The 72,089-nt window shown below is 36.9% G+C and overlaps 5 protein-coding genes and 2 pseudogenes across 5 annotated transcripts; 2 read left to right on the top strand and 5 right to left on the bottom strand.

The window, feature by feature from the left end:
- Positions 1 to 18,329: 18,329 nt before the first annotated feature.
- Positions 18,330 to 19,286, top strand: LOC142445694 (olfactory receptor 8U3-like). The gene has a single exon (XM_075547632.1). It carries the CDS (start codon positions 18,330 to 18,332, stop codon positions 19,284 to 19,286), a length of 957 nt encoding a protein of 318 aa, XP_075403747.1.
- An 8,002-nt stretch (positions 19,287 to 27,288) lies between these two features.
- On the top strand, positions 27,289 to 28,243 carry LOC142446388 (olfactory receptor 8U3-like; annotated as a pseudogene).
- A 6,314-nt stretch (positions 28,244 to 34,557) lies between these two features.
- OR5M9 (olfactory receptor family 5 subfamily M member 9) lies at positions 34,558 to 35,487 on the bottom strand. The gene has a single exon (XM_075548140.1). The coding sequence runs from the start codon at positions 35,485 to 35,487 to the stop codon at positions 34,558 to 34,560; it is 930 nt and encodes a 309-aa protein (XP_075404255.1).
- Positions 35,488 to 42,060: 6,573 nt separating this feature from the next.
- On the bottom strand, positions 42,061 to 42,990 carry LOC142446386 (olfactory receptor 5M3-like). Its single transcript, XM_075548139.1, is given in 3 exon segments — positions 42,061 to 42,124; positions 42,126 to 42,765; positions 42,768 to 42,990. Coding segments are annotated over 3 exon segments (927 nt in total).
- A 5,629-nt stretch (positions 42,991 to 48,619) lies between these two features.
- LOC142446385 (olfactory receptor 5M5-like) lies at positions 48,620 to 49,558 on the bottom strand. Its single transcript, XM_075548138.1, has one exon. The coding sequence runs from the start codon at positions 49,556 to 49,558 to the stop codon at positions 48,620 to 48,622; it is 939 nt and encodes a 312-aa protein (XP_075404253.1).
- A 9,566-nt stretch (positions 49,559 to 59,124) lies between these two features.
- LOC142446384 (olfactory receptor 5M3-like) lies at positions 59,125 to 60,163 on the bottom strand (annotated as a pseudogene).
- Positions 60,164 to 64,771: 4,608 nt separating this feature from the next.
- On the bottom strand, positions 64,772 to 65,710 carry LOC142446383 (olfactory receptor 5M5-like). Its single transcript, XM_075548137.1, has one exon. It carries the CDS (start codon positions 65,708 to 65,710, stop codon positions 64,772 to 64,774), a length of 939 nt encoding a protein of 312 aa, XP_075404252.1.
- Positions 65,711 to 72,089: the final 6,379 nt, after the last annotated feature.

The raw sequence follows: 72,089 nt of genomic DNA, 5'->3' as shown, positions 1-72,089 counted from the left end.
AGTTGACCAGAACCCGGCCAGATGAAGAGAAGATTTTGGTGAACTGGTGCATATTAGCTGCTGAATTTATGGATGATCTGTCCGATTTGACTTTGCTTATGGATGGGAACTTCACAAGGTTTCAACTAGAATGAAGATTCTTCTCAGAGTACTGGGTTGATATAAGTGGGCAGTATAGAAATTGGATACCCATAATTGGATGGAAAAGGCACAAAGTAACTGACATCTAAACTTTCATAGGTGCTGGAGTATGTTCATAGGATTAAGATTTAGGTGCTATTTAGTTACAATTGTTAGGTATAAATAATTTTGTTTTGTTCACTTATAGAATGTTATGTTTCAATGATGGTGGCACATTTTGAATTGTATGTGTTTTAGTAATAGCCTGATAGTTACAGATATGATTTTATTATTGTTTTGTTTAAGAATTATATATAGCTGAAGACTTGTGTAAAAATGTCAAGCTGACATGGGGTGGTCTGTCGTAGTTACTGGTGTTTCTGTGGTAGTTAATCTGGTGTCAACTTGAGACTCTTAAGAGTGAAGAGCTGGAATTTATCCTGTTAATCTGGTCACAGCTTGATTACCTCATTTGGAGGCTCCAAGGAGAGAAATAGCTTGCTGGAGGCAGGACACACACACTCTTCCTGCTTGACATCCCTGTTGACAAGCCACGTGGAGCTATCCTGAGAAAGCTGGAGCCTTGGAGCTGGAGAAGTCACCTGGAGACCCACACCAGTGCTGATATTCTTCTACCACCACAAGACTTTCCACCCACTGTCCTGTGATCTTCCAGTGTCATTGCATATGTTGTGTGAGTCTGAAGAGGAATTTATAGACTGGTATCAGACATATTGCCTAATATGGACATGATCTGGACTTATGGACATGATCTGGTCTTATGGACATGATCTGGACTAGGCTGGAATGCTTTTTTAATATACAATTACTCTTTGATCTAAAGTTCTCTCCACATACATATGCGTCTCCATGGATTTTTTTTCTCTGACTGACACACTCTGTAAAGTAACAAGAGCTCAAAAAATATATTTTAAGTTAAAACAGTAAGATAGAAGGATCCGTAACAAGATAACACAATAATCTACATGAAAAACATCAGTGCTTCCACTACAGTTTCAGTCTCTGTCTGGGTAAAGATGGACAATTAATTCAATCATTCTGGTTGACATTGATATTTCTTAGTAGCCCTTCTCTACGTAAATCTAAATAAAATTCATCATTTCAAAGCCTAGATCTAGTGTTATAGTTTCTTAGAGTTAAGTCGATCTTTGCTATTAAATTTATTAACTGCTTTTCATTCAATTGCCTCTCTACATCATTTAGATACATTGTTTAACAGAGAAGAAAATCATTTTATTTCATATTTCCCTTTACTTTGAGTATATTTTAAGGCATTCATTTTAAAATATATATACATCAACTCTGACTAATTTTACACATTTTTTCTAATTAAAAATTGAAAGGAAAAATATGTAATTATTGATTATGAGATTCGCTTTTCTCAAATAGGAGGTTATTTGATACTGATATTAAAATTTTATTTTATATGAAATTAGAAAATATAAAATAATTTTTACTTGATAAAAAATGATATTTAAGTATATGAGCATGTACATATTTAAATATATGAGTATGTTTTGAGTTCTGTTTCTTAGGTAGTAGCCAATTCAAATATAAAAAAGTCATCTATTTTCAATTCCCTCCACTATAGGTCTCTTGTTGTCATTTTATTGATAGATTGGATATTGTTAAGTTTTTGTGGATTTAAAATTTTAGAATTTATCCCTCGGGGTTTGAAAATGTGCATTATCCCTTGTCTTTGTGACATCCTTCTTTCTTTTTTTTTTTTCCTTTTTTCCCCCATGATATATATTTTTTAAATATCTTATTGGGAGATCTTACATATATCATAACATTCCATCAATCACATAAAACAGTATTGTATAATTGCTACCACAATCAGTTTCAAAACATATTCTTTGTCTTTTTTTTACATAGACGGCATATAATATTTAAAAAATACTTGTAAACAATGTATTCTTTAAGGTTAAGTATAATATGAGGGGATTTTTTTTAAGTGTAGAAAAAATGAATTAAAATATAATGGCATTTTCCTACTTTCCCCCACTTCTTTTTTTTTAAATCATTTTATTAGGGACTCATACACCACCCATCTCGATCCATACATACATCAATTGTGTAAAGCACATTCATACATCCGTTGCCCTCATCATTCTCAAAACTTTTGCTCTCCACCCAAGCCCCTGGAATCAGGTCCTAATTTTTCACCTCCCTCCCCACTCTCCCCTCCTTCATGAACCCCTAATAATCTATAAATTATTATTTTGTCATATCTGGCTCTGTCCCATGTCTCCCTTTCCTTACTTTTCCACTGTAGACATCCCTCTTTCTTTAGGTTTCTCCTAGTTCACTTGATTTCAGCTTCATGTGCTTCTTTTCAGTTCTCGGGAGAGGCCAGGGTTTGTGTGGTTAGACATAGGGTTGCTATGCGTCAGGTCCGCTCCGTGACATTTAACAACAGCACTTCTTCTAGTAGTTAGCTCCCTTCTAGTTTTGTCCTCTACATCCTAAATTTTCCTTCATTAAAAATAATATTATTCTATTTTTCATGAAAGTTTACACAGCATGTTTGGTTCCTAGGTAAATCATCCTTTTAGGATTAGCTAAATGCTGATCCTTCTGAATTAGAAGTTCCCACCCTATCATCTCTGAGCTCAGCTATGACTCCTCCCTTCAGGATTCTACCTCATGTCTAAGGTTCTGAAATTTGTTGTAACATCATACCCAGCTCAGAAACTATAAAGAAGTTAAGGAACTTGTTCAAATGGTTGTAGATTCTGACAAATCAGTATAGGCCATAGGCAACTCAAGTCCATAGAAATAGAAATTAGACAGAGAGGAGGCAGACGTAGGATCCAAAGCAAGAGAATGGGATTTGGCAAGGCATTGCCAATGTCTCCCAGTTTTTGCTCAGTGTGGCTAGAGATATACCAAACAACTGAAGGCAGAAGTAGTTCTTAAGGAGCATGCTGGGACTCATGTGACCAATATGGCTTCCCAAATCTTGGGTCAGAGTTATTTAGGGTGCTATTTGGCATCTGATCATTGTTTAAATGATTCAACCCAAGAACATAGGGGAAAACACTGTGCATACTCGGTAAGGAATGGGGTGGTGTATTGCCCTCCCACAAGATAGTGTTTTACCCATGACAAGAGTAATGATGAGGGTGTGTTACAACCTCACAATGTTGAAAGGTCAGGATGAGGACCCATGGGTTATTCTTATACCTGTTAGTTGGGCTATATGTGGTCTTAGCCAATTCTATTACCCAGTCTCCTGATTGTCTTAATTAAGCAAGAAGCTGGTGGTCTCTAATAAGGAACTAACTTTAATCAGAAAGTTATTTCTTGTTTTGACACAAATATCAAAGATGGTGACTAATTTGAGATCACCTCCTCAAAGAAGTGTGGTGCTGGCAAAGAATATTGAACTACTTAAGGGACTAACACATCTGTCTTGGAAGAAGTATGGCCAGAGTGCAGAGGCAAGAATGACAAGACTTTGAACATGGTGTCAGGAGAGATCAAGCCTTGCAGAAGAACATAATGCTTGGTAAAGTAGAGGGACAGCAAAAGAAAGAAACGCCTTTAACGACATACATTGACATAGTGGCTGCAACAATGGACTCAAGCATGGGAAGAATTGAGAAGGTGACTCAGGGCCCAGGATTGTTTCTTCTGTTGTGCATAGGGTCACTATGTCACCCACTGGATGATATCTAACAACAACAACAACAACAATAACAATACTCCCAAGAAAATAAAGAGTGTGACTAGTCACACCCACAATTAATGTAGGTACTCAAGATATATCACACCTTAATCTCAAATTCAACAGACAATTTACTCCAAAATCTAAGTATAAACACAGCATAAGAAACCAAGCTCACTGCTATCGAGTCAATGCTGAATCCTAGAGATACTACAAGACAGGTAGAATTGATCCTATGAGTTTCTGTGACTCATTCTCTTTTTTAACAGTTTTATTGGCACATAATCAACATATCATGCAAATCAATGGTTCAATAACATCAAGAAAAGCTGTACGAACAGTACCACAATCAATTTTATAACATTTCTTATATGATTGTTATTAGTTCACCATTTCCCCCAACCTCCCCCAACCCCAAGAAACCATTAATCCAGTAATTGTCCCCACAGATTTACCTATCCTAGATTTCATTTACAGAAAAAATATATTCAAAACTAGCTGCAATTAAAAAGAAAAACAGAGAAAAACCTTCATTGAAAGGAAAGTAGAAAATATTAAAAATGAGAACAAATTAAAAGTGCATTAAAAATTAGATCAAATGATTAAGTATTAAAGTTTAACCTAACTACCTCTTTGATAGTGCACTTTCCAATTCATTGTGCATGATAATCAGGCTACTAGTCGCGTTCCTGGTATGTGATCAAAGCAGATTAACTAGAGGCTCAATTCACGTGTGTTTCCTATTCACTTTTTTTTAAAACTGGACTGACTTTATTTGGTCAAAAGGAAAACCAAATGAAACTCTTTATGAGAGTAGACAGCCTCCTCTTTCACCTCAAATCCATGGCTGGTAGTTTGAACTACTGACCTAGAGAGTAGTAGGTCAGGGCTCCTAAACAGGAATAGAGCCTAGAATTTACTATACACCATACAACAGAGAACCAAGGGCTATGTTAAGTAATTCTAGGCACCGCCCTTCCCATTTGATAAAGGTCACACAAATTGTTCCATGGCATTAGTCACACCTTTATAATGTGTCAAGTCAACTTTCTTTCTGATTGTTCTCTGGTTCCTCCATTTCCATTAATGTAATTTCCCTGGCTTCTGATCTTTGCATCTTTGCTCTAAAGTAAATGCTGTCCTTTTGGTAAGATATAAATATAGATTTAGATAGATAGACCAGTACAGCACTACTTTTATGGATAATAACCTTTATTTTCTGGGACGATCTATTATTTCTGTAAAAGAGAACTTCAGATGTGTAGGTTTGGTGAAGGTTTAAAGAATGTGTCAAGATGATAGTCTCATGAACTCCTCTGATCTCAATAAATCTAGCTAGTCTGATTTTGGAGAAATTGAGTTTGTCCTGCATTTTTTCTTTCATTCTATGCAGAACCATTTCTTGGTAACCCAGTCAGAGTGGCAAGTGGCTGTAGCTGGATACCATCTAGTTCTGGTCTCAGGGCAGATGAGGTTCTTGACTCATTGAAGATGTAAGCTGAGTAGATTTGCTTCTTCTCTGAGGTTTCAGTTACCTTGTACTCATTTATTCTGAGAAGAGGAGACAGTTTTCTCTTAGATGGCCACTCACACGCTTTTAAGTTTCACAGGCTGTTTACTTCGATCAGATGCAAAATGTGAACTATCTTATGTCTCCTGAGATTATGCTAAGATTGCAAACCTATCAAGTCACAATTGAATGATTTTTGGTTATGTTTGAGGAAGATCTGCAATTGTCTCTTTAATGAACATATGTACCTGCACACATGTATCTGTGTTGATATATACATATAGATAACATCTTTAATTTTCAATAAATCTCAAATTCAGATTCAGTTCTCCATTTTAGATACCTACCTTCATTTCTGGAAGTGTATATCTAAACATTGAACATCAATGTCTCATAATAAACTAAAAACCAAACCTATTGTCGTTGAATCAGTCCGTCTCATAGGAACACTCTATGGTTGAGCAGAACAAAGTCAGCAGTTCAAAACCACCAGCTACTCTGTGGGATGAAGATGAGACCATTTACTCCTGAAGAGTTTTGAGTTAACAGTTTTGGGAACCCACAGGTACAATTTTAGCCTGTCCTGTGGAGTTACTATGAGTTGGAATCAACTCAATAGCAGTGAATTTGGATTTTAATTTGGGCCTGTGCTAGGCCAGCTTGACTAGACAAACAAATCCAATGACAGCATAATATGTATCAGGAAGAGATTTATATTAAGAAGTAGTTATATATTAAGAACGCATTCCAGCTCAGTCCAACTCAAGTCCATAAGTCAACACTAGTCCATAAGTCTCTCTTCAAACTCATGCAGCTACATGCAATGAAGCAGAATGCAGGGAGACCACAGGCCACTGGGTGCATAGTCCTGTGGATCCAAGGGAAATATGGCAACATGAAGGGCCAGTAAGCAGGAAGGGAACAGCTGAGAAAGAGTTTGAGGGTCCTAGGATCCTCCCTGTAAGAAGGCCACACTCCCAAGCAGCATGAGGTTTTCGCCTGCTTGAGAGGTATGACTCCACCCCTAGCCAGGAGGATCTAGTTGACATAAAATCATCTGATTACCACAGGGTCCAAATCTTCAAATGATGCTCAGAAGCCCTGCTGGCTTGGTTTTGTGCTCAGGTGCTCAGGTCCTCCATTGAGTTTTCAAGACTCTACTGTTAATGGAAGCCAAAGCATCCTGCCCCTGGTGGCTTTAAACCACTGAACTTTGAATATACATCCCAAAACTTAACTACTGCTTCACCAAAGTAAAAGAAACAGATAAACAAACAAAAAAACCCCACAAAACTCCCGTTTGTTGACTAGATTCCAACTCATAGTGACATAGTGCTCCACCTAACACTGATTCCATGTCATTTCTGACTTACAGCAACCCTGTAGGACAGGATAGAACTCCACTGTGAGTTTCCAAGACTTTAATTCTACAGGAAGCCTTATCTTTGTCCCTTGAAATCACTCTAGCTGGTCATTAAAAACTGCTGTCCTGCAGTTAGCAGCCCAATGTGCTCCCAGGGCTTCTTTCGTGAGCCATCAGGATCCTTATCTTATGTACATGCACATTGAGTTTAGCCATAGACCCCAAGCCATTGTCACTGAGTCCAATCTGACTCCTAGCGACCCTAAAGGAAAGCGTGAACTTTTCTGAGGCTGTAAATCTTTGCAGGAACAGCCTCATCTTTTTCTCAGAGAGAAGATAGGGGGTCTGAACTGTGACATTGCAATATTATCGCATAACTTAATGTGCCACTAGGCCTCCCTAACTGAGCCATATATTAAACCAAAAAACCGAAATGAAGAAAATCACCACCACTACCAACTGCTGTCTAGTTGAATCCTATTCATGGAGACTCTATGTGGAAGAGTCCATAGGGTTTGCAAGGGTGATTTTCAACTAAATCACCAGGACTCTTGGTGAGGCATATCTGGGTGGACTTGAACCTTCCATCTTTTGTTTAGCAGCTGATTATGTACCACTCAAGGACTCATACAGAATAAAAAGATCTAAAGGAAAGAAAGAATGAGGGAGGGTGGGAAGAAGAAAAAATTATATACATATATATATTACATTGACTTAGACATTAGGCTATCCACAAGATCAGCAGCTCAAAATCACCATCAAGAGAAATCTGAGGCTGTTGGACTGGGAAGATTTGCAGTTCTGGAAACTCCATTTCATGTTCTTATGAATCAGAATCAAATGTTATGATATTGGGTATGATATGTGTATATATTATATAGAAATAAAATGAAATGGCAGTAGTCTACTACTACTGCATGTCATTTCTTTTAGATAGCCTTCTTCTACTTTTCTTTTTTAAAATCATTTTTTTGGGGGCTTGTACAACTCTTCACAATCTATACATCCATCCATTGTGTCAAGCACATTTGTAGATTTGTTGCAATCAATCATTCTCAAAATATTTTTTATTCTACTTGAGTCCTTGGTATCAGCTCCTCATTTTTCCTTCTCTCTCCCCCACCTTCCCTCCTTCCCTAATGGACCCTTGATAATTTATAAATTATTATTATTATTTCATGTCTTACACTATCTGATGTCTTGCTTCACCCACTTTTCTATTGTCCATCCCCGGGGGGGGGGTGTTATATCTAGATCATTGTGATCGGTTCCCCCTTTCTCCCCCTACCTTCCCCTTACCCTCCTGGTATCTCTACTCTCATTATTGGTCTGGAGGGGTTTATCTGTCCTGGATTCCCTGTGTTTCCAGCTGTTGTCTGTACCAGTGTACATGCTTTGGTCGAGCTGGATTTGTAAGATAGAATTGGGATCATGATACTTGGGGGAAGCATTAAAAAACTAGAGGAAAGTTGTATGTTTTGTTGGTGATATACTGCATCATGACTGGCTGATCTCCTTCCCGCAACCCTTTTGTAAGAAAATGTCTAATTACCTACACATGGGCTTTGGATCTCCACTCTGCACTCTCCCTTATTCACTATGATATGATCTTTTGTTCTTTGATGTCTGACACCTGATGCCATCGACACCTCGTGATCACACAGGCTGGTGTGCTTCTTCTATGTGGGCTTTGTTGCTTCTCAGCTAGATGGACGCTTGTTTACCTTCAAGACTTTAAGACCCAAGATGCTATATCTTTTGATAGCCAAGGACCATCTGAATTTTTCACCACATTTGCTTAGGCATCCACTTTGTCTTCAGCGATCATGTCGGGAAGGTGAGCATTATGTAATGCAAGTTTAATAGAAAAAAGTGTTCTTGCATTGAGGGAGTACTTGACTAGAAGCCCAATGTCAATCTGCTACCTTAATACTAAACCTATAAATATATGCACATAAATCTATTTCCCCATCATCATATATAAATATATTTGCATATGTATGTACCTGTATTTAGACCTCTATAAATGCCCTTTGCCTCCTAGTTCCTTCCTCTATTTCCTTTGACTTTTCTCTTGTCCCATTATCATGTTCAGCCTTCATTTGGGTTTCAGTAATTTCTCTCGATTATGTTGCCCTTGATCAAGCCCTAACAGGACTCCTACACCCTCCTTACCATTAATTTTGGATCACTTGTTGTTCCTTTGTCCCTGGGTTTCCTTGCCAATCACCACCGTTCCCCACCTCCCCTTCTCCCATGTCTCCCCAGAACCATCAGACCTGTTGTTGTTTTTCCTGCCAATTGCTTATCCTGCCTATCTTATTTAGATGGACCTGCAGAGATAAGAATATGCACAAAAAACAAGACAGAGCAAAAAAAAAAACAACACAAGGAAACAAAACACGAAGAACAAAAAAAACCACTGGCAGAAAGAAAGAAAGAAAGAAAGAAAGAAAGAAAGAAAGAAAGAAAGAAAGAAAGAAAGAAAGACGTAAGTAGTTTAAGGTCTGTTTGCTGACTTTTGGAGTATTTTCCAGTCAAGTCTGATGGAGTGCCAAGCCCTGGCCCCAAAATCTATTTTAGCTATTCCCTGGAAACTTTGTTGATTTGTTCCCCTTACTGTACTATTGCACACCCTTAGTGTTTCACCTCAGTGTGGTGGGGTCAGAAGGGTGAAATTCCCACACTGTGTCTCCACTGTTGTCCCCTGTAGCACTATGGGTCAGTGAGGGATGTCGTGTCTCATAGTGGGACCGCCCTATGGTCCTCTCTGTGCTTTGGCTGCTCTGAGCAGGAATATCATCCTCAGGGCTTGGTGGGTCAGGATGTGTTCCACTCTCTCGTCCTCTCTGTGTTAGTCTGGATAGACTAGAGAAACAAATCCATATACACACATATGTGTATAAGAAAGAGAGTTACATGCAAGAGCAATTGAACATTGAGAAAACATCCTAGCCCAGTCCAGATCAAGTCCATAAGTCCAATAATAGCCCATATGTCTGAGATACCAATCTATAAAGTCTTCTTCAGATTCACAAAACACATGCAATGATGCCAAATGTAGAAGATCACAGGCCAGTGGATAGAAAGCCTTTGGATCCAGTGTCATTGGAAACATCTCAGTGCTGGCAGGGTTCTCTACATTAGGGTGCATCCATGTGTTTTCTCAGCTGCTATGTCTCCCAGGGTGTAAGCAGAGAGTCTCCCCACTCTAAGTAGGAAGTACTGGATTTCCCAGAATTCTCAGAAGACCATGCCCACACAGAGGCCTCATTGGCTATGATCTGATTGACAAGCTAAACTCCACTGCTACACTCTTAATCTTCAAATTGACAAATAATTACAATATCTTCCACACTTTACCTTCATTTGCTCCTGTGTGCTCTGCTCAGACATGTCCCCATCCCTAAGTAGCTTCAGTACTGTCCTCTGCAGTGAGTGAATTCTTCTGCAAGGGGGTGGGGTGGTCGTGGTGGCTGTCCATGTAGTTGGGATTGGGCCCAGTCCCTCAGATCTCTCTGTTGGTTCATCCTGGTGGTCCAAACATATTGGCATGAAGCAGGGAACCAAAAGAGCCTTAGTCTATTGAGTTCACTCTTCACTAAAATTATTATAATAAGTTGAACTGTCAAAGTCCTTCTTTAGGGAGACCAAAAGAGAGAAAATTATAATACACAGTGAAGCTATAAAAGGATAAAAGGTAAGTGAATACATGCACACACAAAAAATTTAGACCAGGAAAAGAGTAATTAGCATTCTTTTCCTTTGAAGGTGGTATTCATGTAAGAAGACAGAGAGAATTTAGGGAAACTTGGAAGTTAACTTTTGAAATTGTTCTTGGAAGTGAAGAAGGGATACATCACACATGAAGGAGAGGGTATAGGGAAATATTCAACACAGAGTGCACAAAAACTGGAAGTCTGCACAGTCACTGAAGGGGACTTAGATTTGTGAGACAAAACAGAGGAAATGCAGGGGAATAAAGGAGAAAGAAGTGGCAAAGAAGGGACAAACCATGAAGACACTTCTAACTCAACTGAATACATTTTGAATAAATAATTTTGTTATAGGACAAATCAAAATATTTTATGCACAAGAGTGACATAGGCAGTAGTACACTTTCCAAAGATTCTTCTAGTATGAGTTGCTTAACACACTGAAATTTCATAAAGCCAATTCAAAAAGTCTGTTGTGAGGGAAAAGTAGTGGAAAAAGAATGAAATTCAAAATTAAAGGAAAAAATCACACCCTACTTTGTGTTGGCACATGGAAAACAATGAGAGAATGTCGAGCTTTATATTTTTATTTACAATCATTACCATTTTTGTGTTGTTAGTGTTGTATGAGATTCAAAGAGGAGGGAAATTCTTTCTTCTTTTTTTTTTGAGGAGTGAAATTCTTGTTTGGTGTCAAAAAAGTGTTGCTTGGACTGAGATACATAAAATGATGTAATGACCTTTATATGTGTGCCTCTATATATCTAAGTGTGCATTTATTTAATGAAATACTTATACCACTACTACAAATAATACAAGACACTTGGATTTTCATTACTATTACTGTGTGAAAGAGTAGCATGGCTTTGAGATTTTCAGAATTAGGTTAATTAAAAAAATTATATACAATGAAAATTATATATCAGAACATTCATTCTACACTTACGCTTTCCATCTAGATTCTAGAAAATACATTTATCATCTCTAATTTGAGACAAATCACTTAAACTCTCTACCTCTGTTTTCTTATCTGACATGAGACCATTTTACCTATATAATAGCACATTTTCTGAGCTAATATTATAATGTGTGTAGACACTTAGCATCTTGCCTCAGATATAATAAGGACCCTGTGAATATCAGTAACCTTCCTCATTATTTTTAGCATCGTCCTTCTAGACATAATCATGATTACAACCATTTATTTACAATGATCCAAGGAAATGCATATTCTTTATCTGTTTATTCTTAAAAATCACTGTGTGCTGCCCACACTATTCTCATGTGTTCATTAAGGCTCAGACTTAGGGCCTTTCCCAGGAGTGCATGATCAAATTGTAGTAGAACTTGGGCATAAACCTTAGTCCTGTTCAAAATCCACTTGTGTTTCCATTCCACTATCTGGCGCCCCAAAGGAAGGTGCTTTACAGCTGAGGAAACACCACCCCTGAGAAATCACATAATTAGCTCAACATACTTCCAATGAAACTGTATAGTCATTACTCTTAATGAAAAGAAGAAGTTGAACTTTGGGCTCCTTGAGATTGGCTTCCATTAATATGTCCCCATGAAAAATCTCAGAAGCCAGTCACTTTAATAAGGCCCCTGGAAACTGATTAGCAAAGGCATCAGTTGGATGTCAGTGACAGTGGGGAATTCTGCGTGCATGACGAAGTTCATAATAAGATCCTGAGAGACACTTTCATCAGCAGCAAGCTCTGATTGCAATTAAAATTTACTTAATGAAAAGAGATTATTTCATTAAAATAAGCAGATGGATATGTCAGTTCCAGAAAAGTTACATTAAAAGAAAAGTTCCAAACATGCTGTACATTGACAGCCTAGCTCGATTCATTAGTCCAACTTATTTAATAGTATATCATATGGGAAGGCAACAGATATTTGGGAGCCCCTAATTATGTGGTGAAGTAATCCCTATCAAAATACTGAAAGTTGGTGATAATTTTGTATCACAGTTAAATGTTTGACCTTTACTATGAATAGAATACTGTGCTAGAATACACTAGGTATGACTAAAACAAGTTTAATAATTTCCTAAGCCAAGGAATTCAAAACAGCAGTTACATTATAGGTCAATTCATATTTAGGTAGGATGCAGCTATTAAACGTGAAATATGAATACTACCAATACAAGAAGGCATATTTCATATTTGCCATGTTTGGACTGGGTAAGAGCTGGAATCAATTGGCAAAATATTACACACACATCAGTCAAATAAGTGGCTGAAAAATGTACATAATTATTGTTTCAAATTTAAAACTTTTGGGACATTCAGGATCTATTCCATCCTTGACTAAAACTTATTTTCATCACGAGCAAATAGAAAAGAAGAGTAAAATAAATTATAGATTTCATATAAAAATATTAAAATTAGTGATCAAAGGTTGTTATAATTGCCTACTGACAATAAAAAATATTTATTATAGTGTCAATCACATTATACTCATATATATGCATAAACACACATATAGCCACACTCACACACACTGATTCCCTTAGCAAACATTTTCAACAACATTCATTTGCAGGCAAAAGAATAATCACTATCTGTAAAAAGGGAATTTCCACATCTTTTCCGGATGAAATTATAGTTTATCCAAAAGATTCAGCATAAGCCAACATAAAGCAATTAATAATTAATAAAATTATATTAATTTTCCCAGTTAAAAGTACATATGACAAAAATGCGGTAATCGTGCATCACTGTTAGTCACAAGAATTCTATTGGCCTTAGTAAAGAGCAAAAATATAAGCTGAAATGTTTAGAAATAATTAGAAAATTTTTTAGGATAATTTAAAAATTCAGAAATAATGAAAAAACACAACAAATTTCACAGAGGACTATATATGATGTAATGATGTTAATTTTGCCTCCAACTTAACTTATAAATATGATACAATTATGAAAGCATATTAAATTATCAATGGGGTAGTGCTTGTTTCATCACTTAGCCAGTGTGCCACCATTATTCCTCCAATAATAATTATCGATATGTAATGTTATATTTTATAAGTATTTAAAGGCAACTGATAAGTTTATAATTAATTGGAAAAATAATAGAAAATTCTAACTTAATAATATATTTTATTGTGGTAAGAAAATATATGACTATACATTTGGTATTTCATCTTTTTGAAAGCATAAGCCAGTAACATCAATTACTTTCATCTAGTTATAGAACCATCCTACTATTCATGTCCAAATTTTTCCATCATTCTTAATAGAAACTCAAATAGGAGATGAGGCATAAAATGAAAAATAGTAGGCAAATTTGTTGTGTTTTTCAAATAGTAGGCCAATTTCAAGTCTAAAATATGATTCAAGAAAAGGAAAAGTAGAAAGTTCTATTAATGGAATGTAATAGATCTCAGAGAAAACTCAGTAGGAGTGTTTAAAGAAATTTCCTTACTAGTCTCCATTTGAGGTCCAAGTTTCCTCATATATTGTCTCATTGATTTACACTTTAAGGAGATCTATTTACCTCACCATGCATTAATATTTCCCTCCTCTATAAGACTACCGCTTCTCTATCAGTTATTGCACTGTGATGGCTTGCACTTGCTGTGATGCTGGAAGCTAGGTCAATTCTATTTCCAATAACAATAGAGTGAGTCTAGGCCAGGGGAAAAGGTTTTTGTGGACCTTCTATACTAAGAACCAACTGAAAGAGGGAAGAGACCACCTGCATCTGAGGGATGAGCTACTTAAAACCTATGAATCGCAAGCAGCAGAACATTTTTAGATAAAGAGTCCGAGGAACAGCCCCCTCGGGTGGAAATGCACCCAAAATACAGCTGCGGAAGAGCAGCTTCCTCAACGTAGAATCAACAATAATGACTTGGATGGAGGAACCCATTTGGGATTTTCATTTCCTGGTGAGGCCTGAGCCCAAATGGAAAAGAAGAGCACCACGCAATAATCAGGTCGTAAAAGCAAGGGAAAAGATGAAGACCTTCGGAGAGACACATTTACACGCCTGCAGCAACGAATTCCAAAAAACAATTGAGAATGGCACAGAAGTGTTTTCTTTTAGGAATCGGACTCCACTCCGTAGCACAGAACACTAGCAGCTTCCGCAGGAATGTCAGCCATCAGAGAAAGGGGTGTGCAGTGTAATGATTCTATAGAGTAAACAAGACTGTATGCCTTTAAGGGAGCAGGCAGACTCACCTTCCTCCCAAAGAATGGCTCCTGGGTTAGCAACCCAATACTTAAACCACATTGCTACCAGGAGGGGGCAAATGTAAACAAGCGATGAAAATAGATTAGAGTGACAGAACATTTAAGGTTCTTGCCTATTTATTTATTTTTCTTTGTTTATATAAATAGGATTCAAACCTCAAACTCCCTGCCATCAAATCTCTTCCAATTTACAGCCACCTTGTAAGTCAGGGTAGAATTGCCTCTGTGGGTTTTGGAAATTGTAAGGTGGCTTTGAGACAGAATGGCCTCGATGGCAGTGAACTATTTATGGAACCAGAAAAACTCATCTTTCTCCCATACGCATAGGATTATACACATTCAAATCAAAACAAAAAGTTCATGTTGAGGCATTATAATTCAGAAATCATTGCTTCATGCTCCCCTTGTCTTCATAGGATAATCATTTTCCTATTGGTCCTTGCAATTAGAGCTGGGATTTGGAGACACAATGGCCTTGGGACACACATGTCTGTGGAACATTGAGAATTAATTCTCAAAAGAATAGACAATCCACATAAATGCATACGTCACCTATACGTATACCTTTATTATCTAAAAGGCTTATGAACGGGGACACCTTTGGAAATATTCAGGGACAATTTTATCTTTACACAGGTAGGTTGTCCAGCTCCGTTGGTCATTTCCAATAGCATCCCAAACTGTCTACTACTTAAACCCATAAAAATAAAATACATGATTTTTTTCCACCTCTGCTATAATCCAAACAGAATAATGTCTATCCATAGGAACTAAATTATTCTCTTAAAGGGCAAAAGGTACCTCCCAAAGATTTGCACTTCCTTCAAGAGGAGATGGCACTATGAGAGTTGTCTATTCCTTAAGAGAAAATTTCAATAATTAAGGCAGGGTTGGGGGATCAAGAAACATCTATAGGTGAAAGCAGTACTAAAGCTGCGTAGCTGGTCCTTAAAAATTTCAAAAAATAAAAGGCTGTGCATTTATTGTTGTTTTTATATCAGGAATGTACCAGGGAAGAAAATGAATCTGATTCCAGCGTCTATATAAAGCAAAGTAACTTAATAGCAATGATGCCATTGCTTATTTCTGATTTGCAAAAATTATCTTTATCATGGAGACCTAATAGAAGACCAAAGATCATTAAACCCCCACATCAAGGAGATGGCAGCCGCTAGTCTCACTTTTCTATCTGTACACCTAGAATGAGGAATTGTATTTTTAGGAGCTTATTTAAGACATTCAGGATTATAACAAGAGAAGTCAACAACTCCATTCTAACACAGCTCTATGTTATAGGGGATATATATATGTTATAGAGGATATATATATATATATCCACCATTTTTTGGGGGGCTCTTACTGCTCTTATAATAATCCATACATCAATTGTGTCTAGCCCATTTATACATATGTTGCCATCATCATTTTTAAAACATTTTCTTTCTACTTAAGCCCTTGGTATCAGCTCCTCTTTTTCCCTCCCTCCCCCTCCCATCCTCTTGACCCCTTGAGAAATTATAAATTATTATTATTTTCATATCTTACACCAGCTGTTGTCTCCCTTCACCCAGCTTTCTGTTGTTCATCCCCCTCAGGGTTGAGGTGGGGTGTTATACACCGATCATTGTGATGGGTTCCCCCTTTCACCAACTTCTCCCTTACTTTCCCCCTACCCTCAGGGTATCGCTGCTCCTGTTGTTGTCCCTGAGGGGTTTATCTGTCCTGGATTCCACGTGTAGAATCTTTATATGTACCAGTGTACATGCTCTGGTCTATTCAGATTTGTAAATTGGAACTGAGGTCATAATAGTGGGGGTTAGGAAGCATTAAAAATTAGAGGAATGGTGTATGTTTCAATGGTGCTCTACTGCATCCTGGCTGGCTCATTCCCCCCTCGTGCCCCTTCTGGGAGGGATGTGCAATTGTCTACAGATGGGCTTTGGGTCTTCACTCCAACCCCCACGTTGGCATAGGGAGTAATGACTCAATCAAAGAAGAAAACCAATGTGTGTGAGAAGGAGAAGGCAAGTCAGTTATTGTTGTCGTTCGAGTGAGTTAATATATGTATGTATTATGGAACCTGGTATCGTAGTGGTTACTCTTTGGACTGCTTAACTGCAATCTCATCAGTCTGGAAGCCCAGCTGCTCTGTGGGAGAAAGGTGGGCTTTCTGCTCGCAAACAGAGTTATGGCCTCAGGAACTCACGAGGCCAGTTATAGCCTGCCGTTCTGAATCCTTCTTCACGTGATGGCAGTGAGATGGTTTTTGCTATGTTTTGTTTTAGATTTATGTAGGCATGTATTTGCATGGACATTTGTGTTTGCCTGAATATGTGTGTGTTGCACAAACTATTAATGACCTGTTAAAGTGTTATTCCTGAGTCAGGAAAAAAATATTGGGGGTATTATATTGGAAAGAAAATAGAACTAGCCTATTACTATACTGTATAGGTTTTAATCTGACGGTGGCAATATCTTATGTTTTTTACCCCAAAATAAAGTTACATTTCTTAGCTTCGGGGGTGGTAAAGAATGTATTTCTCTCAATAGCCACACCGTACAGGTATAATCATCATAAACATCTATGTACATAGCAGTGAGATAGACTAATTTAGACTGGCACCATACGAACAAGAAGTCACTGAGAAATAAGATCTGAGGAAACTCCATGGGCAAGCAAGCAGCTGGAGGAGCACATTTTCCATCAGCGCAGACAGCAAAGCAGTGACTTTTAGTCCCCACGGGATAACTACACATATTCTGACAGGCTCTGTTTCCTTTCCCTGCCTTCTCCTCTTAACAGTTCCTCATAATATACAAATAGAAGATTCATCATTTAGACCCCTAAGTGACGTCCAAGAGTCAATGCTAACATATTAAAACTGTTAGCATAAATGTAATTTCTTTAACAATAACTTTCCAAAGTCCTAAGAATAGCAGGTTATTTCCTGAAAATAATTGTTCTCCAATGATAATTTTAAAGCAGGAATTTGAGATATTTTTGAGTGGATATTTACCTGAGGTTGTTGAAACTGTCTCTGATTATGAATTTCGAAAGTAGTTCCAATGGAACACTATAATTTATCAGAGAAGCACAGATTTAAATATACATATGACACACATGTAAATATGTTTTATGTGCATGTGTATGTCCCTAATAGCCCAAATTCTATATTTTTAGAAATCACCATATGAAAATAAATTGATGACATATAATTTTATATGCACAAAAAGACACAAGTACAAGTATTTAATAACCCAATTTGTTCTCCCCATAAAGTGCCTTGCTCAAGTGTTCATCCAGTAATATATATATTTGTAAAAAAGGAAAATACTCAGAAACAAGGGCAGGTTGTTTTCAATTAGTACTTTGCCTCACCAAGGAAAAAATAAGAGAGGACAGAAAATAAATGGTTTACCTGTTTCAAAATAATTTTAAATACTTGAATCTATAAAAGTATATTTTTAAGCAAATAAAAGCTTTATAAAACATTAAATAAGGTCTTCAATTTTTTTGGATTTTAATTTTGGTCGACATATATACATAGAATGGAAAATTTGAAATGAAATTGTATTCTGTTATCCTACATTAATACCAGAGTTAAGAGATAGTCTCTAATATATAACTGATTTTCAAAGGTCAACTACAATTTCTAGCCCCAGTAATTTTATCTTTGGTTTAAATTTCTCTTTTTCCTCAGCAGAAAAGAGACCAGAATAAATGGCAAAAGGGAACAGCACCAGAGTCACCGAATTCATTTTTGGGGGGTTTGCAGTTTGCAGAGAGATTGAAATCATTCTCTTTCTGCTCATCTTAGCAGTATACACTCTAACTTTGGTGGGGAATTTTGGAATGATTTCTTTAATCCAATTGGACTCCAGACTTCACACACCCATGTACTTTTTCCTCAGCAACTTGGCCTTTGTGGACCTTTGCTACTCCTCAACAATAGCACCCAAGTTCCTGGAGACGCTCCTGACCCAGCGCCGGTCTATATCATTCCATGCCTGTGCAACACAACTAGGATTTTTCCTGACCTTTGTCATATCAGAGTTGTTCCTCCTGGCTGTGATGGCTTATGATCGCTATGTAGCCATCTGCAATCCTCTTCTCTATGTGGTTGTCATGACGCCAAAGGTTTGTATGCAGCTGGTAATGGGTCCCTATTTATTCAGTTTCTCTGTTGCTTTGTTACACACCATAGTCACTTTCCAGTTGACCTACTGTGGTCCCAACATCATCAATCATTTCTATTGTGATGACATCCCTTTAATGGCTCTTGCCTGCTCAGACACTCGAATCAAAGAGATTTTGCTCTTCATTGCTGCTGGATTCAATATCGTTTGCTCTTTGACTACTGTTCTTATTTCTTATTTTTACATTGTGACTGCCATCTTGAGAATCCAGTCCACAGAAGGAAGATGCAAGGCCTTCTCAACTTGTGCCTCTCATCTTACTGCAGTGACTATATTCTATGGGACTCTGACCTTCATGTATCTGCAGCCAAAATCAAGTCATTCCCTCGACACAGACAAAATGGCCTCTGTTTTCTACACAATAGTCATCCCCATGCTGAATCCCATGATCTACAGCTTGAGAAATCAAGAGGTAAAGAATGCACTGAGAAGTGCCATTGGAAAATGCCATCCCCAGTCTATAAAAAACTCTAAAAATTAATTTACTGACATGGAATAATATGTATGTTTAATCTTTTGTTGAAATAAAATAATTTGATCACTTTGATGGATAGAATATTTTATACTAAAATATATTGCTATTTTAGTACCAATCTCTAGTAGATGAAATATGCAAAGGTATAGATTTAGATTTTGATTAAATTGATAACAGATGCATATATAACCTTGATATCATGACCTTTCTATTCCATATGTCATGTATAATTTCACTATTCCTTTCACAAGATTTTCTGGAGTGTAATACCGGTAGAGAATCAGGTAGTAAGCGAGAAAGTTGATGAAGTGAATTTCTTGTTCACATCTATGTAAATTTTAAAAATACCCTATTCATTACCTGACTGCTAAACATAAATCTTTCCTCTTTACTAATCTCCATTAGATTTTCACAACAGAACAAAACACTGCCTGGTCCTGGGCCATCGTCACAAGTTTTTCTGTGCTTGAGCTCCTTGTTGCTGTCACTGTGTCAATCCATCTCCTTGAAGGCCTTCTTCTCCCTCACTGCCCCTCTAATTCACCAAATATGATGTCCTTCTCCAGGGAATGGCCTCTCCTGTCATGTCCAAAATATGTAAGATGAAGACTTAAAATCTATGCCTCCAAGGTGACCTCTGGCCATACTTCTTCCAACACAGATTGGTTTGTTCTTTCAACAGCCCATGGTACTTTCAAAATTCTTCTCCAGCACTAAAATTCTAATGCCTATGTTCTTCTTGGGTCTTCTTTATTCAATTCCCAATGGAAAGCACTATGGTTTGGGTGGGGTGCGTCGTAGTCCTCAAAACAACATTCTTGCTCTTTAATACTCTAAAGAGGTCTTGGGCAACCGATTCCCCTAATGCAACTCATGTTTTGTCTCTTGACTGCTGCTTCAATGATCATTCGTTGTGGATCCAAGCAAGATGAAAAATTATAGGAGTCTAATCATTGACCCATATTCCTTTCCATGAAGCAACTGTACCCTGATGCAGAAAGCTCCTCTGCCTCACTAGTCTGTCAAAGGTCATGGTATGGTTTTGTTGACTTAGACCAAAGGATAGCCTTTATTTCTGGGACACGCACTAGGAGAAATCCAAGTATAGTTTTTAATTTACCATAGAGTCCAATGCAAAACTATAGTCCTTCTGAATGATGGTAGAAGAGGACTTGACTCAGTGAGCCAGGAAATGTGTACAATTTGGATGGTTAACCCTACCTCAGGGACCGGCTGCCCTCTGAAAATCAGTTCTATCCCAAGGAGAGCATATGACATCTGTCATTGGACTAGTGACTCTACCCAATGAGGGCAGATTGGAGCAGACATGGGATGTAGAACAGGCCAAGCGAAGATGTTTCTGAGGAAAAAGGAATTGTAATCTGGTAATTCTAGCTAGCCATAGTAGAGCACTCCATCTAACACTGAGAATTCTGAATCCAAGGATTCCGTTCTAGACGTAGCTGTATGTTGGTGTGTCAGTCTAGGTTGACTAGAGAATAAATCTGGAGACACTTATGTGTTTAAGAGATTTAAATCAAAGTTTAATTGTATATTGAGAAAACAACCCAGCCCAGTCCAAATCCCCTCCATAAGTCTGATATTAGCTCATATGTCTGATATCAGTCCATACATTCCTCTTTGGACTCATACAGAATAAGCAGTGATGCTGAATGAAACAAGATCACAGGATTGTAGGTAGAAAGTTGTATGGATCCTGTGGTGGTGGAATTATCAGTGCCGGTGTGAGTCTTCACGTGCCTCCCCAGCTACAGGGTTCTGGCTGCCATCAGCCTAGCTTCTAGCGGCTTGTCAATAGGAATGTGAAGCAGAGAGAGAATGTATCCTGCCTTCAGAAAGAAGAGAGGAAATTCCCAGAATCCTCATGAGATGCCATTCCCACAAGGAGACATCAGGCTGTGATCTGATTGACAGGCTAAATTCCACCCCTTCACTCTGAATAGTCCCAAATTGACTCTAGATTAAGCATATTGTGGGCAAAAAAATAACTAAGCAGAGTTTTTGTTGAAAATGTTTTGGATATTAAATGTTGATTAACTCAATGGATCATTAAAGCTTAATAAATATATATATATATATATCTCCCTCAAATAATAATAAAAATATATTTTAATTTTATATATCATCATTTGAAAATACATTGATGTCTTTTAAACTCCAGAGACACTAGAATACAAAGCAGAAGACACCATTGACCTTTTTGTTACCCCTATTGAGCATCTTGCTTAAGTGTTCATTTAGCAATATGTCTTTGTAAAACTAGAAAAAAAATCTATTAAAAATGATGACAATAAGTAAATGTGGTGAAGGAAGCTGATGGTGCCTGGTTATCAAAAGGTATAGCGTCTGGGATATTAAAGGCTTGAAGGTAAACAAGCGGCCAGCTAGCTCAGAAGCAACATGGAGGAAGCATGCCAGCCTGTGTGATCAGAAGGTGTCGAAAGGATCAGGTATAAGGCATCATCAGAACAAAAAACTGTGACCATAGTGAATGAAGGGGAAAGTGCAAAGTGGAGACTCAAAGCCCATTTGTCGGCCACTGGAGATCCCCTTGAAGAGGGGTCTAGGGGAGGAGATGAGCCAGTCAGGGTGCAATGTAGCACGGATGAAGAATACAGCTTTCCTCTAGTTTCTAAATGCTTCCTCCCCCCGCCCCGACCCCCTGCCCCCCTACCCACACTGTCATGATCCGAATTCTACCTTGTAAGTCTGGCTAGACCAGAGGATGTACACTGGTGCAGATAGGAGGTAGAAGAACAGGGAATCCAGGGAAGATGATACCTTTAGGACCAGGGGTGTGAGTGGTGATACCGGGAGGGTAGAGAGAGAGTGGGTTGGAAAGAGGAAGCCAATTACAAGGATCACATGTGACCTCCTCCTGGGGAACGGACAACAGAAAATGGGGTGAAGGGAGATGCCGGACAGGGCAAGATATGACAAAATAGCAATTTATTAATTATCAAGGGCTCATGAGGGAGGGGGAGCAGGGAGGGAAGGGAAAAGATGAGGACCTGATGCCAGGGGTTTAAGTGGAGAGCAAATGCTTTGCAAATAATGAGGGCAATGAATGTACAGATGTGCTTTACACAATTGATGTATGGATTGTGATAAGAGTTGTATAAGCCCCTGAGAAAATGTTTAAAAAAATAAAAACAATGACAAATTAATTGTTTTTAACTAACATTTTTCTCCACTAAGAAGAAAATAAGGGAGTAGGGAAATATACCTGTTTCTTCCTCTTTCCATATAACAAAATAATTGATGTTTGGGCTGGGGTTGAACTTAGCAGCCCCCACCTCCTCTCTGGTTCCTCAGGAAGATGAAACCTCAAAGCCCCTGTTCCCAGCCTCTCGGGAGGATGGATAACCTATTGAACTATGCAAATCCTGCCTCAACACTCTAAAGCCCTTCTCTCTCCAGGCCCTGTTTGTGTAGCCCCTTCCCCAGCATCCCAGGAAGCAGTTGATCTTCCCAGGCAGCTTTGTAGAGCCCCTTTCCCAGCACTTCAGAGAGCAGGTCTGCAAGCAAGATGACTTCCCATGGGCTGCATCCTGACTCAAGGCCATGCAACTGCAAGCAATAAAAATCTCCCTTCATGTTATCAACGTATACCCCCTTTGCTCAAGACCTATATATCTCCCACCGCCTCACCAACAAACTGCGATTTACCTGACCTAACTCTTTGGGTCTTGGAACCGGCCCAGGAGCTCAAGATGCTTCTGTCCCTTTCTCTGTTCTCCCTTCCCTCCAGGGAGCTCCTTCCCTACCTTGATAAAGCCAATCTTAACATCACCTTCTTTGTCTCAATCTTATCTCCGTTCAGTGTCTCAGTGTTGACCTCTCAGTTGAATCTAAAAAGGAATTATCAGATTTCCCAGAATTCTCAGGAGAAGGCCATGCCCACACAGAAGTCTCATTGCTAATCTCCAGATTGACAGCTGAGACTCCACTCCTACCCTCTTAATCCTTAAATTGACACCAGAGTAGGGGACTACCACAGACATCATTGCAAAAATGTATGGGCTGTTTCTAAAAAACTAAAAAAGATAATTTCCTTACTTGGAAAAATATCATCTGCAAATGGTTATACATAAAGTTTTGTGAAAGTAAAATTATACTCTATCATGCTTTGTATGTAGAAATATTTAAAAGAGTAGATTTTAGGTTTTTAGTAAATCAATACCAAGAATTCACATAAAATTGATTTCCATCTCCACTAATGATTTTATTCCACTGATAAAATAAGGTTTAGCTGCTTCTTTCACAAATTATTCCCATTTACATTATTTATGAAAAGTCAGGGTGGGAAAAAAAACAGTCAGAGGGCTCATAAGGTGAGTTTCTTGTCCACACCCATGATCTAGTTCCTTTGAGGCCTGCTTACCCAGTTGAGGATATATATGTCCAGATTTTATAATGATAGAAGATAGAATATAGACAAAATAATGTATTATTGTGTTCATTTCCACATTTAGAAAATAAAACATAATTAGGGTCGTGAGTTCTAAAGCTAAAGTCGTCCATTTTAAAGCACTTTCTTGGGAGTACTACACGTGGAAAATTAAGATACCTCTCACTAAGGGGTCCGCATGGAAGGCAGAGGATGGATGTAAGCATTAGACATGGTTGTGGCCTTTCAGTTGGTCTCTGTTTTTTCTTGGCTTGGTTTGTATCACTAGCACAGACACAAACAAGACTACTGGCTCTTTGGTGATGCACTGTCGTTCACCTTGTCTCCTGTGTCATATGGGTCAAAATAGAAATAGATAAATCATATATATATAATTATTATTATTAGGCCTTTCAAATCACCACTTGGTCCTGGGGGTATCTGACGTTAGGGAAATTATGACTGAGAAACATGGAGAATTAATTCTCAAAGGAATGGATTCAGTGATATAAAGGAACATAGTACAATCATACATACTCTCTCTATCTGAGACCCCTTTGGAAACACTAGGGGAAGATTTATTCCAAAACCAGGTAGGTTGACAGTCTCTGAAGGTCATTCCCAGTAGGCGCTATGTTATCCACAACTTTATACCTCAAAATTATTATGCCCCTGTCCACTTCTTGCCCAACTAAAGAAGGCCGGTGTTTCAACACAGGAATCAACGAACTCCTTCAGCATGCTGGGCTGCAATCCGCGCGGTCAGCAGTTGGCAACCACCAGCCGCATCCCAGGAGAAAGAAGCAGTTTTCCATTCCCGTAAAGAGTTACAGTATCCGAAACCCCGAGGGGGTCAGTATGAGTCTGCATCAACTTATGTCAATGTGTGTGTTTTAACCAACCCTTCAGATTTTTACTTTCTTTATAAGAACAAAAAATTTTTATAAACAAAAGAAGCCAATTCCTGCTACAAAATGGCATTTATATGTAAAATTTTTTCTATCTCCTAGGAAAAAATACAGGTGGTTTTAAAAAAAAACTACTATCAAGAAAATATCCCTAAGTAAAGTGGGAACTAGTCTCCCCCCAATTTGCAGTAGACAAAGGTAAATAAGCTTCTTCCCCCCACCGCCCCCACCATGCACGCACAGGAAAGAAAAGGAGACTGATTCCAGGGTACGTGCAAAGAAAACAACCAAAGCGCATATCCTTTCTGCATTTCCAAAGTGGTGTCTATCGTGGAGGACCAAATTTAGAACCAAAGTTAATATTCCACCTGTCTGGGAGTAGGGAAATGATAGCTAGCCCCGTCAAGCTTGCTGGTTTAGCTGTGCAATTGGAATGATGAGCTGTATTACCCCTACCTGTGTCAGGACGTTCAGGGAAAGAAGTTAGGTCAATCGTTCCTTATCTAATTTGCCTCTTATGCAGTGGGTATTGGCTACATTGAAAAGAGAAAACTAAATATAGCTGGTGGTGCTGTTTTCTTTCTCTTTTTTTAGTCATTTTATTTGAATGTTGGTTTCTTATTAGATTTTAGGTTAAGATGTATGTTTTTGCAAACATATGTGCATGTCTGTGTGTGTTAAATTTTTGTCCTTGCCTAATTGTCTTTGTTTGAGCATCTCTTTTGGATAATCCATCACTAACCAGGCAGTAAAGACAATTAAAAAGACAGATAATTTGACAACAAATAAAACCTCATTGACAAAAAAAAAATATTTTCTCTCAGCCCCAAATATTGGGCAGAAACTAGTTTAACATGTATATGGTATATACAATGTTATTTCATAGCATGAGAATACATTTTTATAATTCCCAATAAAGTGAGCTTGCTCGGTTTCAGAGGTAGAGAGAGACAGAATACTCCCAGTAACCACACCTGGAGCGTTATGATCACCATTCGCATCTTAAGTACACAGCAGAGAGATGGATCCATTCTAAGGGGCGATGGGAGCCACTGAGGGATAAGGTCTGCAGAGACACCATGGGCAGGGTGCCAACTGGAGAAAGACAGCTGTGTGTGTGTGTGTGGGGGGGGGTTGTTTTGTTTTTTGTTTCCATCAATACAGAAGTGACTTTTAGGACCAATGGTGACACTGTTCTTATGCTGTGGCTCTATTTCTTTCCCCTGTTAGCTTTTTCTGCCCTGTCAACTGGCAGTTTGACAATGTAGATTCTTAAATTAAGCCCAATAGTGCTCCATTCAAAATTGTGGGTACAAAGATTATTGCTTTAACAGTAAATTCTAGAAGTCAGAAGATAGGAATGTTACCTCCTAAAAATGAACTGTTCCTTCTATCAAAGAGATTTTAGAAAACAGAAATATAAGCTATTATTTTTTTCACAGAAAATAAACCAGAGATTGTTAAAATTATTGCAGATTAAAAAAATTTTAGTGATTCAAATGGAACATCGTAGTTTAATATTGATAAGTATGCTTTTAAACATACATATATTTAAAAGTAAACCTCTGTGCTTTTATTTTTAGAAAGCAATCACTTATTATAAATAAAGTGATTATTTTAGAAGATAATCACTGACAAAATAAAATGAACCCAAATACACAAGGAGAGAGACTTACTGTTCCTTTTGTCAACCCATTGAGTGTTTTAACTTTTCATTTAGTATAATTTGCAAATACTATAGAAAATCTGTATAAAAAGTAAATCATTTTCTTTCTTCTTGAGCTCTTTGATCTAAGCCCCCCTTTATCCTCTCTATCCCCGACTCTGTCCCTCAGGAACCCTTATTATTATATAATATTATTTCATTCGGGGTTTTTTTTGCCATATCTTACACCATACAATGTATCCATTCATCTACAATGCTTTTGTTCATTGCTCTCAAGTGGGGTTAGACAGTCATCGTTGCTATCAGCTAAATTCAAAGAGTTCAAGAAGAAAGAAGATGTTTTTAAACTAATGGTAGCACCAATTGTAGGATTATATTTGATTAACTGAATTATTGATTATTAGATCTATAAGAACTCCCAATAAAATGATTAATTTCAAAAAAGCTAAATCAAATTAATAATGGTATTTTTTCCTCTAGAAGAGAAAATAAGAGAATAGAAAATAGAAACTTTGTATTCTTTCAATGTAATACAAACTTATCCAAGAATCTAAAAATAAATACCTTTGTTGTTTTTATTAGATGTTGCAAATCTATATACAACATAGTGAAATACTGCCAAACATAAATAGTCTTTTAAGAACAATCACAATGTAGTCTTCGTTTTATTTTATTTTTAACATTTTTATTAGCATATAACTCACATATTACCCAATTCAATAGCTCAATCTTATTAAGAAGAGTTGAACAATCATGAACAAAATTAATTTTAAAATTTTAATTTAGTTTTCAAAAACCCTTTTGGGTTTTAATTTTGAATTCATTAATATATAAATAGTTGGAGTGGGTGTTTTGAAATGGGATATGTTTGCATGCTGCATCGCTGAGCAATACTCTCTCCAAAGCAAACATTAAATTTGCATCGGATCAAAATCTCTGGTATCAATATTTTGACTCTTGCCTGTCCCATATTCTTCTTTTTCTCTTTATTTTGTTTTCCCAGCAGATGAAAGCATTGAATCAATGGCAGAAAGAAATAACACCCGGGTGACTGAATTCGTACTGTTGGGCTTTGAAGTTAATAGAGACATAGAAATCATTCTCTTTCTGCTCATCTTAGCGGTATACACTCTAACTTTGGTGGGGAATTTCGGAATGATTTCTTTAATCCGATTGGACTCCAGACTTCACACACCCATGTACTTTTTCCTCAGTAACTTGGCCTTTGTGGACCTCTGCTACTCCTCAACAATAGCACCCAAGTTCCTGGAGACGCTCCTGACCCAGCGCCGGTCTATATCATTCCATGCCTGTGCAACACAACTAGGTTTTTTCCAGAACTTCTTGATCTCAGAGATGTTCGTCCTGCTGTGATGGCTTATGATCGCTATGTAGCCATCTGCAATCCTCTTCTCTATATGGTGGTCATGTCCCAAAAGGTGTGCATGAGACTGGTAGTGGGGCCCTATGTACACAGCGTTTCTGTTGCTTTGCTCCACACTGTAGTGACTTTCCAACTGATCTACTGTGGTCCCAATGTCATCAATCACTTCTATTGTGATGATGTTCCATTGATGGCTCTTGCCTGTTCAGACACAAGCCTCAAAGAGATTCTGATTTTCATCTTTGCTGGATTCAACATGATCAGCTCTTTGACTACTGTCCTCATTTCTTACTTATACATTGTGGCTGCCATCTTGAGAATCCAGTCCACAGAAGGAAGGTGCAAGGCCTTCTCCACTTGTGCCTCTCATCTTACTGCAGTGACTATATTCTATGGGACTCTGATCTTCATGTATCTGCAGCCAAAATCGAACCATTCCCTGGACACAGACAAAATGGCCTCTGTTTTCTACACAATAGTCATCCCCATGCTGAACCCCATGATCTACAGCTGGAGGAACAAAGGAGTAAAGAATGCCCTGAGGAAAGTCATTGAAAATGTTATGAGCTGTCTCCAGCAAACTCTAAAAGATAATTTCCTGACTTTGACCGATACTACATGCACATGCATTGTTGTTTTAACATGTTTTTGAAGTAAATCTATTTACTTATTTATTTTTAATCATTTTATTGGTGGCCCATACAATTCTTATAACAATCCATACATACATCCATTGTGTCAGGAACATATGTACATTTGTTGCCATCATCTTCACTCTCAAAACATTTGCCTTCTACTTGAGCCCTTAACATCTGCTGCTCATTTCCCCCTCCTTCCCAACTCCCCCTTCATGAGTAAATTTATTTTTATGAGTAAATTATCTTTGTATTAAGTTCTCTTTTTTATCCATTTTGTAATGCGATACGCTGTTGAAAGGAGTAGAAATAAGATTTTTAATGAACTAATGCTAGTTCTATATTTGAATTTGATTTATCTATGATCTATATAACTCATATGTCATTTGAATAATATTTAGGGACTCATTAATCGGGTTTTCTATTTACTATTGGTGGAATACCTAATGGAGCAATTATTAATGAGGTAGATTTCTTGCAAATCCATATGTTATTTAATAACATAGTCTGCTCCTTAACTATGGCCTGACCCCCAACTATCATACTTTGCGTTGCCTATTACCAATACTTTGTTTACCACTGGCCATTTCCTGGAAATATGTGATTACCACGCCCTTTGGAATGCTGTTATTTCCACTCTGCAGGTCTCAGACCAAGACTGCATTGTAGAAGATAAGAAACCCTTTTGTTATCCCAATGTAACCAAGGGTACAGACCTATTTCTTGGTTCTTTAACACAATGTTATTGGAAAATTAGAGATAATAAATAGAACACAATGGAGTTGGATGAATGTAAGGTTCTTGTAAAGCCAAGTGATATCTATGAGGCTTCCTTATTCAAAGATGTAGCTTTATATTGGGGTTACTATGGATTCCCTAGGTGGTGCAATGGTTAATGCACTCAACTGCTAATTGAAAGGTTGGAGGTCTGAGGCTGCCCATGGGCACATCAGAAGAAAGGACAGGTAATCTCCTGAAACACCTAACCATTAAAAACTTTATGAAGTACTGTTCAACTCTAACATACATAGGTAACCATGAGTCAGGATCATCTCAACAGTGACTGGTTTAGCACAATGCAATGTCAACTTAATCTTCCAAATGTAATTACATAGGTGTGTTTCTTCATTCATTCATTCATTCATTCATATGTTCATTAGTTGCAAAGTGCTTGATATTATATGCAATCAACATCTCATACAACAGTATAAGAAAGCACAATCCTACCCAAACATACTGCAGGATCTGATAGCATGGGGCAGACTGCTATCAACTAATTATAAAAATAAACTTTTAGAAATAGAAGAAACAACTAGGAGGCAAAGAACATTTATGTAGGTCTAAATACAGGTCTGTACATTTATAAGTATATTTATAGATGACATTGGGGAACTAGATCTATGTACATGTATGTATAGGTTTATTATTAAGGTAACAGATGGATATTGGGACTTTACTCAAGGACTACCTCAATGCAAGATCACCTTGTTCTCTTAACCTGGCATTCCATGATGTTCACCTTCTCAACACGATCTGTGAAGACAAAGTGGGTGCATAAGCAAATGTGTTGCAGAAAGCTGATGGTGTCCAGCTATCAAAAGATGTAGCATCTGGGGTCTTAAAAGCTTGAAGATAAACAAGTGACCATCTAGCTGAGAAGCAGCCAAGCCCACATGGGAGAAGCACACCAGCCTGTGTGATCATGAGGTATTGATAGGATAAGGTATCAGGCATCAAAGAACAAAAAATCATATCATTGTCAATGAGGGGAAGTGTGGTGTAGAGACCCAAGGCCCATCTGTAGGCAACTGGACATCCCCTTACAGAAAGGTTACAGGGAGGAGATGAACCAGTCAGGGTTCGGTTTAGCAAGCACAGATGAAACATCTGGTAAAACTTTCCTCTAGTTCTTTAATGCTGCACCCCCCCATCCCCCACCCCCATACACACACTACCAAGACTCCAATTCTACCTTACAAATCTATCTAGACCAGAGCATGTACATGGGTACAGAAAAGAGCTGGAAACACAGGGAATCCAGAACAGACAAACCCCTCAGGACTAATATTGAGAGCAGCCATACCAGGAGGGTAAGAGGAAGGTAGGGGGAGAAAAGGGGAACCAATTACAATGATCTACATATAACCCCCTCCCTGGGGGATAGACAACAGAAATATGGGAGAAGGAAGACATCGGACAGTGTAAGACATGAAAAATAATAGTAATTTATAAATTATCAAGGGGTCATGTGGGAGGGAGGGTGGGGGATGGGGGGGATGAGAAGCTGATACCAAGGGCTCAAATAGAAAGAAAATGTTTTAGAAATGATGGTGGCATCAATTGTGCACTCTTGACACAATGGATGGATGTATGGATTGTGATAAGAGCCCCTAATAAAAGGACTTAAAAAAATAAATGAGTAAACTTTTAGTTTCAAAATAAATGAGTTTCAGACGGAAGGTATCAAAGAAGAGGGACTAAAGCACGTAATGTCTAATCATGTCCAAAAGCACGAGATGAGCCAGGACTTCCAAATGTCTATAGAACCCGTAAGTGAGTGTTAGTTTCACCAAGCCCAAGGAGAACTTGGGCACATATGAGAGAGGACAGGACCAGTTTGAAACAGATTAAAAATATGTACCCCTACATGAAGTCCATTATCAGCCTATACTAGGGAAATCACCCCTGCCTCACAAACACAGCACAGTCTGTTCTAAGACCCATATTCTGTTTCCATGCACAATCTGGTTTCATTTGCTATTGTATAAGGTATTTTTAAATTTTGCCTTCATATCAAAAAATTCTTCATTCCATTACGTATTTTATTGTATCTTTTTGTGTTTTATTGGTGGCTCTAACTTTAAATGAAATTTTATAAGTGAAATGATAAAAGAGATCTAATTAACAATCTTCTGGATTATGTAGAAGTCTAGTGTTGTAGTTGCTATGAGTTGAGTTGCGATCCCCCACGTCAGCAGTTCTAAACCCATAAGCTGCTCCGAGCAAGAAAGATAGGGCTTTCGACTGCATTTCACAGCTACAGTCTTAGAAGCTCACAGGGACCATTTTACCCTGTCCTACAGGGCTATTATTATCAACTCAATGGTATTAGATCTAGTGATTGAGGAAATGGTTTATATGCAGTTATGTTGAACGTTGAGCAAAATTTAAACCACGTTGCTTGTATGTCTCAGGGTTATATAGAACTCCTTTGTGTCCTGACATGACTCCACTTTTCTATTATGCCTGTCAATCATGCTTTCAACTCACCAAAAAGTCCATAAGTCAACCCCAGGCATGACCAGCAATCAAAACCTGCTGTATTCCAAGCGATGGTCTCATCAAAAGAGAGACAGCTAGCCTTTGTAGTCTGCTGATGTTAAGTTCAAATTTTAGTTCTATTATTTTCTACCTAAACAAGATGCATGTTGTCTTGGATTTTATCACAGAGTTGCTTCAATACTGGCTCTAGGAGATCGGCATATACACAAAATTTCTATAACATTTTTAATTTCTAAATGAGTAGGTGTTCATAAAGCTCAGGGTCAAAGCTGATGATGTCCAGGAGTTAAAGTTCACTGAACAATGTGGTATAAACTGTCCTAAATGACAACTGTACTCTGAGAATTTCCCACATGAATCATAACCTGTTAATTTCCCTAATAAACACCATTAGCATAAATATTTTGTGCCTTCTGTGTGGATACTGCAATGAATTCTAAAACCTAGCTGAAAAAGTAAAGAGGTAGACATAAAAATAAAAGTAGAGTGCTGTGAGTGACAGATTAATCTGTAAGTGAAAATAGTAAAACTAGCAAAGAGAAAAGGGACATTAGCAAAATTTGTTCAAAAATATCTTGTGCGGTGGTCATTAGAGTGGATGAAGAGAGTAGTAGAAATGGGCATACACTTGGGTCAGAAGAGTAAATGGACACATCAATAATAGCAATGATTCCAATAATTTACTGTGTGTTAGCCATGTGCTACCTATTGTTTTGTTGTACCTTTAATCCCTATAACAACCTTCTGAGGAAGGTAATATTGTCATCTCCATTTTGCAGATAAGAAATCTGAGCAATAGAACAGAAAGGAAGAAGTCTATGTTTTCACAGTGAACATGTAATTAAATAAAGACACTCCATGTTCTCTCACCAATAAAACATACAGACTTCATCTGGTCCACGTGTTCGTTTCATTCGTAGATAAGACTTCCTTTAAAAAATCTAAACAAAACCAGTTTATATTCATTTAGAGGGTTTATTTGAGGGAAATGGAGACGTATAGCAAAGACATGAATCTTGAAATATGACTGGCTATTGCTGGAGGCATGCACTCAATTAAGGAAACGTTTTATTGTCTTCACAACTATTTTGTTTTAGGTCATTTGTTTTATAATTCAAAAGCCCAACATTAAATAGCTTAAAAAACCAAATAGCTCAGCGTTTACAGAGTAAATCACAGGGAGACAGTACTCATAATGACTAAAGATTCACTTTGTTGAGAAATAAAAGCTAGAGATGAGATTGGAAATGTCAGTGGGGTTTCGATGTTATTAGAGCTTTAAAAACTATAAAAGGCTTTAAGCAGAGACCTGATTCCCTGTCTTCATGGAAGCAGTCGGGATTTAGGGGAGGTGTTGTAAAACCAAAGAGCTTCCAAAAGTGAGTTTAAAGAGTTCTAAGAAAAACATATAGTTTGATTTTTCCAGGATGTAGTCAGGGAGCCTGCTAGATCCTCACAGAGAAGCCACCATTAGAAAATGGAAGCCAAGCAGAAGAGCAATAAGAGATAAGGTATAAAACAACAACAACAACAACAACAACAACAAACTACTTAATGACCCTATGGACAGAATAGTATGGCCTCATAAGGTTACCAACAAGCAGACGTGCATCTTTTCCCACAGTGTTGCTAATGAGTTCTAACTACAGCTTCTTCAGCTAGCAGCCAAGTGTATTAACTGCTGGTCTATAGGCCTCTAGGTATAGGTAGGTGAGAAAACTTGAAAGAAGTTTGTATGTAAACTCGGTGCAGGGCAAAAAGCAAACAGCTGACAATTCTTGAACTCAAGAAAAAACTCATTGCCCATGTCTGAAAGGACTAGTGGAGAGATTGGCCTACAATTGGGAGAAAGGGAGTTGGTTAATATTCAATTTATATGATAATTGAAGGTTCTAACAAATCTAAGAGTTTCCATTTCTTCTACTAAAACCAGATACATCTAATCTAACAACAGAAAATGAAATTTACTGCAGACATCTCGTTGCCAAAAACAGTTACAAGGTGACAGCAGATTAAAAAGGAAATACTGAAACTAAAGTGCCTTATTTCTCGAGGAAAAATGGAGACTAGTGGAGGTGGAGTAAAACTGCTGCCACAAAGATAATAGAAAATATTAATGTCATATGATAATGTAAATTTCTTAGAACAGTTGTCGTTTGAAGATTCCTACTTCATGTGCTTGACCCTAACTCTTCTGAAGCAGATATAGAGGATGAAAAAACATCAACCTTGTTCACATAGCTGCAGTAGTAATACCCAATGCACAAAAGAGCCCCTCCAGATCTGTTCTTTTATGTTATTTCAATCCAGTTATTTTATGTTATTGAGAAAATGTTTTATGACTAATTATCATACTGACATGAGTAACAATGTTTTCTGTGTTTGAATTAGTTTATCTTAACAGTGAATACTGAGAAAAAGTCTCACAATGGTATGAAGGTTTTTGAGATCTTGAATATAATTTGTGTATATATGACTATCCATTTATGTATAAACATTATAGAATACTTTAAATGAATTGACATATACAAATACTCTGAAGTCATGAGGAAGTGTATATAAATACACATATATGTGTGTATATATGTGTGTATGTATATATGTGTATATGTATATACACACATACATAAACTTTATATCTTGTGAAATTATATTTTGCATGAAATCTAGGTTAAGGAGAATGCAGATAGAAAATGCACTCCAGGATAATGTTCAACTAGAAGTAGGGTACCCCAAAATTTATATTTTGTTATTTAAACTCATAAAATGTTCTTCCAATGACTATGTTTAGCATGATATGCTAATGCTTCACGATTGATGTTATGTCTGTTTAAATAAAAGTGTTGTATAGATAGTAAATGAGACATGCTGAGTCTTCAGAGTTCATTCATGGAGCAAACACCCCTGTGTTAACTGAACCTTTCAGTGTGTGTAAGAGTTTAGAAAACCCTCTGATACCAACACATCCCGGCAGCATCCATCCCAGTCTCATTACCCTAAGTTTGCCTTCATGATCACTTTATTGACGGCCTCTTTCACATCCTTGTTCCTTAGACTGTAGATCATGGGGTTCAACATGGGGATCACTGTGGTGTAAAACACGGCCACCATTTTCCCCTGTTCCACGGACTCCTCAGTGGGCCGTTTGAGGTACATGAATATCAGGGTCCCATAAAACATGGTAACAGCTGTCAAGTGGGACCCGCAAGTAGAGAAGGCTTTCCTCCTCCCGTCAGCAGAGCGCATGCGGAGTACGGCCACTACAATAAGAGTATAAGAAATCAAGACTACTGAGAGGGAATATGTGAAATTAATCCCAGCAATGACGATCATTGTGTATTCTTTGATGTGGACGCCTCCACAGGCAATCGTGATGAGAGGAGGATCTGCACAGTAGAAATGGTTAATCTCAAAGTTTCCACAGAAATACAAGCCGTATGTCCACAGTGTGCATATTAGGCTAACAGAGAACCCATAGATATAAGGCACAGAGATGAGCCGAACGCAAACAGTCCTGGACATTTTACTGCCATAAAGCAAAGGGTTGCAGATGGCCATGTACCGATCGAAAGCCATCACTGCCAAGATATAGACTTCCACGTGGACAAGGGCGATGAAAAAGTAGCATTGCACCAAGCACCCCACATAAGAAATGGTTTTTGTCTCTGATAATAAGTTTTCCAGCATCTTGGGAGTAACGTTGGAGGAGAACCACACATCCACAAACGACAAGTGAGAAAGGAAAAAGTACATGGGGCTCTGAAGTTGGGCGCTGATGCTAATCAAAATAATCATACCAATGTTCCCTAGCAGAGTGATCACATAAACCACTAGGAACACCACGAAAAAAAGAACCTGCAGCTCCTGGCGACTGGTCAACCCCAGAAGAATGAATTCTGTCACATCTGTGAAATTTGGCATTGCCTTTGCCTAGATTCAATCTCTGTGACCTGTGGAGAAAGACAAAGCATGAATTGATTTGTTGCATTCTGGAAATAGTTGAGTCCTGTTTATTCTTATTTTAATTGAAATCGTTTAGAAAGCAGTGTCGTTTTGGCATAGTGACAAAAATGGCCACCTAGAGGCATAACTCTTCCTTTAAAGAGGGAAATGCCACTATAATCATTTCCAATTTCTCTTCCATGAGAGAGGTATAGTGCTTCTATTACTAACATACAACCTATTAAGGTTACATGTTTATATGTTTAATAAGTTATTTAAAATCAGAGCACATAGGCATGACCACAGTCACATCACAAAATGCAAGGGAAGAGCTTGAAATCCATTCTATCATGTTATTTTGTAGAAAAGAAATTTGGGAACCATAAATGTTAAAAGTATACACTCAAGGTCATATAGCTGATTAGTGCAAAGCTTGGGCTTAAACAAGGGGAATCCTTTGATATTTCATTTAATCTTGTCTTCACGTGTCATAGTTGTCTCTCAACAGCAAGAAAAACGCAAATATGAATGTATTATTAACTTAGCCATTTTTACATGTCATGGAGAGTAAGCTTTCCTGAGTCTAATTTTATAGGACAATGGACTTGAGCACTGGTACGCTAGCTGTCAAATCTAGTTGACATATTTGTTCTACATGGTGCTCATCATATTTCGCACATGTTATCAGAAGGGACCCATTCCTGGGGAAAGAGAGCACTAGAGGGTCAGCTCTTTTGGTTACTTGCTTTGGACATAGTCATTTAAATATAAGATATAACATAATAAGGCATCAAAACATCATACGACAATTGAAAACTCATTGCCATTGAATTGATTCTGAGTCAGCAACCCTATAGAGCAGGTAGAACTGCCCCTGTGAGGACCCAAGACTGTAAATATTTATGTGAGTAGAAAGCCTCAGCTTTCTCATGCAAAGAAGCTAAGAGTTTTGAAACTGCTGACCTTGTAGTTAACCTACTAACCCAACAGGGCTCCTGCTCAAGGCTTCCTAGAAACATAAAAATATCATTATCCAGAAAGATGAGAACTTTTGTAGACCATTGCCCAGTTCATTTCCATTTCTGTGGGATATATGAATTTTTCTTTGATTATATATTATTTTTAGTCCTGTGGAGTAAATTTTATTTTTCACCCTAAAAACAAATAAGACCAAACCATAGAGCCAGTTTGGATTTAAAACAACTCACTAAAAGGTTTCTGCAATTGTGCATCTTTACAGAGGCAGATAGTCTCACCTTTCTCCCTCTGGATGACTGGTTGGAGGCATTGACCTTGCAAGTTAGCAGCTAAGGCTTCCCCAACAGCACCATCAAGGTTGGTTTTTACTCACCTTAGACCCCCTTAGATTGCCCAGCTCAGTCTTTACCTATCACAGAGTCTCAGGAATATTCAAAAATACAATTCTTAACGTGTCTTTATCATTAAATCAGCTTCATACACTACATGACAAGCACTGATCCTTTTAATGCTGTCTAAGAAAAGTTTTGTTTGAGGGGAAACAGTCGCTGCTTTAGACTATTAATAGAAATGAGTAATATATATTTGATATTTACTATGTCTTTCAGCAGCAGTGGGGAAATGAGCAATTTGCATCCCTGAAAACTTAAGAAAGTCTCCCTGGGCCAAATAGCTAAGAACTGGGGAAATTGAGATGCAGCTCAATTAACCTGAGTATTCAGCACTGTGGCATTACCCACTGCAACCTCATATTGTGGCCGCTTGGATAACCTAGTCCATTATTCTGTTTTCTGTTACTAAAATTTTAGTTAATTGTCCTTCTAGAAGGTAAAAAAAAGTTGTCCTTTAGGCAGTTGATCCTCCATGGATTTAAAGAATATTTCATAAACCTCTAATGGAGGCTGGATAAAAGATATAGACCTATCCTTTCCCACATTCATCCAAGGTGAAAGTGATTCTATCAATTTAGGATCAGACGATCAAGTGAACTCTGGGAGAGAATTCATTTATGACATTTAGATATGAAGTATTACGTGAAGCTATTGAGAACATAGAATATGAATTTATTTTAAATCAAACTTGTTAACACAAGAAATTTCTCTCATGGAGAAAAAATAGTAAAGATATAGTTACTGGTGCAATCATTCCATTGATCCAGGCCCATAATAACATTCCCAATTCCATTCACAGCTACTATAAACTAACTGTGTGGAAACCAATGGGCTTAAGCTATAAAGAAAAGTGAAAGGAGACGAAATGAGCAGAGTTTTGTAAATCCCTTATAACAAGCTCATTTGTACTGTTTTGTCTATAGCAGGAATAAAAAGCAAGAAAACTCTCAAGTCACATATTTCCACTTAGGCAAACACTATGGTAACAAATAAATCTAATAAATAGAGTCTAGTCTTGTCATAAAATAAGGATGCAGGTTATAATATTTTATTGCATTCATATGCATTGCAAAGAGTGCAGAATGTGCAGACCTACCTTCAGCAGAGTAACTGAAACTAGAAAAGGAATCGTTTTTCACAATTTATAAAATAGTCTTGAACACTGGGAGCACCTCCCTAAGGAAATACCATGTAATTATAAAAGAAATAATGATTGAAGCATCTCAGGGGTAGGATAAAGGGGAAAAGTTTTAATTAGAAGATTTGTCTTCCACTTTTGCATGGGTTTTATTCACTTTTACTCAAATTTGGCAATTATGTATCTCAGGAAAATATTTTGAGTTTCTGTCACATAACATTGTAGTGTGTGACTTTTTTTCTTGCCATTATTGCAGCCAGGGCTGGTTCATTATGGTTTATCTTCCTGTTAGAGAATTTAAATTTCCACCTGTGGTAATAATTTCTTTAGGAAAAAATCCACTAGACTATTTCTCAAAGATTTGGAGATTGAAGTTTCCACAACTGTCCAACTTCTCCAAGATATCCTACAGCTCCATCCCCTCAGCCCTATACCTCCCTTTAGTATATTTCCTCACATCCTTGGGTTGCATCTCACCGAAACTCACAAGACTCACAACTCACTGGAAATGTCTCACATGGTTGTGGATACTGTTAAGCCCCAAATCTGAAGCTCAAGCAGAGGCAACCCCAAATCAGAAGCCAATTATCTGCAAACGTGAAAGCAGCTCTTCTTGCTCTCACCAACACTCACCCAGGAAATAGAGCTCCCCACCAAAAATGGAAGGCTTTGTTGGTGGTATGATTTTAGCTTTCAACCAACTATACCCCCAAGGAACACAAAGAATGATGTTTTAAGTCAAACTCACATACTTTAAACATGTTGTCAGGAGAGACCGGTTCCATCATGTCGGTAAAGCAGAAGGAGCAGAGAAAGACAGGGAGGCCCTTGACAAGTTGGGCTGACACAGTTGGATTGTAACAGTGGACTAAAGGAGAAGAACAATTGTGAAGATGGCCCAGAATCAAGCACTGTTTCACTCTGCTGTACACGAGGCTGTTATGGGTCAGAACACCTAACAACAACTGTAGTACAATAGGGTCTAAAGACACATCCTACTTTAATCTTTTAAGAGAATTCCCTCCAAAAGGTGACTATAACCACAGGTACCGAAGTTAAGATTTACTTCACAAAAAAAGATTATGGGAAATAAAATTTTGGCTAAATGGTCATATTAAGTAATTGACTGCATCTCATCTCCACAGATATACTAAATCAGAATCTACATTTCAACAAGTTCTCCAGGCGATTCTTCCTGGTTCTTGTTGGAATGTAAATTCTAATTCAGGACATGTGGGCTGGAAATGGAAATTCGCTGCAGGGGGCTTGATTAGAATGAAAAAGGTTGAAACCCTGGATACAGTCTAAACAGAACCACTTGCCAGGGTGGACATCTATCACATCACTGTATGCTCAACACATCTCATCGTTTTCTTTCTTTGGGTTTCCTAAAAAACCAAAGTGCCTGAGATCAGCAGACTTTTCGTCTGAGGCACTTCTGGATACATTTGAACTGCAAAACTTTGGGTTAATCTGAGAGTGTTCAACCAACCATCCACACTATCCAAGGCTAATGTATTTGCTTGTTTGTGTAGATGGTAGCTACCTCTAACTCAAGGATGAGCCGCCAACTCTGGGAAGAATCAATACAAGCAGAGCTCACTGATGAAGCAGAAGAGTACACTGGACATTTTTGATGCTTCAAATGTTAGACTTATTTCTGGGTATATCTGACCTGCTGATTACATAAAGGCTCAGTTTCCTCCAATCCACTCTAGTTTTTGAGACTGAGCGAACATATGCCCCATACCACTCTTCCCTCTGCTCACTCATAAAAAAGCATGACATTTGAATCTAGTGTTAGCCTGAGATAGAGGAAGTGCATGCTGGTTCTACTTGAAGTAGTTGTGTTGTACTACGTACGTAAGTCACCGTATACTTCACATAACATCCATTGATCAAATATATATTTGAATAGTGCAAATTGCATAAATTTGAAATTTTCTCAAAGTATCATCTCACCTTTAATATTAACTGATCAGTAGACAGTTCTAATATAGATAAAATCAATTCTATAAATATCCTATAATGCAAATATAAATATATAATAAAATATAATGTTATATTAAAAATACCCTCCCTACCTTATGGTAAAATTTCCTTTTTAGCTTTACCAGCAGGGAAGTTCCCATTTGGGAAGGAAGTTAACAAGGTCAGTAAGATAAGTAGCCAGCCATGAAATATCATCCCAATTTTGATAAACAAGAATTTTTCTTTTAAAGAAGATTGAAGTTAACCTCATTTCTGAAACATTTCACTTGAATTATCTGTTGACTTCTTTATATTAAATTGTGTTCTGAAATGTTTACAGCAAAATTTGAAGAAGATTAATTTAGCTCTTCAAAATTTTTATGAAAAGTTCTATGAGCACATATTTTTGACACTCTAAATTGCCTTCACATCTTCCATCTCTGTGTCTTTTCTATTTTCTTTTTTATGTTACACTTCTCAAGCTATGTTATAGCTTTGTAGTTTCCAGCTTGTAATCTTTATATATAGTGCACAGCCTCCCATACCCAAAAGACACATCTGCTGCCATCTAATCAATTCTAACTCATAGTGACCCAATAGAACAGAGAAAGCTGCTCCTTTGGGTTTCCAAAACTTAAATTTTTTTAAGGCTGGAGAGTAATTAGTGGGTTCAAATCACTAACCTTATGATTGACAACTAAATGCCTAACCAATTAGCCACCCTGGGTGCATACAACGCTTCCCTTCAATGTCTCTTAATACCGAATTCTTTTGCAAATATCTCACACCATTTGTATTATCCTGTAGTTGGTGGGTGCAAAGTCTTCTCATATTTAAACCTAGGATGAATAGTTAATAAATTAATATAACTTAATAGGTGAAAGTATACTGGAAACTAGAGCTGATGAAATCTATCCAATTCAGTTTTCTGCATCAGCACCCAAAATAACCCCGGGAACAAGCCAAGACAACAGGGGCTGTGTTACAATAGGAAGAATGTTTCCCACAACATTCGGGTTTTCTGGAAGGTAGTGCAGGATGAGCTTAGAAGTTAGACAGACTTGAATTCAAATCTTGGCTCTGCCGCATTAGTCATGTGGGCAAATCACATGCTCTGAGTCTTAAGGTACTCCTCTGAAGACTGAAGATATATTATCTTAAAATATAATTTTGATGATCTAAAATAAGTTAGGAATAACTCCAAAAATGAGATAATGTTTTGTTACACCTACAAACAGCTCAAAAGTATAACCGCACCATTTCTATGTGATTGGAAGTAGTCTTTTAAAGAGTAAAATTATGTAGATGTGAAAATCTATGGGGTAGATTTTTATTTAAATTAGCCTAACTAGCAACATAATTAGAGTGCATGTGCAAACCACAAATTCTAAACTTTACGCTACCTCTGCTTATCTTGGGAAACTGAAAATAGAATTGCACTTGAGAAAAGCCCTCTGCTGTGTAGTCCTCTGTGCTCAAGTACCCAAACCCTTGATCCAGCTCCACAGGGAAGGATGTGTTAAGCAACAGCATAACTTTCAGCAAGATTATAGTCTCCTATTTCCTCAGCACTCACTCTCACTCACCACCAGAGAGTGGATGCCAACTCCAAGTGACTTTATAGGACAGAGTAGAATTGCCCCTGTGGATAGAAATCTTCATCCTCATAGTATGAAAAAAAATCAGTATTTTCTTTTTTTCTGCCTCTAGTTATGCTTTAAATGATCAAATAAATAGCAATTTCCCAATTTATCCACTGAATTATTAAATAAGAGAATCAAAGTCATTTTTTATTTTGGCTACATATTTGAACAATTTTAATTTGTGCAATGGTAAAGAATGTCTAGAGTACCTTTTCAATTTATTGCTCAATTTATTTCTAATTAATCCTCACTACTCAACATCAATGCAAATGGGTCATTCTCCTTTTTATATTCTTCTCACAATTTAAGTCTCTCTTTTTATTCTTTTCAGTGCATTCCAAAACATCTTTAGCTGACTGTTGCTCTGTACTGGGACTAGCCTGTTGTCAAACAAATATTTACAAAATGTTGGAGACAAAATGAACTCATTTTATTTTGCTACACACGTTCTATTGATCACTTTGGTCATGGCTTCTTTGACGTCCTTGTTCCTGACTGTAGATCATGGGGTTCAACATGGGAATCACTGTGGTATAAAACACAGCCACCATTTTCCCCTGTTCCACAGATTCCTCAGTGGGACGTCTGAGATACATGAAAATAAGGGTTCCATAAAATATGACGACAGCTGTCAGATGGGACCCACAGGTGGAGAAGGCCTTCCGCCTCCCTTCGGCTGAGCACATTCGTAAAATGGCAATGAGAATGAACAGGTAAGAGATGATAATCACAGTCAGGGAATACGTGAAGTTAATGCCTGCGAGGACGATCATGATATATTCTTTCACATAGGTCCCAGCACAAGCCATCTTGATGAGTGGTGGGTCTGCACAGTAGAAGTGGTTGATTTCAATCTTCCCACAGAAGTACAAACCATAAGTCCATAACGTAGCCGCAAGGCTCGTCAGAAAGCCATATATGTAAGGGAAAGAAATCAGTCGGATATAGACAACTCTTGACATTTTGCTGCTGTAGAGTAAAGGGTTACCAATGGCCATGTATCTATCAAAGGCCATCACAGCAAGAATAAAAATTTCCACATGCACCAGGGCAATGAAGAAAAAGCACTGCACTAAACAACCAGAATAAGAAATTGTTTTTGTCTCTGACAAAAGGTTTTCCAACATTTTAGGGTGACATTAGAAGAAAACCAAACATCTACAAAAGACAAGTGGCTGAGAAAAAAGTACATGGGGCTGTAGAGCTGTGGACTGACTTTAATTAAAATGATCATGCCAATATTACCCACCATGGTAATAATATAGACCAAGAGAAAAATAATGAAGAAGAGAATTTGCCACTCCCGATGACTGGTTAATCCCAAAAGAATAAACTCTGTCACATCAGTGAAATTCAGCATTTTTGTCAGTGCTTTGTTAGCCATAAAACTCTATGATATCTGAAGGGAGAAAAAAATTAAGTAAAGAATTATTAATTTATCAAATTATTATTTGATTTGTGCTGCCTTTCATTGTTTCCTTGTTAAATATCTATGACTGCTTATTGATGTTTTCATTACCCTGAAATCATTTGGGACACACGTGCTTTGTACCAAGTTCTCTTGAAGTCACTGGGATTAATAAACACACAAACTCCATTGTGTAAGATTTATACAAAACATTGTGATGGAAAGATGGCAGTACAGAATATTTCAGCATCTTAATATCCAAGACTACTTCTCAAAACATCTTATTGAAAATTTTGTTTTGTACTTCCACATTTTAAAGACATCTATGGACAGGTGTAGATGTCTCTTCAACTGGAATCTCTTCTACCTCATTTCTCTTCTTTCATTAAAAGCATCTTCTCTCTAATCAGATACAGAAGCTTAGATCAAATACTTTATCAGCCCTAAATGTCAGAAAATCTTGCTTAGGGCAAAGAATGTGCGGATGTGCTTTATACAATTGATGTATGTATATGCATGGGTTGTGATAAGAGTTGTATGAGCCCTTAATAAAATGTTTTAAAAAATATCAGAAAATCTAACCTCATGTTATTGTTGTAAGGCACAGTTGAGTCAGCTCGGACCCATAGCAACCGTATCCACAACAGAAGGAAAGACCGTAGTCCTGCGATATCCTCACAATTATGCCTCATACTCACCACTCATTTCAATTGAAAAAGGAAATTCTTCCTCACCAAGTATAAACGGATGTATGACATTTATATGTGGTGACCTCATAAATTGAAGAGTAGGACTGCACTTTTTATCCTTTTATTGGGAGCTCTTATAGATATGATAACAATCCATAATTCAATTAGATCAAGCATAATTGTATAATTACTGGCAACGTTTCAAAATATTTTCTTTTTTCTTGAATTCTTTGCTATCAGTTCCCCTTTATCCCTTCCCTCCCCCTCTCTACTCCCCAGGAAATTATATATATAATAATTATAATTATTGTTATAATTATTATTATATATATCCCATACCTTACACCATATCCCATAGCTTACACCATCCAATGTATCCATTCACCTATACTTATGTTATTCATTCCCCTCTAGTGAGGTTATACGGTCATAATTGACCTGAGGTAGCAGCATGCTGTGGCTGCATTGAGGTAAAGCCCCTGTGCCAGCTCCAAATGATCCTGACTAGTGGCGGGGCTAAGATCAAACCCTAACCAGCCTCCACTGTGGTAAGCCAAAAGCCCCAGCCCCTCAAAATGTTGTGGATCTGTGCTTACTTATCTTTACAATGCACCTCCTGTGATCTAGCAGTGTTGAATTTCCCTCTTAGTTACTCTCCTGGGATGATTTCTGCAGAGTCCCTCTGGAATGTGTTACTCAGTTGCCATCTTCCCAGAAGTATACAAATAGCAATTTTTAAAGGTTATTCTAATACATTTTTTATCAAATGAAAGAATACAGAAGATTAACATTTTAGAAGCAACAAAAATTTGCACTGGATCTAGAAAAAAGATAGGAACCATATTTATTTAGCTCCATACCTTGATAAAAATATTTATAATGATTTTCTTCAACAGATACTATCTTGTTTATAGTAGAGTTTAGAATGAAGATTTACTTTAAAATCATGTATAGAACTCATCTTTTACAGACACTATGCTCTTCTTAAAAAAGAGAGAAACAAAATTGGGCCTCTTTTGAGAATTGCTTGGCAAGATCCAAGTGAAGATAGCAGAACAGTGCCTAGAATAGGAAGCACTAACATTGGGTAGCTGTTATTATCATTACCCCTAGCTTAATAATTAGTAGCATCTTTACAAATCCCCACTACATATACTTATTGTTCCCTTCTCTGTTCACAAGTTATTTGTCCTTATCAAATTGAGTCAGTTAGTCCTAAAACATTCATTAGTTTTAGATCACATGTATACCAGATATACTCTTATCAAACTAGTTAATGCATGGTTTTCTGTTCTTTGCTTTTGGGTTTTTAAAAAAGTGTCATTGAGTCATTGCATAAAGACTCAGTAGTGTGGTGCTTAAACCTTTGGACTGCTGAGCAGGTAAGATGTTTGAACCCAGCAACAATCCTGTAGAAGAAATATATGAAAGACTGCCCCCATACATATTATAACCTTAAAACCCTGTAAGATTTTTAAGGAGCAGATAGGAGCTACTTCTGAATAATAACCAGTGGTAAACAACGTTTTTTGGTAAATTGGGGGTTAAGGGTTTTATGTAATTCATTAATTTGTATAATCTTTTCTTCATTATTTTTCAACAAAATCACTAGTTCTCCTGTCACCATCATTACCTACTGCTGTAGAGTTGATTCCAACCTATAGCAATCATATATAGATTCTATGAATAAGGCCTGCCTTATTCTCTCTAGCTGTTCTCCTATCTAAATTCCAGCCATTTGGCTGTATAACAAAGAATAAAGAAGGGATTGGTAATTCATAAACTGTGTAAAATCCTATAGACAGTTGGGAAGGCTTCTATGTCTGTAATTGCATTTCACGCATTTTGTTGGTATTTTCAAGCAGATGGTATTATGTAGATGTTTAACTCAATGACTTTTTACATTTGTGTAGGAAGGATATAGAGAGCAAGGCAGGAAGATCACGAATGGCAGTTGTGTTTAAAATTTTATAATAAAAATGTAATAAAAGAATTAGTCACCACTTAGTAACTTTTGATGGGATAGGGTCTTCGCTATTTGTCTACATAAGACTGGCACATCATCATTAATAGGAAGAAAGAAGCAATGCAATAAGGATAACTGACTTTCATGGTCAGTGTGAAGTCTCTTCAATATGATTTCCCAGTAATTCCTAGTCTCTGTCTACAAGCATTACAAGGGCAGCCTAGAGGGCTTAAACTTCAGACTAATCCATGAGAACACATGAACTCTCCCTGTACGTGAATCTGCCTGGGCATATGGACAAATTATTCTTGGTAATATCCTATCTGTCACCAGAAAATGGAAATTCAGGAGGTCTTATGAGGGTGAGCTTGTTCACCGTGGGATTTTATCACTGAATATCAAAGTCAGAAAGAGAGAGAGATTATTTAAATGATACATCTTACATACTTTAATTCGAAAATAAATCTCAAGGGTAAAATAACTATCAGCAGAAGGAATTTTCAAAAATAAAATATAGAAAACTCAATATTTTGCACTTCTATATCACAGTTTTCTCTGAATCCCAGAGATTAATGCAGAAAGGAAAAGTGGGAGGACAAAACATTTTTAAAATCTTGGGGTCTTATGTCAACATGGTATCAGTCTGTCTATCTATCTATCTATCTATCTATCTATCTATCTATCTATCTATCTATCTAAATATCTACATTGAAGACCTATTTTTCAGAGTGCACACAACATTTTTTGTTGTATTAGTGAAGAAAGTTCCTTATTTTCAGTAAGATATATTTGATAACAGAAAGGAGAATTAAGGGGCCATATTTCATGTACACAAATCATTGATGAAATAAAAATGGACTTCTGCTTGCCTGAAAAGATTAATATATGTCTCTAAACCCCAATTTGTTCATAATGAGTGCTAATATTTGTTGCTGATTTATTGTTTATTTTATTTTCTCTTTAATGCCATACAAAGAAAACAATCTTACTAAATATTTTTAGTTCTTATTGTTGTTCTTGTTGTCAAATGCTTTTATTAATATTAATTGAGAGTCAATACATATATTATATCATTCCATAGTTTCACATCAAGCAGACTGGTACAATGCTACCACAAACAATTTCCAAACACTTTTTTCCCCCTGGGCTCTTTGACATGTCACCGTTTTACCACCCCATCCCCACCACTGTGATCTTCACTCTCCAAAACATTTATTCTACTCGCTGTCCCTATAGGTTCATCAACCATGAGATTCAGATACTAAAAAAGAGCAAAACATATAACACAACTTCAAGAGGGTGATGACATAACAGCTCTGAGATATACCCTATTAACGACCCAAAACAAAGCAACACAAACCCCAAATACAGAAAATGTAGAAAATCAGATCAGGTTCAGCATGCATCAGAGGGACGATCAACTGACAGAGTTTGAACTGTTCAAGTAAGATTTATCCCTTTGCTCTTCTATACGCATATCTCCAATGCACTCAGTATAGTGATGCCTTTTGTCCCACCCCTCAACTGTGGATAGAGGGAGTTCACCAGAGGCTTGTATCCTATGTAGTTCCAACAAGCGAATCTTGGGCTACCACTGTCATCCATAGCCTTCCGCAAACCAGATTCTCACAATTTAGGCTCTGATTCTAATCCCTCCTTCGATTTCAGATTATATAATTTACAACCTTTTGGTGACTGATGATCGTGTGTTCTTCTATGTGGACTTAGTTGATATCTCACTTAGATGGCTGTTTGCTTGGAGACAAGCCTTTAAGACACCAGATGCTGTTTTATCTGCTAGCCAGGTACCATTTAACTTCGTTGCCACATATTGCTATCGCACCATAACTTCTGTTTTCCTTTTCTGGGGGTGAGTATTGAGCAAGGAGAGCTATGATATAAGATCAATTGCTAAGTGGAAGCTAGGATTTAGTATAAGTCCAAAATCCATTTTGGATTAGTGTTGTTTTCTTTAAATACATTAATTTTTACTTGGGAGTTAATACATGTGTCAAATCATTCCATAGTTCAATCACATCAAGCAGAATTGCACAATTGTTTTCACCATCAGTTTCCAAACATAATTTTCTTCCTGGACTCCTTGACATGACTAGATATTTTATTAATAAATAGAATTTCTAATATTTGCTTTACTCATGCTGAAACACTCTATCCATATCAAAGAGGAAAGCTATAATAAAAATTGAGGTTTGATTCAAATTATATTGTTGAATAAAATCATTTGACAATGATGTGAGCATAGTTTTCAATTCACAATTTCCATAATGCAAGGCATGAGCTAATTAATTGATTAATAAGTTATTGCTGCTGCTCTTAGGTAGTGTCTAATTGGTTATGACCCAGTAAAAATCCATTTACAATAGAATATCTTGAGACTCCATATTCCAAGGTGCAAATCACTTAACTTTATTGATTTCTCTCCCACTTTGCTACAAGTAACAGGAAAAGCACACATACATGTGGACGGAATAGCTAGTAGCCATTTTTGTGTCATGAAGTGACTCTGCGAACTTACACTGTGTTGCAAATAAAACAGACTGTAAAGTGTCTAGAGTCCTTGACAAATCATTCCGGCAAAGAACGAGAGGTTGCCAATCTCCAAATTTTATTTATCGGATAATAAAACAAAATTCCTCTTTCTTTAACCCAGTGGGTGTGTTTTTTGTTGTTGTTGTATTTTTTGTGAGTATTGAAACTAAATAATACAACTTGGAATGCCAATTAGCCCTTTCATTCTGACTGTCCAATCTTCTCATTTCAAACACTCTTCTGAAAATCTCCACCCAGGCATCTGCTCGACAAGATATTTATATTTTTATTCTGCAAACTAATCTAACATGTAAGATTTCACCCAGCAATGTCAAAACAAAATGATTCATGGTTTTTTAAATTGTAGTTTCTCCTTTTATTTCCCTGGTGCTTGCTTCCCTATTGCTTTTCTGAAAGCCTCTTTCACATCTTTGTTTCTGAGGCTGTAGATCATGGGGTTCAGCATGGGTATCACCGTGGTATAAAACACAGCTATCATTTTACCCTGCTCCACAGATTCCTCGGTGGGACGTCTCATGTGCATACAGAAGAGGGTCCCATAGAAGATTATGACCACTGTGAGGTGGGAGCCACATGTAGAAAAGGCCTTTTTTCTACTCTCTGCAGAACGGCTTCTGACAATAGCAGCAAGGATAAACATGTAAGATGTGAAGGTGATCAGAAGGGATTGGACATTGCTGTAGCCCCCTACGATGTACATGGACAGCTCTTTGCTGTAAGTGTCAGAGCATGCCAGCTTGATAAGAGGGGGATCAGCACAGTAGAAATGGTTAATTTCATTAGCGCCGCAGAAGGAGAGGCTATAGGTCCTCAGGGTTTCCATTACGCTTAGGAGGAAGCCATAGACATAGGGGATAATGATCAGGCGGACACAGACACTCTTGGACATCTTGCTACTATAGAGCAGTGGGTTGCAGATGGCCATGTAGCGGTCATATGCCATGACAGCCAGCAGACAGTGCTCTGTAAGGACCACAGCAATGACAATGTAGCACTGCACCAAACACCCAGCATACGAGATAGTCTTCTTCTCCGATAAGAAATTCTCTAGCATTTTGGGTGTAACATTGGTGGAGAAACACAGGTCTAACACAGACAAACTTGAGAGGAAAAAGTACATGGGAGTGTGAAGTCGAGAATCAATTCTGATCAAAACAATCATGCCCAGGTTTCCGATCACAGTGATGATGTAGAATATAAGGAACAGCACAAAGAAGGTAACTCGCAGCTCTGGGCGCTGTGTTAGACCCAAAAGGATAAATTCTGTCACTTCAGTGTAGTTTCTTCGGGACATATCTTTGTCTCATAAGTGAGGCCTTGGCTTTATTATCTAGGGAGTGATATGAAAGTATGCTTTCATTAGTTAAACTGCGGTTAAATACGCTACTGTGATAGAAAGATTCAATGGGCCTTTGCTATTTTATCTTTGTGACATTTCTGTAACTAGATTGGTATAGATATAGCAACTTATAATCATAGTTCATAAAATAGTTATTATTCGATTTGCATTTTGTAACTCTACTGCAATCACCTTGGAAACTGATGGCACATTTATAGAGAGATTCTATATTATGGAATATATAGCAATCTCTACAATACTGATTTACCAAACAATAAATCATTACAGGAATTTAGAAATTCCAATCCCTTTCTATATACTTTTATAGGAACCCTGATGGCATGTTGGGTGCCTACTGGGCTGCTAACTTGGAGGTCAGCACTGGGAAACCACCATCCACGTTACAGGAGAAAGATGGGTCTTTCTACTGCCTCAAAGCATCCATAGGGGCAGTTCTACCCTGTCCTGTAGGGTAGGCATGGGTTGGAAATGACTCGATGGCAGGGAGATAAACTTTTATGTATAAAAGTAGACATAAAAATGATACAAAAATTTGAAGATTACCTGGATAAAGTTCTTCCTGCTAAAGCCTAGAAAACTGGATCCCAGAGATTTAAGCGATTTTATCCAACTTTAAAACACGTACCTGGAGGAAGATTTTCAATATGTATTTCCCACTCTGTGATGTTCTAATTCAACATATGAAAGTTTCTCACCAAGTTCAATTCATTGCCTGGAACCCAATATCAGACAAAATTTTATTTCTCTGTGATAATGATATTTATACATGTGTTGTTTTATTGGCTACTGGGATGATAATAATATAAAATAACCACTGTGAGTGTTTTACACCAATATCATCTAGTTGAAAATGTTGCTGTTCATTTCTACACCCCAGTTTGGCCACCTTTCCATTAGCTTGATTGTGCGGAGGCACGCACGCTTCTTCATCCAGTCTCATTGTGGTTACTGGCCATTGTGTCAGTTCTTACTGATTACGACCCTGTGTACAGCAGAAGGAACGCCACTCAGAACAGTGTCATCCTCACCACGGCTCTTTATTTGAGCTCATTGTTGCAGCCACTGATCCAACCACTGTGAAGGGTCTTTCTCTTTCTGCTGCCCTTCTACTTCACCAAGCAAGACGTGCCCAAGTGTGTTAAATGTCGACTTGTCATCCATGCCTCTTAGGAGCATTTTGGTTGTACTTCTTCTAAGACACCTTTGCTCTTTCTGCAGTCCATGGTGTCTCTAATATCCCTCACCAGCCCCATAAGACAGATGTGCCGATTCTTCCGTGGTCTCATTGAGCTGTGTTCATGCGGAACCTTTGACCCAAGGACTTGAACTGCACTAGGAGTGGTTGAGGTTTTTCTCTTGCCTGGATCCTACTCAGTGTGCTTGTGGAAGGAGCAGCCAGAAGCTAACATGATGCACTATCCTGGGCAAACCTGCCGCCCAAGGCCTCCCAAAAGTGTTTACATGCAAGGGTGTTACTTTGAGACTAAGGTGTCCCTGACTCAAGACATGATAGTTCAGTCATCTCTTCTGCACGTGAAATAAAGGAATAGTACCAGCAAACAACTTTCATTACCTACAAAACTTTAAATATAACTATAAAATGGAAGCAAATGTTTACAAATAAAATAACTATAGGACCAATATACAAAATTGTATTTTATTTCCATTAAGCTGTTGCAAAAATGATTTTAAATAGACACCAGGTTTAAGAGTAACAAAACTTATTAGTTATAAAGAGATTAATGAATTTTTAAAATATACTACTTTATGTGGAAATTAACATTTTTCCAGAAAACCATTAAAAGATGTTAAAAATGAAGAAAGCATACTAAATCCACTGAGGAATTGTTTCCATATTACAAGGGGAAAACCTCTCAAATTTATCCAAGGAGCCAACAGAATTTTAATAAAAATCTAGCGAGATTTTTTCATGTAAGCTGATTATTATATAAAAGTTAAGACTAATGAATAGCTACCAAAAAGAGTCATGGATTTTCTGATTATATACGGACCTCTGTCATGTAACTTCAGTATTGTGAACAGTATGCCATTGAAATAAAGAAGGACAAGTTGATCAACATAACAAAATAGAAAATAATAAAATAGACTTATACACAAATTAAACTACAAGGAAGACAAACATGTTACTTCACAGTAGGATTACTTCAAAATGCATGATTGTTGAATTATTTAAACAATTAACAATTAAATTGTATTTTTAATTTCAAACTCTATAGCAATGATTTCTAAATGTGTGTTGTGATAATATGTATGTGAAAATGGTGGCTTCAAAAACTTTGTAGAAAAAAAATGAAGAGATAATGGATTTTTTTCACAAGCTTTTTGAAGCCTCCTCCTATTTCGCATACTTTATTGCTTATCAACATATAGTGTGTAGATGTATTTTACTGAATTTATTAGGAATTATATTAAATATCTAATACCTAACAATAAAATGTAAAAATAATAAATACACGATTGTTGCTGCTGTTTGGTACCACTGAGTCAGTTCCAATGCATAGCTGCTCTCCTACCAGAATACAACCCTCTGCCCAGCATGTCCTCATCCACATGAGACTTGCTAGATTCAGAAGCATCATTGCAGCCACCATGCGAATATACCTTGCTGAAAATCTTACCTCTATTGTTAACCCTCGATTTACCAGGCATACGATCCTGCTCCGGTGGCTGGTGCCTCCAAACTACAGAAAAGGCGCTCTCACTGTCCTCATTTCTAAGGAGAATTCTAGCTGGACTTCCAAACGGGCTTGTTCATTCTGCTCACAGTCTCTGGTACAGTCCATTGTCTTTGCCAACGTCATCATCCAAAGGCATCACCAATTCTTCAGCCTCCCTTGTTCATTTTCCAGCTCTCACAAGTTTCTGAGGCCATTGAAAAGGCCGTGGTTTGGATCAAGTTTACCTGAGTCCTCAAAGTGACATCTTCGCCTTTTAACATGCTGAAGACTATTTTTGACAGAAGATTTGGCCAATGCAATGTGTCATTTGATTGCTTCACACTGCTTCCATGAGAGATAATTGTAGATCCAAGTAAAATGTAATTATTGAGAAGGTCAATATTTGCTGTTCATCATGATGCTATTAAATCTTAAATTATAAACTCCATAGTGTGATATTTAAAATAAAACTTCCACCTAAGCATTATATTCTGATGTGACAATTCTGACATTAGCATATGTCATTACAAGAAAACTAGAAAGCGGTGTCAAATGTCTTACCCTTTCTGAGCAGGTTCAGGAAATCAATATATCACTTCATCCTTTATGTCTACACTGAGAATATAATTGGAAATCATTGTGCTTATTTTCTTCCTTAAATAGACAATGAGAAAATCATACTAATAACTTATTATTGATAAAATGCTGCCTTCTCATATTCTAAGCAATATAGTATACTGTTTCACATGTATTCACCCATTTAATTCTAACAGCAACCTTTGAAGTGAACATTACATTATTTTTTCATAATCAAGGAACACAAAGTCATCTTTGTTTGCTCCTTCTGATTTCAAGTATAATTATCTTGCCTATAAAAAGTACCGTTTTCTAACAATTGGACAATCATCATCAGGACATTTCATGGATTAAGAAAACAACTTTACCTCCTTCTGTATGACCTTAAGAACATCCATTTTTTTTTTAATTACTGGGCATTTTTCATGTTCCAGACACAGAGCTAGATGTTCAAACGATGGTTATGGACAAGACAGAGGCAGTAGGCTCTGCCAAGCTGAGAAAGTATCTTACTGCATCTCAAACTCAGAATGGAAAACCCAGGGAAAAGATGTTAAAATTCTAGCTGCCAGCCCAATGCTCTTCCTCTAGAATAAGCTGTTTGCCGAGGCTCATCCATTCTCTCAGTGGGATGAACTGCTTGTGGAAATACAGTTGTTGCAAAATATATATGAATATTCAATAGATTCCTTCCCTATTCTGCAGCAATGATTGGCACTATGGATACTAGAAGATACAAATATAAATAAAATTGGAGTCAGAAAAGGAGTTCCCATTAAAGCACACATGATTGGGACAGGAATTGTCAGAAAGATAAGAAATGGAGCCATGAATGGACAAGTGTTCAAGGTGTTAGTGGCCTATTACTAACAGCAAGACATTTTGTGGCAAGAATCTACTCATGTGGCTAGGAATTGATGGGTTTTTTTGCTGGCAAGAAGTAAGCCAAGAGCTGTGTCTGCTGCTTTCAGTCTTTGAACTATTTATCCAGTACACAGGCTAGATTCTGGCCCTCACTGGGTCTCTTAAAAACTGTTTATAAGGACATGTCATATTTAGAGGAAGTCCATGATCCCTAATCAAATTTATTTCTAAGATTGTGAAACTATGGCAAACAGAAACAATTGATAGAGAGAAGCCAAGTGGAAGAACTAAGAGACTGTTTCTGGGAGCCAAGAAGCATGTAATAACACAATCATCAAGTTAAAGCTGAGTCCGGAATTATTCCACTAGTGTACGTGCAGCCTAGAAAGGCGGTTTCCTCTTCATCCACTTAAGGGTAAAAGGCACTCGGACCAATTTAGTTCTCCATGTATTGTCATGAGTGGTCCATCGTTCAAAGAACGTGGCTGAAGGACAAAGAGAAGAATGCTTTTCTCCGAATTTGGCAGGGAGCAGCCCCCAGGAGACAACTACTGCTTGGGGAGAACACACTGTAGACAGTAACAAGTCAGTGTGAAGACACGATAGTCCTATAAAATGAGAGCGTCGGGAATGACGTAGAGATCCAAGTCAGAAACCTCAGTTCAAAAGAATGGATATTTCCACACGGTTAGAAGGCACAAGGAAATGTCTCTTTAAATATTTTCTTCACTGTTTAGAGGTCAGACAATCTTGACCACAGTGACGCCTGCTACACGGTCTGTGGTACTTGCACCGGGTTATTTTTGTATGGAGAACGGCCAAGTTAAAAATGGTCACATAACAAAGACATATTATGGTAAACTAATGAAACATCTGTTGGAGATACTTATGAGAGAATTTTACTAGGATGTGATAAATAAACAGAATATGGTATACAAGTTAAAGATAGATCTGTGCAAACTTCCCATAGATTATCGAGAAATACATTGTGCAAATTTCCCCCCAAAACTATTTCAAATCACCAATTTCTAAGGGGAAAAATTAAAGAAAATAATATGTAAACTAATAGACTAATATTAAAAGCTGATAGACAAATGTATTTCCTCCTTTACCTTTGAAAAGATAAATAATCTTTTGGGGTCTCTTGATGACCCCAAAGAACAACTTCTGGCCAGGACTGGAGGATTTATACTCAAGTTATTGACATCACCAGTTATATCAGGAAAATCCCAAATGTATAAAGAAGAAGCAATTAGAAGTGGAATCCCAGTAGAGAGAATGCTCTATGGGAAAAATCCTAATTTGTAGTGCTGTACATTCTAGGATGAGAATATTAGGGAGGGAATCTCCTTTCCTTACTTTTCTCTGATTTAACCTAATTATCTGCACTAACTACCAGGAAAATAATTTTAACTAATCCAGACTACCAAGACTCAAACTGTCTGTAAGTGCTCTCAATTCCTTATGAAACTAAATACAAGTAATTGTTTTCATCATTTCAAGATTTTTATTATTTGTTATATTTCATAAATGTGTTAGATGCCATCAAGTTGGTGCCAACTCAACTCGACTTAAATAAGTTTATGAACTCCTGCCTGAAGTGGGGGTTTTCCTAGTGAGCCTAAGGGTATGGCGGAGTATAAAGAGAGAGTATTATTTTCCAACTTTAAAACTTCCTTGCTTTTAATAAAGGGGCCCCAGTAGCACAGTGGTTATGCATTGGGCTGCTAACAGCAAGGTCAAGAGTTTGAAACTGCCTGCCACTCCATGAAAGAAAGATAAGGTTTTTCACTCCTGTAAAGAGTTACATTGTGAGAAACTCACAGGGGGCTGGTAGGAGGGGGTAACATATATACCCTTTCGGATAGGAATGCTATGAGTTGATTGCAGTGAGTTTGTTCATTTTCATTGAATTTTATTCCAATAAATGTTATTAGTCAATTACCAAATATATTCCCTCCTGGCCTTAGTAGCAGTGGAGAGAGTCCCTTAGGCTACTCAACCCTTCAAATCGCATCTCTGCTCTTCCCTTTTCTCTGTTCCAGCCTACCTTGGTTACGTTTTTCATAAATTACTTTATTCCATCATGTATTTAACTTTTCAACCATACGATTGTTATAAAGATTGAGAGGAAATATTATGAAGGTAATATTATGAAGGTTCCCCCCCAAAATATGGTGAATAATTATGAATGAATCTCATGGAAAATGATCTGTTACAAAGATATATTGTTTAGAATTATTTCCATGAAACACTTTCATCATAGTTCAACATTCATTTTTGCGTCTGTCTATTCAATGACAGTAGGCACAGAACCACTTTAAAGTTCTTATTAGTCATAATTGACTCAGTGACATACAATAGTGCATAATTGTTCCTGCTTTGTTTCAATACAATAATTTTCTCAACTTCTTGCTAATAAAGATTTTCCTTAAATGACCTTGCAGCAGATCCTTTATCTGATATCGAGAATCGGGTAACAGCAGATTTTAGTTAACTAAAGTGAGCATCTGTTGTTAGAACCTCCTGATACGTACAGCGTGGAAACTGATGAACAGGAAGCAGGATGACATAGCAGAGGCATTCACAGCCTGGTGGATGTTGAGATGAACGTAACCATGGTGGTCCAATGAATCCACTCTTGGTAATCCACTGACTTCCCCTGGGATCATCAGCCAGCACAACAAGAAGTAGATGATCTAGATGAAGGATCCAGATCCAGCAGAATTCCAAAGGCCAAAGAGAAATTTTTTTTGTGCTCTCTCTGTTATATAATAGGTCACACCCTTAACCTATCAGGCTGCAACCTGATCGATAGGTTAATCTCCTCCCCTATCCTTATCTAGGAGTGTCTAGTTGACATAATAGCTCACCATCGCTATAGCCATTGATAAGTAGCAGATAGAAAGAGGAAGAAATAGAATAATTCATACTCTTTGAGCCTTATCTCCTTATCAGCCACGCTCTGAAGGTAATAAATATAAAATGATTAACAAACATGAACGCTTTCTAGAAAATTGGAAAGCACATTACTGATCCTATCATTCTGGCTAATGTAAGGCAATGTTTTCCACATATCAGGTGATCGCTACTAAAATATGGACACATCAGCAAAATGCTAGCATTCATTTGCATGTTAATTATGACCTTTCCGCTTCATCTCCTCCCACTACCTGCCCCATTTATTAAGCTCCAGCACATTGTCTTTCTTTCTCCTACTCCAAAATATCACGTCTCACCCAGGAAGCATTGTGCTTCTTGTTTCTGCTGGATAAACATCTACTTACGCTCCCCTTCTTATCGTTTAGACTTCAACTCAATGTTACCTCCTTCAGGAGACCTTCCCCTTCCGTGGAGAATAAACACATTAACATGAATTGTTGTGCTATTTTATTTTGACTATGATATTTGCTTCCATATTGTCTGACTATACTTTCATACATTTAAGAGTATTTGAAAGTATTTTATTGTTTGGCTGTCTTGTTATCTGATTATTCTTCTTTACAAAATATACCTGACTTACTATGTTGCTGCACTGAGCTGACTCCTATTTAGGGAGATTCCATGTGTATCAAGCCAGCAACAGAGAGGTCTATCACAAAAAATTAAAAGTTCAAGATCTCTCTGACCCCTGATCTATCTCATTGTCCGTGAATAACCACAGACAGCCCACACTCCCTGCCCAACAATCACAAAGAGACTAAAAACTGGGGTCGACTAGCTGCTCAGAAGTCAAATAACTGAAAATAATCAGTGGAAAAAATTAGTGGCTACTACAAACATGTACATTTTTGTAATCAAATGTTTTATTTTATGGGGTTGTGTTATTGAAAGAGAGTTTTAAGGATGCAGGGCTCCACCTGGTACACCTTAGTCCCAATTCACCATCAGTTCTGTCTTAAATCTTGACCAAAGGGTTCAGTAAAAAACTGGGGAACAAACAAAAGTGAGATTTGTTCAGAAAGTTGTGTGTTTGTTGTTTTCTACAACAACTGTGATTAATGACTCCTTCATGCCTTTATTTTAAGGCTTCAAATCCTGAGGTTCAATAAAGTTCACTGCTCTGAAGAGTTTGAAAACATACACACACAAATACATAAATATTCCAATGTACATACATGTGTATAAACATAAACACATATGTAATTAATAAGAATAGACACATTTTTCTTTCTTTGTGAAAATTTTACCTTACTAAATGTGACTGGATTAAAATTAATTAAAATTAAACAAATGAAAAGATGATTGCTTACATTTTAGAAGTCTTTTCATAATTATTGGTAACCTAAAGAAAATGGACAGACCTTATATCCTGATAAGGAAGGCTATTGAATTTGCACATTCAAAATCAATTCCAGATTTTTGTGCCTTTAAGTAGTTCCTCTTTCAGAACAAAGCTTTTAGACAATATTTTAAAAAAAAACCCTAAGGATGGAGTCTCAATTACATATAAAACATAGAAATAATTTGTAATTTTAAAATCATGTAGAACATGTATGACATGGAACAAATGAACATACTAGAATTACTAAGGGTGCTGCTAATTTCTACTAATTTATTATCCCCCAAAGGTTAAACAACAAACCACAAAGAGAAAAGGAAAAACAGATCCATTTCTATAGCTCCTCAAAATAGCTTGAAAGTGGCCTGTTGAAACCTACTTAAGAAAATATATTCTACATTTCAAAGCATCAAATTTCATTTACTGTCCCTTTAGCATCCTAAACGATGAGATAAATAGGATATTTGATTGGACACTATAGGGTTTTAAATAAGTTCATGCAAAATAAATGAAGCTATTTAACTATTAGTAGATGCTTTTATTTTAAAATGGAAGTTCATGCATACAGTTATATTGTTTAAGATTTTTGAAATAGAATTTATAGAAGACCATATAAAATATTCCATTTTCATGGATATTGTTCTCCATCATAGCAATACATTTTGTAGGATTATATTTAAATTAATACTTTGACAAAACAGTGCATGATCCAGAACCAAACTTTAATTCTATGTGCAAGGAGAAAACAATACAGTTTCTTTGAGGCAGAATTTAAAAGATTGCTTTGAGAAATGTCTATATCATGAAAAATTTCTAAATTCCAAAATTTGTATTACATATTGAATTGAAAGAAAAGAGAGTAAATGGCATTTTAAACATTTTTGTCACCTTGTATTTTATAGATCCAGAAGGTTCCAAAACACTTTTATAATTTTCTACACTTATGTTCAATTTTTTTCAAGACAAAATTTCATTTATTTGTAATTAGAATTTAGATTACCCATTGAAAATGTTGGCAACTTTTGTTTCCTCAAAGAAATTGTTAACTCCCATGTTTTCTATTGGACTATGATGCTCTTCCGACATAGTAAATTTCTATCTTACTTAATTGAAAATATTCTATTGATTGCTTGGCTCATGGATTCATTCACCTCCTTCTTCCTGAGACAGTAGATCATGGGGTTCAACATGAAAATCACGGTGGTATAAAATACAGCCACCATTGTCTCTTGCTCCACAGACTCCTCTGTTGGACTTCTAAGATCCGTGAAGAAGAGAGTTTCACCAAATATGGTGACAGCAGTCAGGTGAGAGCCACATGTGGAGAAAGCTGCCTTCCTTCCATCAGCAAACGCATTTCTATGATGGCAATCATGGTAAATACATATGACAGGGTAATGACCAACAATGAATAAGAGAAGCTGAGGCCTGCTAATACGCGCATGGTGTATTCTCTGATGAAGGTCCTTGCGCATGCCATTTTGAGGAGAGCTGGGCCTGCGCAGCGGAAGTGGTTGATCTCGATGTTCCCACGGAAGTACAAACCATGTATCCAGAGGGTTGAGATCAGAGTAGTAACGAAGCCAGATAGATAGATAGATAGATAGATAGATAGATAGATAGATAGATAGATAGATAGATAGATAGATAGATAGATAGATAGATATCAATGATAGATAGATAATAGAGAGAGAGAGAGAGAAAGAGAGAGAGAGAGAAAGAGAGAGAGAGAGAGAGAAAGAGATGAGATTAGTTGAATACAGTCTTTGACATTCTAGGTTACCATTTGCTATGCATAGATCAAAGACCATCACAGCAAAGATGAAGACTTTGATGTGCACAAAGGCAATTAAGAGAAAGCACTGCACTATGCAACCAGGACAGGAGATGGTTTTGGTTTTAGATAACAAGTTTTCCAACATTTTAGGGGTAAATTAGAGGAGAACTACACATAGTCAAAAAGACAAGTTACAGGAAAAGGCACTTGGGGGTGCTGAGTTGGGGACTGATCATGCCAGTGTTCCCAACCAGGGTGATGATGTAGACTAATAAGAAAATCCCAAAGAAAAGAAGTTGCAATTCAGGACAACTAGTTAATCCTCAAAATATAAATTCTGTCACATCAGTAAAATTGATCATTTTCTTAAATTTTATCCAAATAAGATCCATTGTATCTAATAAAATAAAATAAAATAAACAGCAAATACACATGCCAAATATAACCATTCCTTCCTTTGCATTATATTTTCTAATCCACTCATTTCAATGCCTCTGCTGTTTTTCTTCTGTTCTCTGCCTTCTTTCTCAGCCACCAGTATTTCTTTCTCATATCCATGTAAGTATGATATTTTTATAGATAAAGCATTTGAATGTTTAAAAATTTTAAGAATATAGTGACAGAGCTTCTGCAAAGAAACAGTTTTCTTGTCTACAAATAAAGATTTAAGAATGTTTATTCTTGTCATTTCCTCACATGGGGAAGATCTCAGCTTTGGGCAGGTGTATATATTTTATTTCTTGCTTAGAGTTACAGACTTTGCAAGGCTTGCAATAAACTTGACATGCAAACCGCATGGAAAGAAAGGCTATTGCATGCATACCTAGAAAGTAAAATACTGTCTTAATTTAGCCAACTTGGGATATTTATTATAAGAAGAACATAATAAAGATATCAACACTGAGACATAAACCCAACACTTTTATCTGAATACTAATGAAAGAAAAAATCCACATAGCATCATAGCAATTCATCAATACAAAATAAAAATCAACCACAGTGGAATTTTGTGTTTTCAGGTATGATCCATATTACAAATAAATGATAATAATGAAAGCAGGCAACACTTTCTTTCTAAAATCTTTTTTTTCCCATTTATCCCAGTGCCATTAATAAATTCTAAGGCAGAATCACTCTTCAATTTCTCTCTACTCTATAGACCAATGGTTCTCAACCTTCCTCATGCCACGACCCTCCAATACAGTTCCTCATGTTGAAGTGACCCCAACAATAAAATTATTTTCGCTGCTACTTCATAACTGCAATTTTGCTACTGTTATGAATCATAATATAAACATGATATGCAGGATGTATTTTCATTGTTACAAACTGACCATAATTAAAGCATAGTGATTAATCACAAAATAATATGTGATTATATATTGTGAAATATGTATGCATTTCCCGATGGTCTTAGGCGACCCCCGTGAGACCCGTTAGGCGACCTCAACACAGGTTGAGAACCATGCTATAAACTGAATTATGCTAAAATTATGCTATAAACAGGAATTATGTGCTTATTCACATCCATTAGCCCATGGTTATGATAATTCCATTCAATCATTATAAAAAATAATTCTTTGAGTTTGTGTCAGTCAAAATGTGTTATCTTCTGCATTTATGAACATCTAATACTCATTTCAGCCCATTGTGATTTTGTGCATAACATTTTTTATAGTTCTTTTGCTGCAGATTTCCCTTCTAGCTGTTGTGCATTTATTCTGAATTTACTTCTATCTTCCAGTAAGAATAAAACAATATGAGTAAACTTCTATATTATTTCCCTATAAAAATGTATGCTTAAATTCATAAAATATCTCAAATGTATTATAAAGGTAAGAAAATGTGTTTGAAGGCAACTTAAGATGATTTATTTTCTTACTGTATCACATGAAGTTGATGATTTTTTTGGATTCTGGAAATATAGCTCATTCCAATACACTAAGTATTTGAGATGATGTATCAGGATGATTTTTCTTAATAAACTTGATTCACAGGCCAATGAATGGCACAGCTGTTGGTCTTTCATGAAGTGAGAAGAATGTGTCATCCTGCCTCCGACTGATCACAGTGACTACTGAAGAGTTAAGATGGCATGTAATTGACGTCATATGGTTTCTTGTTCGTTCATTTAAAATTACCCAGGAAAGAACCATGAAATTCTTCATTAAAAGTAAAATGGAGAAAGTCTTGAGTTACACATCTGTTTCCTTTCCAACTTACTGGTTACTAGATGTATGATCTTTGACTTATTATTTAAAGTCTTTGTTCCTCAGTTTGTAAACGGTTAAATATAGATAAAACTTTGGAGGAATTAATGCACAGACTGGCCAACATACACAAATTAAACACTATTCAACATTAGATGACAATGAAGAATGTGGGAAAAAACCCAAATTATGGATGAATCTGGAGACATTAGGCTGAATAAAATATGTCAATAACAATAGGTCACATAAATGGTCAAGAAAAGATTTCACACAAAGAAGTATTCTTTCATGGTTACCAGGAATGTGAGAGTGTGAGAGGCTAAATCACTAAACAGAGAGATGTTGTATATTAACTTGAACAGGGAAAGACAATCTAAAATAAGGTGGACGGGCATAGCACAGCATGATCAATGGTAATGAAAATTACTAGTCAGTGCACAAAAATAAGAGAAAACATGGGAAAATAATGAGAACACACATATAAATAAAAAATGAAATGGTATTCACAAAGAACTGGGGAGGGAGGATAATAACAATATTATGATGAGCTAGAATTCAACAAATTAAAAAACCTAGAAGAAAGGGACATTTCTAGAAGCACACTTCCTACAGAAACCCAAATGATGAAAGTAGAAAACCTGCAGAGATAATATGGAGAAAATTTGATCAGATCATTAAGACTCTCCCGACAACAACTCATAATTCCAGCCCTTCATTATTTCACTGGTACACTTACCAAAGACTCAGAGAAGATCAGACACTAATTCCATTCCAACTTTACCAGTGTTTAGAAAAACCTGAAAAACGGTTTAATTCATTTTCGGAAGTAAACATAACCCCGACAGTAAAGCCAGGCAGAGACATTACTAAGAAAATTACAAAGCAATATCCCTCATAAACTTGGATACATAATTTATTAACAAAATAATAGCCAGGCATTTCTAATAATATGTATAAACATATATCATCATTATATAAATATATAAAATGATCACTGAGATTCATCCCAGGTATGCGAGGGTATACTGAGGAAAAGAATAAGAGCCACAACATGGATAGATGTATACTTATCCATGTTCTTAGCAGCACTATGCGCCATGACAAAATGATGGAAACAACTTAAATGCCCATCAATTGAAGAACGAATACATAAGCGTTGGTGTGTACCCACAAGGAATATTACACCTTTTAATGAGTAACAATCTGCAAAATACCTCATGATTCAACCTACTCGATTCCATGCCGAGTTGAATAAATCTATTACAAGGATAAACAATCCATGAGACTGCCATTATAATTTTAAAATACAATAAGAAGGAGGTTGGCAGAAAAAGGATGGAGGCAGGGGAGGCCACTGGAAGGCAGCAAGAGTTAAAGGAAATGCAGTTAAATACTGTTCTCTCTACAACCGTGTAGTAGTGGTCATCTATGAGTAGAGGCTTGGATATGCATGCTGACACAAATCATTGATGGCATCAAAATGGACATCTCCTTGGCTTAAAAGACGAATATATATGTTTAAAATCCAAATTTCTCCATATGATTTTTGATGCAGTTTTGTTGTTTATGTTCTTTTTCCTTTAACATTATCGAGAGAAAAAAACTCTTAATTATTTTAGGTCATTTTGTTGGGGGTTCTAACAACTCTTGTTACAATCCACACATCACTTGTATCCGACATATTAGTACATATATTCCATCATTCTTTTCTAGACATTTACTTTCCATTGAGCCCTTGGGATCAGCTCCTCTTTCCCACCCACCCCCCAACCCTCATGGCCCCTTAATATATTACAGATTGTTAATTATTTTCAAATGTCACACCAACCGCTGTCTCCCTTCCCGTCTGGTTTCTGTTGTTCATCCCCCTGGATAGAGGTGTGTGGTTATGTGCCATTCATTGAGATCGGTGGCCCCTTTCCTTCCCACCTTTCTCCCCTCTTCCCCCTACCATTTTGATGTGTCTATTCCCATTCCTGTTCCTGGGTTCCATGTGTTGTGAGTTTTATCCCTTGCCTATACCTATGTACATTTTCCCTTCTAGTCCAGAGTAGGAAATGGCACTGGGGTCACGATAGTGTGGGGTGAGGAGGCATGAAAGGATCAGAGGTATATTGCCTGATCCATTAGTACTCTACTGCACCCTGATTGACTCATCCCCTCCCTGAGACCCCTCTGTGGGTGGATGTTCCATTGTCCACAGATGGTCTTTGGGTCTCCACTCCAAGCCCCCTCCATTCTCACCAATACATTTTTGTTTGTTTGTTTACTATTTGTTGTGATCTTCTGAATGCCCATTTCCTGTTCTAGATGGTACCTCATGATCACACCAGTTCTTAAAGATCATTTTGAATGATAAAAATAATTTCTAATTGTTGCCTTTCTCACATTGAAAATCTCAACCCATTTCAGAAAAAAACCTCTTTTAATACCTAAAAATATGATTCAAAATTTTATTGATAAAGAAAATAATGTGTGACTATAATGAGCTTAGTTTTCAGTTTACCGTCTCCATAATGCAAGAGATGAGACTGTATTGCTCTAATTGAGCTTAATTAATAAGTTAGGAATGCAAAGGGAATCTTCAATTCCTTTTGTCAGCCTTTTCATTTCAACCACTGTCTCTAGAAATTTCAACCCAGTTAGCTGCCTACTACTAAATTTAGAGATTTATTAAACAAGCTAGCCTAAAATGTGAGCTCTAACACAGAAATAATGAAACAGAGTCCTTCATGAATTTTTAAATGATGACTTAGCCTTTTATTTCCCTAGTGTTTGCTTCCCTATTGCTTTTCTGAAAGCCTCTTTCACATCTTTGTTTCTGAGGCCATAGATCATGGGGTTCAGCATGGGGATCACCGTGGTGTAAAACACAGCCACCATTTTCCCTTGCTCCACAGATTCCTCAGTGGGACGTCTCATGTGCATACAGAAGAGGGTCGCATAGAAGATGGTGACCACAGTGAGATGGGAGCCACATGTAGAGAAGGCCTTTTTCCTTCCCTCTGCAGAACGGCTTTTGAGGATAGCAACCAGGATAAACATGTAGGATGTCAGGATGATCAGGAGGGATTGGACATTGCTGTAGCCAGCTACTACGTACATGGAGAGCTCTTTGCTGTAAGTGTCAGAGCACGCCAGCTTGATAAGAGGGGGATCAGCACAGTAGAAATGGTTAATTTCATTAGCGCCGCAGAAGGAGAGGCTATAGGTCCTCAGGGTTTCCATTACGCTTAGGAGGAAGCCATAGACATAGGGGATAATGATCAGGCGGACACAGACACTCTTGGACATCTTGCTACTATAGAGCAGTGGGTTGCAGATGGCCATGTAGCGATCATATGCCATGACAGCCAACATGCAGTGCTCTGTAAGGACCACAGCAATGACAATGTAGCACTGCACCAAACACCCAGCATACGAGATAGTCTTCTTCTCCGATAAGAAATTCTCTAGCATTTTGGGTGTGACATTGGTGGAGAAACACAGGTCTAACACGGACAAACTTGAGAGGAAAAAGTACATGGGAGTGTGAAGTCGAGAATCAATTCTGATTAAAACAATCATGCCCAGGTTTCCGGTCACAGTGATGACATAGATCACAAGGAACAGCACAAAGAAGACAACTCTCAGCTCTGGGCGGCTCGTTAGACCCAAAAGGATAAATTCTGTCACTTCGGTGTAGTTCCTTCTGGACATATCCTTGTCTCAAAAGTGAGGCTTTGGTTTTGTTGTCTATGGAGAGAAATAAATGTATATTTTCATTATGGAAACTTTGGTTAAATATTCAGCTGTGACTAAAAGGTCCAAGGGTTTTCTTTATGGCATTCCAATGACAGTTCCATAATTATATAAAGCAACATGTAAGTAACATATAAGCATTTTTCATAGAATAGTTTCATTAGGAGTGAATTTTATAATCACACTGTAATTGCTTTGAAGATTGATGGCAAAATAATAAAGAAATCTCCAAATTTCAGAAAATGTACAATCTCTACATGACTGAAGAAATCATTGCATAAATTTAGAAATGTTAATAACCCCTTTCTACACACTTTTATGGATACATATAGAAAAAATAGATATCAAAAATTTGTTTAAGATTACCTAGATAAAGCTCTTCATTTTCACATCTAGGGGAATGGAATCTTAGACGGGTAAGGTGGTATGTCCAACCTCAACCCCATCCCTGGAGGAGGACCTTCATTCATATTTCCTAGTTCAATGAGGTACTAAGTCCACATATAAGTGTATCTCACCAAGTCCTATTTGTTGACTGGAACACAATACAGTACAAAATTTTATTTATTTATTGTTGGTAGTGATGTTTGTGATTTTATGGTTTATAAATAGGCTGTTTGGGTGATTTTATAAAATAGCTATTTTTTACTGAAACTTTAATAGCTATACCATATGTTCTTTTTCATTATTACACACCAAGTTAGCCAATATTTTCATTATGTGTAAATTTTGAATGGATTTCTGTTCATCGGTGTTCATACTGTGTATTAAGTATTTAGTGTTATTGGTTTTCAGTTCTTCAGTACTTTAGTAACTCATGCTGCACATAAATACTTTTATAGTCCTAAGCTAGAATTACATCATCTTTGATACTGTTGTATAATCCAGTTCAATTTTAGGAGCCCACTTTCTATTCTTCATAATATTAAACCTGAAGAATAAGTTAGTTATGAAAATTAAACTAAACATCAGTGTGCGGTCCTCTAACCAAACATCTATGCCATTTATCAGTGTGTTTGTCATACCATGGTACTTGTGTGTTTCTATGATGCTGGATGCTCTGCCACCAGTATGTCCAGAATCAGCAGAGCCACGCATGATAAAAAAGGTTTTATCCGCACTTTCAGAATAAGAAAGAACATACTATGAAGAAGAAATAGGTTATACTCCTATGACAACATAGTCCCTAAAATCCTTAAGTATAGCAACGAAACATTACCAGACATACTGACAGAAGATGAGAGTTTCAGGTTCGAAGATATTCAAAATATACCTGGGGAAGTGCTGCCGCGTTAGAGTAGACTTGACTTTAATGGCATAGAGGGAGTGGAGCTCTTGGAACTTTCATTTGCTGGTGGGGAATGGCTCCAAATACAAAGCAAACAATGACATATATCCATTATTAATTATAATTTTCTAAATATGACTATATGAGGGAAAATTTTAAATGAACACATAAAGTTGATATTCTAAGTTTTAGTAAGAAGATATGGAATTATATTGGCCAATTGAAATTAGACAATCATATGGTCTCCTACATAGGAAATGGCAAATCCAAGAGTAATGGCATTGCCTTCCTTCTCAACTTTAACATGTCAAGATCTGTCTTCAAGTATGATGCTGTCTGTGATAAGATAATATGTATAAGGACACAGGAAGACTAATATAGAACTGTTATTAAGACTTATGAAACAACCACTAAAGCTAGAAAGAAGATATGAACTCACCTCTTCTAAAATGCAATTATGATGCATTGATAATTACTGGTGGCTGGCATGTGAATGTTGTAAAAAGGGGAAGGATCAGTAGTTGGGATATAAAGCTTTGGTAATAGAAGTGAAACTGGAGATCAAATGATATAATTTTTCAAGATCAGCAAATTCTTCATTGGAAATATCTTTTTGTCAACAACATAATGGCATCTATACACATAAGTTTCACCAGGTAGAGCAAAAAGGAGTAAAACTGGATGTATCTGTAGAAAGATGATGAAGGAGCTGAAATCATCAGCCCAAAGAACGCTGGTGGGCAACTGGAACGGGCTATGAATTGCTCAGAAGCAACTTCCGGTTGATGCTAAAGAAAAATAAAACAAGTCCACGATACCCAAAATACAAGCTTGTGTATATCCAAACTGAATTTAAAGAGCGTCTCAACAGCAGATTTGACCTATGAAATGCTAATGATAGAAGACCCGAAGAGCTGTGGGATGGCATCAGACTCGTCATAGATGAAGGGGTAAACGTGGTCATTAACAAGACGGGAAAGAGAAAACACGGAGGTAGATGCCAGAAGAGACCCTTAAACGTGCTTTCGAAAGTAGAATAGCTAAAGCAAATGTAAGAAAGTACAACATGAATGAGCTGAAGGGATCATTTCCATGTCATCTCAAAAAGAGTGCTATCATGAAATGCACAGACTTGGGGTTAGAAAGCCAAAAAGGAAGAATGTGCTCAGCATACCTCAAGTTGAACAAAACTGAAGTAAAATTCCAAGCCTAGAGCTTTGTCACTGAAGGTTTCTAATGAGCAAAATGTGGAACGATGCAGAAAGCATCAAAAGGAAATAGAAGAAATGCATGGAGTCACAGTCCCTACCAGAGTCAGTTGCTATTCAATGATTTGAAGAAGTAGTATATGATTAATAATTTTTGATATTTAAGGAAGAAGTCTAAACTGTATTGAAAGCATTAACAAAAAATAATGATCAATAAATTGATGGAATGAAAAATGAAATGTTTAAAAAATCTGAAGAAATGCTGGAAGCATTCGTTCATTGATGTCAAGAAATCAGAAAGACAGCTACCTGGCCAACTGATTGCAAAAGCTCTATATTTGTGCCCATTCTGAAGAACGACACTCTAAAAGAATGCAAACATCAAACAATATTATTATAATCAGCTGCAAGTATAATATTGTTGAAAACAATTTAAAAACAAAGTTGCAGCAATAGATGGTCAGGGAGATGCCAGAAATCCAAGTCAGTTTCAGAGAAGGAAAGAAAACAAGAGATATTATTGCTGATATCAGATGAGTGTTGGCTCAAAGCAGAGCCACCAGGACAAAAGGTTTGTATGTGTTTCATTGACTATTCAAAGGCCTGTGACTGTGTGGATCCTAACAAACTATGGATAACCTTAAGAAAAGGGGAATTCCAGAACACTTCATTGGGATCATGGGAAACCTGTACATGGAACGAGAGGCAGTTATTTGAACTGAACAAGGAAATACTGCATTATTTAAAATCAGGAAATGTTTGTGTCAGGGTTATAGTCTTTTGCCTATTTATGCAATGTATATGCTAAGCAAATAATTTGAGAAAATGGACTAGATGAAGAAGGAGGAGGTGTCAGGTTTGGTACAAGTCTTCTGAACATCCTTCAATGGTCGCAATGCATACTGAAAGCAAGAATAACTTGTAGCATTTGCTAATGAAAATTGAGTACTACAGCCTTCAGTATGAATTTCAACTTAATGTAAAAAGTACATAAAATCCTCACAATTGGACCAAGAAAACATCTTAATAAGCAGAGAAAATAACTAAAGGTGCCAAGGATTTCATTTCCCTTAGATCAAGAGAAAATGTTTATGGAAGCAGCGGTCAAAAATTCAACAGACATATCATGTTAGGAAATATTGTTAATAAGTATTGATAAGCAAGAATGTCACTTTGAGAACTAAGGTATGACTGACCCAAGTTGCATATTATCAATTGTCCAACATGCAGTCACAAAAGAATAGTAAATAAGAAAGATCAAAGAAGAATGGATGCTTTTGAATAACAGTGAGCAATATTTAAAGAACCATGGAATACATGGAATTCTGTACATCGGTATTTGCATGATCCCCTCCCCATAAGGATCTTATGAAAGTTATATGTATTATTAACAAGCAATCCCATCCCTTTGTGGAATGGCAAATACCTTATTTGCGAAATTGTACCCAATCATTTTGTGGAAGTCATAAAGTTCATGCAAGGGTAGAAGAATCATATTAAGTACTCCATTATGAGATAAAGACATCTATTAATAATAAATACATAAGTAAATCAATGCATAATTGATAAAAGTAAATATAAAAATTAAATAGTAAAAACAACTGCAAATATATCAATATACACAGTAAATGATACAACTCCTATTTGCAGAATAAATATGGAAATAAAATCCAGATAAAATATTTAAAATAGACATATCTAAACTACAAAGGTGATAAAGATGAAGAAAGTTAAAAGTAATTGAGCGATCATTGTAGAAAACTCCCAATCCAATGATATATGACTAATTTGTTTTGTTTTATTAGAAAGTATAGCATTTGGAATTTGTGTATTTGCTTGTGACTTAAATGTTTTAGCATGATGTATTATTAACCTTTATTTTTAAAATAGTTTTTGCTCAAAAAGTATATTATTATCAAACAAACTTTCTTTTTATTTAAGTTGCTTCTTATGCTTTTCTATCTTTTTATTTTTACTTTCCCATGTTTATGGCTTAACTGTATCTATTTTAAATATCTACATTTAGATTGACGTAAAAATAATTGAAATTTCAAGGCAGTAATTTCCACTATTTCACTAAATCAGTTAACTAGCAATACAGTTCCTGTGAATGCAAGAGCTCTATGTTTAACAATTACAGAATGTAAATTTTCTAAAGCCTGCATGAGACATTTATAAAGACTGATCACATGTATGAGTATAAAACCAGTAAAAGCCAACTTAAAAAAAATTACTTTCACTCAGTTCATATTTTGTGATCACATCATGCAATTAGCAATTAAAATCTAAAGGTTTGGAAATTATAAAACTTTAAATAACATCAAAGAATGAATCAAATTAGAAATGCATAAATGAGTAGAACTGAATCTTAATTCAAATTATATTATAATATATTACTAACTTAGATCACAATCCTTGATTCATTCAAAGAACTATTTGTAATGAAATGGATAACCTGAAGTCCTTATATTACTAAACCAGAAAAAAAAAGCCAATGGAATAGGACCCATGAGCTACACCTGCTTCCCTAGGTGTTTTCTCAACAAAAATAAAGATACATACTGAAAGGAAGTTCTCTTTCTACAAAATGGGGAAACAAAGAATTAAAACCACATCTCCTCTGAATTTCTAACAGAATCGTATGTGGCAAAAGGCAGGACAAAAAAGAAACAATAACCCTATCCATGGTGTAGATTCTAACTCATGGCAACCTTTTGTATGTCAGAGAAGTGTTCGCCATAGCATTTTCACTGGGTGTGATATCACAGAAGTTAATCATCAGACATTTATTTCTTGGCACAACTGGGTGAATTCAGAAAACCAACCCATTTGTTTCCTGTTGAGTTGATTGCAACCCATGGTAACTCTGTGTGGTAGAGAGTAGAACAGTCCCATACAGGGTTCTGGGCTGTAGTCTTTGCACATGCAGATTGACAGCCATGAGTGAAAATCACCAGTCTTTATGTTAATAAATGAGTCAAACCATTGGAATCCCCTAAAGAGAATGTGGAAGAGAAGTTTGCCCTTTCTTAATGCTAACCCTCAACCTCTCTAGTACTATTTTTCAATATCCTCAAGGGCTTATCACCCTGTGGCATTTATATTAGTGATTATCTTTACTCAGTCACTTAAGAATTCAAGATCATCAGTCATCTCCTCTACATCAGGTTCTGTTTCCTAGTCTCTCCATTTCTTTCATCTCTACCCTCCACCTGAGACCTTCTCTCTGTCATCTGAAATTAAAGTACATTTTCAGGAAAATCTACATTATTTACAAGCTATTCTCTTAAACTTCCATTCAAAACCTTGCATGTTCTAGCAGCAGCGACTAAGTAAGTATTTCATCTGTAGGACTCCACTGGCAAGATTGGTTTACTTATTTTTCTCCACTTGGTCTACATTTAGGGCCAGTATTTGTTGATTTCTCCATTGCCATTTTGTCTTTATTTTAAATTGCATATCATCAGATTATATCTCCTACTACACTGCATGTTGGTGCTAGTTAATGCTCAGACCATTTATCACTGTCTCTCAATGATTTCAGAGAAACATTGTCCTATATTAGGAAGAAAAGTGTTCGGTATGGCTCTTCTCTTAATTATTGGCTACTTCAATATATGGAGAGATAACCTTGACTTCATCTCAGTATTGAATCTCAGAAGCTCTTTCAAATGGTTTTATCCATCATAGTTATAATATCTCAGCCACCCAGCTGACAAGGCTAGTTCTTGGTCATTTGGATAATTTCAATCTTGTTATCTTTCTAACGCATCCCTAGACCAGTAGCCATATCAACACAATAGCCATTGAGTTTCACCTCATCTTGTCAGCAATATTAACA

This window comes from Tenrec ecaudatus, chromosome 4 (assembly GCF_050624435.1).
Source record: "Tenrec ecaudatus isolate mTenEca1 chromosome 4, mTenEca1.hap1, whole genome shotgun sequence".
Classification (NCBI taxonomy): Eukaryota; Metazoa; Chordata; class Mammalia; order Afrosoricida; family Tenrecidae; genus Tenrec; species Tenrec ecaudatus.
This window is presented reverse-complemented; position numbering and strand designations above follow the sequence as displayed.

Coding starts and splice junctions, on each gene's coding strand:
- LOC142445694 (XM_075547632.1), top strand. CDS start 18,330: ATGGCAAAAGGGAACAGCACCAGAGTCACCGAATTCATTTTTGGGGGG.
- OR5M9 (XM_075548140.1), bottom strand. CDS start 35,487: ATGCCAAATTTCACAGATGTGACAGAATTCATTCTTCTGGGGTTGACC.
- LOC142446385 (XM_075548138.1), bottom strand. CDS start 49,558: ATGTCCCGAAGAAACTACACTGAAGTGACAGAATTTATCCTTTTGGGT.
- LOC142446383 (XM_075548137.1), bottom strand. CDS start 65,710: ATGTCCAGAAGGAACTACACCGAAGTGACAGAATTTATCCTTTTGGGT.